This window comes from Acomys russatus, chromosome 32, assembly GCF_903995435.1.
Source record: "Acomys russatus chromosome 32, mAcoRus1.1, whole genome shotgun sequence".
NCBI classification, from domain to species: Eukaryota; Metazoa; Chordata; class Mammalia; order Rodentia; family Muridae; genus Acomys; species Acomys russatus.
This window is the reverse complement of record NC_067168.1, coordinates 19,412,682-19,468,661: the sequence shown is the minus strand read 5'-3', so window position 1 is coordinate 19,468,661 and position 55,980 is coordinate 19,412,682. Positions and strand designations below refer to the sequence as shown.

The window sequence follows — 55,980 nt, the reverse complement described above, 5'->3', positions numbered from 1 at the left end:
AAGTCACATATTAGAATGTTATCTTCTATATATTATGGCTTGAATTATCTTAATATATGCCCAAATGTTTTGCCCTATTGCTTCTTCAGTCATTGTCTTTTCTAGTGGGCCATTTACCCATCTCAAATTGTCAATAAATATGAAGTGAGCACCTTCCAGTGGTACTCTGGGTTACACTCTGGGTAACGATGGCTCTGTCACTATGGAAACTATGATCTAGAAGACACTATGTTTAGTTACTGAATATGGCCTCAACATAGAAGAAAACAGGGGCTAGAAAGATATCTCAGCAGTTAAGAGCACTGCCTGCTTTTCTAGAGGATCCTGGTTCAATTCCCAGCACCTACATGGCAGCTCACAACTGTTTGTAAATTCAGTTCTAGAGGACCTGACGCCCTCACACAGCCATACATATAGACAAAACACCCAAAACAACAACAACAAAACATAGAAAAAAACATTCTGGCTTTTTAGCTGGTATTTTCTGCATGTAACACTTTCTGAACTTTTAATGATCACGCCACTCTCTTATTTATGTATGTTTATGAGAAAGGCTAAATTGAAGCCACTCTTCTTATTGTTTCATAACAACTCAAAGGTATAGAGTTCATGACAATCAATCATCAATTCAGAAAAGTAAAAAAAAAAAAAAAAAAAAAATCCCTTGTCCAAGTTCCTGTAACATGCCCTAAGTTATCAGATCTCGAAGATCTCTGATTAAAACTATTCTCTCTTACTTCTTTGCTGTTGTAGATGAGTGGCCTTGATGCTTAGTTCTCCTCTCCTTTCTTTTTTCTTTTTTTTTTTTTTTTTTTTTGAGACAGGGGTTCTCTGTGTACCCTTAGCTGTCCTAGACTAACTTTGTAGATTAGGCTGGCCTTGAACTCACAGCGATCCGTCTGCCCGTGCCTCCAGAGTGCTGGGATTAAAGGCGTGCGCCACCACCACCTGGCCCTAGTTCTCCTCTCTTAAAGCCCTGCCGGTACCCTGGGTCTCAGAGCATTTCTAAAGGGACCACAGTCCAGCTCTGATGTAAAAAGATCTTGCTAAGCTGCCATGACACACTTTGGTGTCCTGTACCATCACTTTTTGAATAATATAAACTGCATATATATAACCAGGACACCACATGCACTCAGTAAGTCAGAAGCTCATTGTCTGTGGGTTTGGGTAGCAAAAAATTATTCTAATTTCAGGAATCCCAAGAGGAATTCACATGAAGAGAAATTAAGATAATGGGCAGATGTTCAAATATTCCAAAACAGTAATTACAGGTTATTTTCTGTATTAGTAACATACAAATAATAGGATTATCACTTTATCTTGAAATTACCACATTCCCTTTACATATGTATATTTCTATTTGTGCATTATATGCATAATTATTCTCATTTATACAGAATTTCTATTTAGGCATATAAGCACATACACACACACACACACACACACACACACACACACACACACACACGCTCTCTCACACTATGTGTGGGTGAAACAAAAGAAATGTGCCCATAGCCAAATGGATCTTTCTCAGCTAAAACGAGCTATCTGTAAGTTTTTAACATACAAAGTAACTTAAGTCTACACAGATTTACGTGGAATTTTACATGCAGTAAGTCAATGCTGAAGTCAATCTTGGGGAAAATGAGAGGTACAATCCTGGAGAAGGTATAATACATTCATCAAGATTTGCCTGATGAAAGAAGCATCGTTGTATTGCTGTTTCAACAACGATTCACCCCCCAAAATGAAGATCATTTCAGAAAAAGCATTTTTTTTCCTTCTCAGATGAGAACCGTAAAACTCTAACAAGGCAAAATCTTTTGCTAAATACTTGAGAAGATACATGTTTTACTTTAGAGTTTCCTGAAAGAAAAAGGACAGTGTCATGATTGGTACTCACTTAAGTCAGTGTTATGGAAACACAGAAAGCTGTGTACCTGAGGACGTGTTAGAATAAACTTATTTTTTACAGTTATAATTTTTTAATTTGTGTGATTACAATAAGCCCTGTATATAAAAAATGTCACAGAAGCCGAAGACTGCCCCATACAATACATATACAATTGGTTTACCAGGAAGCCTAATACCTAGCTTTCCCAAAGGCTTTAAGGGAGAAATCCACGGCTATTTTTGGATATTTTTGCATACACCTTTTCTGCTGTTGAAGCACTGAAAAAGGCACTGGATTCTGTGTCATAAAAAAAAAAAAAAAAAAAAAAAAAAAACACAAAACAAGTCAGGTGGTGATGGCACATGCCTTTAGTCCCAGCACTCAAGATGCCAAGGTGAGAATATATATGAGACCAGCCTGGTCTACAGAGTGAATTCCAGGACAGTGAGGGCTACAGAGAAAAAGCCTGTCTTGAAAAACCAACCAACCAAACAAACAAATAAACCAACAAAACAATATCAAAGTCAAAAACTAAAACCATAAAACAAAGAATAAAGGATAAAACACTGTAGCAGAGAACCAGCAAACAGATTTAACTTCATGGCGAGAATACCAAAACAATGTCTATTGTTTGCCCATGATTTAGACAGTTCTAGAATAGAAGATCTTCTGTTAACACATCACACACTGCCTAATAGGCATAAACAAGAATGCCCTGGAACGACACAGACCCATGGGCTACTGTTCTGTAGCTATCTGATATAGCTTCATCTTGTCACTTAATCCTCTGGCTTTGACTCTCTTCCCATTCTGTACTTTTCAGAAAAACTAGAAGTTGGTGGCTGGCCTTTGATGGTTGACAAGTTTCTGAAAGCCTTTTCGAGGAGAGTTCAGTGAAGCGGAGGTAGAAATGGGTAGTGTCCCCTATAAACGTGACGTATGAAACCCTGTCTGTAAAGTTTTAATCTTCCCTAATTTTTTTTCATAACACAGCTTCCTTTATTGATAATGCTTGGCCAATTAAGGTTCTGCAAACGTCAACAAATTTTAACAGCACTTTTAAAGATTATTGCCCATTACTCTCACCTTGCCTCCAAGTCAGAAAAGCACCAAAGTATACCTAAAGGTAAATCAGTAGCTTCTGTGAGGCAAGGGGTAGGCAAGTTTTCCTTATTTTGTATTAAAAAGTCTTAATTATATGTTTTATTTTCAGTCAGTTGACAGCTGAATTAGGATTACGATTTTTGGATTATCGATACATATTTATGAGATGGAAATATTTCTCTTCTAGTTTAAAAAAAAACTTAGGTTTTAGCTATGTTAAACTGAGAAGCCTAGTGCAAGTCAGAAACTTAGAAAACGCTGGAAGGTGGGAATCTGTAAACACATGCTATGTGTGTGTCAGGTTGGAGGTCTAGTCCTTATTAGCACCAAATGAGAACTTTCCAAGGTGAGAATTGCTCACCCTGCATGGAACAGACTCTAAACTATGTTCATTTGTTCATGTTCCTGTTTCCTTTTTCCTATACTGTCACATTACAATGCGTCTTCACAGATAAGATAGGGAGAAGGAGCACCTATTGCAGAATAAAGCCGAAGTGTCTTCAGCTTTATAAATGGTTTATAAATGCAACAGTAACACAGCACAAGCATTAAAGATGGCATGCTGGGAGTTGTAGTTCAAACAGTTAGGCACTTTTGTAAGTGGACCTGTACATGTGCCAATTCAAATGAACAACTCTGTGACTGATGAACAAAGCCAGCTGCTCAGTCAATGCTTTCGTTCTATGCTATTCTATTATTTCTTCTGTGCTATTATAATGATCTTTTGGCCGTCTCAATCCTAATCAATTTATTCTCAGGCACAACACTCAAGTTTTGAAAAGAGCTGGGCATATCTCTGGCTTAATTACTTGGTTAATAATTTACATACCATGATTGTGAAATAGATCTTATAGAAGAAAAGAATTACAAAGAGACTTTAGGAGAAGAATTCTTTGTGATGAGTGCCTGAAGTTTCTGGCTGTTATCTTATGTTCCTATGCGAATCGTCATTGCACCAGAGCAGAATTTTGGGCACAATCCATGGAAGATGTTTGGGGGAAGCTGAGGCTTCGCTCTGTGAAAAATAATAAGGCCACACTTGTGTCCTGGTTATTTGATAATTACTGCACTCTCCCAGCACGGAGAGGAAGAATGCTGTGGGAATCGTCCATAATTTATGCCTTAAGAAAAACCTTTTAACCCATTCCCCAGAATTCAGGAAGTTCTCTTATAGCTTTCAAGAAATATTTTTGGACTATCATAAAACTATTCTGGCAATCATATAAGTAAAGAACAGGTCTGAGCTACTTAATGAGGAAATCACCAAGTCATTCAATACACAAAGCTAACCCAGTGTACATGGTAAGAGCCTGAAATTTGTAGCCTGTGTTACAGGTTAACTTGCAGTATTCTTTTTTTTTTTTTTTTTTTCCTTTTCTTTTCTTTATTTATTTTTATTAATTTATTCTTGTTACATCTCAATGGTTATCCCATCCCTTGTATCCTCCCATTCTTCCCTCCCTCCCATTTCCCCTTACTCCCCTCCCCTATGATTGTGACTGAGGGAGACTTCCTCCCCCTGTATATGCTCATAGGGTATTAAGTCTCTTCTTGGTAGCCTAACTTGCAGTATTCTTCCATGCCCAGAATTCTAAGTCTCTAGCATCCTTCCAATAAGTGAGAGAAGACACCATGCTGAGGGAAAGAGGAGTAGAGAGACTGAGGTAAAAATAATGAAAACAAGTTGCAAATCAAATAATTTTCACACATTTCTGGCAATGTTCTTCTACACATTCTGTGCACTTGAAAGGTTAACATCTAAAAAGACATACTTCAACTGTTGAACTGTGTTTTGGGTGACTGTTCTATGGAGCTAGCATAGTTGTATTTGCACACATGTGGGCTAGAAGACACCAGTGAGCTCTTGGAGACACCGTGCAAGCCAGAAGTGCTCTAATGGAGAAATCTGGCTATATACAATATATTATTTGAAACTGTAAGACTTCTTATCAAAATCTAGGCTTAAGGGGGAAAATAAAGCAAACATGCTCAGAAGCAATTAGGGACAGGATCTTAGAGAGTTTTATTTATAAACTCTGAAATAGATTACGTGTCAACTAGGACAAATTGGGCCTATTAAGCTCCACAAAACCCATTTAAAAAAAAAAAAGTCAACAAAAGAGACACAAGAGAAACAAGAACCGACTTGGTAATTTTCATTTAATTGGTTTATTATTCCTGCCACGCTGTTCTGAACAAGCCTGTGCTTCCTCTCTGTTGTGTGTTGTTTTTTTTTTTTTCCCCCGCCACAAAAATGAAACAAACGTAAAAGTAGGTATTTAATACCATGTAGCCCAGTTATTACCTGGATTAGGGTGATTAATGGTTCATATCCTGTGCTCATAAGGATTTTACAGCAGAAAATCAACCAACAAACAAAACAAACTAAGTTTAAAGAAATTTTTAGCAACTGCCATTAATGTATCTTTCTTATGAAGAACAGAAAAGCCTTTCATTTTAACCTAGTCTCCTGGCCATGTTGTTTTTCCTAAGGTAGGGAATCTTTTAAATACTTAATTAAAAACAAAATTCAGAAAATAAAAATAAAAACAGTTAGGTTTATTTATGCAACATCCAGGCTTTCAAACTGGGTGCTACTTAATATTAGTTGTAGAGAATGGGCACACACACACATATTCCTACAAACATTAATTTAACCCGTTAAGACTAGCTGAAGGAACACACAGGAAGAAAACTGGCTCAGGGTCCACAGATAGGAAAGCAGGAGAGAGGGTCACACTCAGGCAGTGTGGGTAGCTAGGGAGCAAACCCACTCTGCCTTCCACCTGCTGTGTCTTTTCTGGGCAACTGGTGTTCTACAATGCCAAGCACAGTTTGGGCTCGTATTAATATTTTACCTTCCATAGCTGGCAGGCTTTGTGATTTGTTCCTCTGAAACCTCTCCATGCTGACCACAATATATATAATATAATGCACACATAAATGCATACATAAATACATATACACACACATATACAGGTTTAATAAACTAGGGGGCAAGAAAGACAGAAGCAAGCAGATTCTCAGAGAGAATGACCACTCACGTGCTCTGTCCTTGACAGTGGCCCTTGGAGATGAGGAGTCGTCGTGGCCATTAGAAGTTAATCTCTAACATTTGTAAGAGACCACACAAGCACCTGATTATTAGGGTGGGGGTTGTTTCTGGCCTTTTTTTTTTCTCTCTCTCTCTCTCTCTATAGTTAACATTTTTTTTTACAAATGTAGGCAGTTTGTGCCTCCCGCAGGACAAGGCTGCTGACTTCCACTGAGTTCCCCCACCCACCCACCCACTCAATAAGGCAGGAAATCCTGTTTACAACGTAAGGAGCAGCCTAAAATTGCAAGACAAACGACACATGTAAAGGCACGATATTGAATGGAAGGAGTAACTTTCTCCTCGCTAAAAAATGCATGAAAATAACCCTCAACTCCCGTCTGCAGACAAACCTGACTGAGTTACATTTTAACCTAGGCAGCTGGGAGTCCTGCACCCGTGCCCACCTCCACTTCCCAGGAGCCTATGCCACCTTTCCCAACTTCCAGCTCACATCTTCGTCCTCAGATTCCTCTTCCCAGGGTTTCTGTAAGTCCTGAGTCCCGCGAGGGCGCCAGATCCTCCAGAGACAGGCAAGGCAGTAGGCTTACCGTTCTTAAGCAGCTCCACGTGAGCGGAGTTCCAGGAACCCTGGCACCTTCAGTGACTCTGCTCTCGAGACCGCTCAGCGAAAGGCGCAGGTGCTACGCTCCACTGAAGTTTGGGTGGAAAAACCCCTTGAAGTTACTGTGGAGCCTTCGACAGGGGCTTAGGTTTTGTTTCCAGAGTTTTGCGTTTTGCATATAAAAAGGCTTCCTTTAGCTACCGGAAAGGTGCGCCCCCGCCCTCTAGTTGAGAGGAAACCAAGCTACAGGTTGAAGTCTGGCACCCTGAGCGCCTCACCTGCTTCTAGCAGAGCCTCTGGGGTAGAAATTATGTGAGCTGTGCACACTTTCGGATTCCCAAGGGAACTCTTACTGGAATTTCCTTTACTCTGACCTCTACTGCAGTCTTCAGACGCTGGGATTGATTAAAAACAAGACTTAGGAATGATGTTTAGATTTACTTTTTTTTTTTTTTTTTTTTTTTTTTTTTTTGGTTTTGGTTTGTTTTGTTTGGGGTTAGGAGAGTATGAGTTATTTCCCGGTAATACAGCAGGAGCCAGCATGGCCAGCCAATATTATTTTTCTTTATGAGTTTTTTGGATGGTTGGTTTTTTGGGTTTTGGTCTTGTTTCGTTTTGTTTTGTCATAAACATAGGACAGGAATTGTTATATTCTGGTGAGTAGTCCTCTCTGAGATGGAGTCTCCCCATGATCTGTTACAGGTCTGGGATCCCTCAAAGATTCACCATGACCATGAAGAAATTTTAATAAGAAAAGGCTTTATTAAATACCGGCCTCAGACACTCATGGTGCCAGAGCGGCAAAAAGAGAACACACCACAGCATTAAGTCGTAGCAGGCCATACCCACAAGATTACATGTATTTTGTTTACTCTTAGGCAGAGTGTAACTTTAACATCTATCTGTCTTGCAGTTGTCCCTTAATTGAGCAGAGTAAGCATGTTTGACTACAAAAGCAGAAGTAGCAATTAGTGTTACTTATGAGTCTCAAACCCTGGGCAAAGGGTTGAATGACGTCCATTAGCACATCAAAGGGAATTCTGGCTTCCAGGTGGTCCCAGCATCCCTCAGTCCCTACCTGTTACGAGGTACAGCTACCATACCCAGGCACCTGCCCTAAACTTCTCAAGCCCAGAAATGGGTTGCTCTTCCTATCTAATCCAGCTTTGGTTACTTGCCCTGCACGCCACCCCTCGCCACCCCTTTTTTTTCTTTTGGTCTTTCCATTCCCTCTTGGCCAGTCTCTTGACGCTCTCCTCCCTACCCACCCACCCCCACCCTCCCCAAACCCCTACCTCCCTCCATCCCCCCACCACCTCTCCTCTCGTCACATGAGCCCAGCTCAGTCTGTCCACATTCACTCTGGATTCTCCCACACATGACTGTCTCTGGCTGTGCTTTTTGAACTCTCAAGAACAGTAAGTCCAAACTTCAAATGAAACTGTTAATCATCAGTGTCCTTATGTCCTAAGTTCATCTTTCTTGCCCTCTCTCGCTGCGATGAGCCCCATAAAATGAGTACACAATTCTTTAAATTTTTTAACAGTGAAAAATTCTAGTTAAGGACTAGTAGATTCTCTAATAGACAGAAAGGGAGCAGGGCTGTGGCTACAAAACCAAAGTGGCAAACTTCCAAATGGCTAGCTTCTTTCTCACCACTGATCAGAGACAAAAACAAACAAATGCACCAAACTGGCAGCCTAAAACAAGGGCCTGGTGGCCTGTCCTTAGGCCCCCTGCTAATGGACTTGATTAACAAGTTGTTGAGGCCAGACCAGGATATGTTTACACAGCAGTTGTGGGCCAATCAACCATCCTGTCTTTCTTCAAACTGACAAACACTAAATTAGGGGAGGAAGACTCCAGAAGAAAAGGAAAATAGCCCTTGAGGAGAGTAGATTTTCAGCTTCCAGAACTCCATCTTCCCCGCCTCTACCCTCTGCCCACTGCTTTTTGTAGCGTCTTTTCTCTGCATGTCTCCTCTGCCCCTGTGTTTTCCTCACCCCCAATAAAAGCCTTTGTTCAAATGTGATTCTGGCTGTTGTGTCTGAGCAAACTCCTTTTCTGCCTGTCAAGCTTGAGATTTTTTTCCCCTGACTTTCAATTCTTTAACTGGAATAGAAAATAAACCTCATCAGGCTCCCAGATCACACTAGTCTGTGATATAGATGTTCCGCTTAAAGAGTAAGTATGCTCTTAACTAAATTGGTGTTGAGAGGACCGACCAGACACTGCTAAAAGGCCCATGACTGGTGATATAGCCTCCACAAGCACTGGCCCATCCCACTTAGAGTGACTGACATAGCCACAGGATTCCCCTAGAAGCCTTTAAAAGAGCCTGCAAGCTCCTTAGGGTTGTCACCCTCTGCAGGCAGGCTGTTTCTATAGAATAAATGCTCTTTGTTTTTACATACTGTTTGTGTCTGGGGGTCTTCCTTCAGTGATTTTTCAGACCCTTCCAATATATTTTGTTTGTTTGTTTGTTTTTTAGCTAGTTTATTGAGTTCTTATACTTCTACCTCCCTTCCAACAACACTTAATCTATGCTAATCCCTTCTCACCCCACCAAAACTAGGTAGGAGAGAAAGAAAGCTGGAAGGGAGGGGAAACGAAAACCTCTATAGACTATTTTCTACTGTTTAGGGTCGGCTGGGTCCTGGGAGCAAGTCCAGTCTTCTTGTCAGGATTCTCTCCAACTTCTCACCAAACCAGAAACAACAGCAACCAGTAACAACAGGAGGATGAGCAGCCTTCTCTTTGGAGCACCCCTCCCGGGGCTCTTGCATTTATACCTTCTCAAGAGTCCCCAGAATTCCAAACTATCTGCAGCTGGCAAAAAATCATGCCCGAGGAAAACCATAATCACCTACTGGGAAGCAGTCTCTTATCCCACACCTGGGATTAAAAATAAATAAATAAAATCCACATAACTGGGTTTTTTAACAAACCAAAACTCTCTCGCAACATCACATTTCATTTAAAAACGAAAGCATGGAGTGCCTTGCTCTTCCAAAGGCCCTAGGTTCCACCTTAGACTCTCCAGATTTGGGGAAAGCTGTAAGCAAGGGCACCGTGAAAGCACAAAACTAAATCACTTTGTAGACAGAAAGGTTTACTGGGGAACTGACAGATCTGTCTCTGGTGAGTGGGAAGAGCAAAATGGCAGAATGAGCCATTTTGAGGAAATAGGTGGCAGCTTCATAAGACTCATGAGCCAGAAGGGCCTGGGAGTTAAAGCAGGGCACTGGGGCAAAGCAGCCCGGGCAACCTAGGAACTGGATGGGGACTTTGATCATTTGCAGGTTTGTTTGGGTTAACCAGGAACTAGATGACAAATGAGGGAGGGAGGGAGGGAGGGAAGTAATCACTTTTCCTGTCAAGTAAAATGCGTGACCTCACAAGGAATGCTGCCTTTAAGTTTTTATGTATCCACTAGCATGCCTATGTTGGGTGTTCTGGATTACACAGGACAAAGGAAGAGGTGCCGTAGGATGAATTTCGGCTTCTCACGCAGCAGGGGTATCAGCCTCTCAAGGTCTGGACCCTCAACCCTTTTTTTTTTTTTTTTTTTTTTTTTTCAGAGCCTCTTTATTGTTACCCAAAAGGCACCTTTAGGATGGAGGAGCTGTCCATTCTCAGCCATACAAGACTTCCTAGTTTGCCCAGCATGTCTCAAAACTGAGTTATGCAAAGGCTGTGAGAATTAAAAAAACAATCCCATAAAATCTTTGATAATAATCACCATGGATAAAAGGGCTGACTGATTAAAGTATTAGACTAGAGGAGCTAAATATTTCATGAGAAAATAGTTTCAACATTGTACCACTATAAAATTTTTGGGTCTTGGTTTTCAAGACAGGGTTTCTCTCTGTGTACCCTTGGCTGTCCTAGACTCACTTTGTAGACCAGGCTAGCCTCGAACTCACAGAGGGCCGCCTGCCTCTGCCTCCCGAGTGCTGGGATTAAAGGCATGCGCCATCAAACCAGGTCCAAATTTTTGAGTCTTTAAAATGAATCTTCCTTTAGCAGAAAATTGTGGCTTCCTTTATCTACTGTAAGCCACTTACAAGGTGTCATTACAAGTCTTGTCAGGTGGGGTGTGGTGTTACATGCCTTTAATCCAAGCACTCAGAAGGTAGAAGCAGGAGGATCTCTGTGACTTCCTGCTATACGGAAGAAGGTCTTAGGGCTTGGAGTGATTCTAAGGTATGATTCTTTATAGTGTGAGAGCCTAATGTATATAGCAAGTGTCAGGCTAGCTAGGGCTACAGAGTAAAACCCTGTTTCAAAAAGAATGCACACATATACACATGTACGCATGCTTTATGTATGTTTCATATATATATATATATATATATATATATATATGAATAAAAGATTGTAAGTCAAAGTAATTTTTTCTTAGACAAGTTCATTTTTTACATGTAAAAATTGATGTATTTTTTCACAAATTCACAGTACATATATATGTGTGTACATGTGAAAGTGTGTGTGTCTGTGTCTCAAGACTAAGTTATGTAAAGGCTTTGAAAATCTTTCAAAAAAAACAATGCCATAAAATCTCAGATAATAATCACTGACAAAAAGCCTGAATGATTATTCTAAAATATTAGAATACAGAAGGTAAGCATTTCATAAGAAAATAGTTGTATATATGTATATAAAATATACGCATAAAAACATTTGGTATTATTGTATTATATGTCAAATTATAATATATTATTATGTTATAAATATATTATTGGCATAAAAAGTAGAAGTAGATTTATATAACTATGCTGGTTTTCTAAGGAGAGAAAGAAAATACATTTACTGGTGCTGGAGAGATGGCTCAGCAGTTTTAAGAGCACTGTCTGTTCTTCTAGAGGTCCTGAGTTCAATTCCCAGCAACCACATGGTGGCTCACAAGCATCTACACTGAGATCTAATGCCCTCTTCTGGTGTGGAGACCTACATGCAGGCAGAACATTCATATACATAAAATAAATATATAAAATCTTTTTTTAAAACATGAAAATACATTTACTATCCCTTACTAATGACTATATTGACTAATGACTATATTACCCTAAAGGAAAAAAAGTAGAAACAGTTTTTAAAGGTCTTAAGTAGGTAGTATTTGTAAAATGATATCAGGTCTTTTGTGTAATTACAATTACATTTAATATGTAGTTTTATATTAAATTCCAATAATTATATTTTTAGAAAAATGGAAAATGAATAAAAGATCATAAGTCAAAGCATTTTTTCTTAGACAAGCTCATTTCTACATGTAAAAAAATGATTTTTTTCACAAATTCACGATATATACTTTAAGAATATAAAAAAAAATACATCACAGAATTATAGAAAATAAACTATAATTAGAAAGCACAATTGGACAACAAGACCTATAGGCACCACAGGTTAATCGATATAAAGTTATTTCAGGGAAGAAAACAAAGCATTCTGAGTTCTTCTTAGTCCCGTTAGTTCCGTGAAATGTCCATCCATCCACATGTAGTCACTGAATCTCAGGAAACCACTACCATACTCCTGATCTTTGTTCCTCATTCGCAGTTCTTTCAAAAAACATGAAATCCTGAAAGAAAAAGAAAGAAAGAAGAAAAGAAAAGCATTTTCAACAACAAAACAGAGATACAAAAGTAAGTAATAAAAACTAAGCGCCATAACAACAATGTCAAACTATTAGCTCCATAAGCTCTGCCTCCCCCTTCCCAGCTTAACAGCCATCAATCAAACACTCTCCCTACTCCCTGTGTTCTGCACCACTCTGGTTAAGCCATAAATTCTCTGGATGCACCACTTGTGTGTACCCGCTTTGAAATCTTTCCATCTTGCCTCCTGAACTTTTGCTAGTCCTCTCTAGTAATCTAATGTTTCTACAGACAGGAGTTCCAGATTCCACTTTCGACTTGGGCTGATGGAGCCTTCTCAGTCAGAACGAGTTTCAGGTGAAGTTCTCTGGCCCTGGGGCACCAGTTCTCTTCTGCACGGGCTCACTGTTTCTCCAGTCGGGTTTTCCCTAGGAGAGTCTAACTAGGAATTTCCTCTTTGATTTCTATCAAATTTTATAGACTTTATTTCTTTGATCTCTTACTTCCTTTCCCCCTTCTATCGCATTTGCTATTCACTTGGCTTGAACAATCACAGTGCTACTTCTTTTCAACCCAATTGTCATGCAATAGGTTTTGGTTTCCAACAGTTCTGCCTAATGTTTTTGTTTGATTGATTTTTCAAGACAGGGTTTCTCTGTGTAGTCTTGGCTGTCCTGGACTCACTTTGTAGACCATGCTGGCCTGGCACTCACAGCGATCCACCTGCCTCTGCCCTCCTGAGTGCTGGGGTTATACTCATGTGCCATCACACCTGCGTAATGTTTTTGTTTGTTTGATTAATTTTTCAAGACAGGGTTTCTCTGTGTAACAGCCCTGGCTGTCCTGAATGCATTTTGTAGACCTGGCTGGCCTCGAACTCACAGAGATCCTCCAGCCTCTGCCTCCCAAGTGCTGGGATTAAAGACTTATACCACCTCATCCAGTGTTAATTAAATTCTTAAAGACCTACTGCTCTCTGCCTTAAAAAGCTGCCTACTTTCCCAAAGCACCAACTTTGTGTTGTAGACTCACTCCAAGCCCTAAGACCTTCTTTGGCTTAAGGGTGTATACAGTCTCCTCAATTAACTATCAGACTGTGTCCACAGTGTCATGTTAAATAGAATTTCAGACCAAGTTGGACTGTGACTACTGACATAAAAACCTGGTTATTTCGTGAGGCCTTTTGGAACACACAAGTTTGGTGAATGATTTCAGAATGACACTAAAAAGCCACTGATAAAGAACATTAGCAGGATAGGGGGACGTAATCCCCCTCAGGAACAGTCATAGGGGAGGGGAATAATCGGAAAATGGGGGAGGGGGGAGGAATGGGAGGATACAAGGGATGGGATAAACATTGAGATGTAACAAGAATAAATTAATTCAAAAAAAAGAAAAAAAAAAAAAGAACATTAGCAGGAACAGACTTACTATGAGGAAACAGGCTCCAAGCATCACAGCTTTCATCTTCACATCAAGATCAAGAGGGAACTGGATGCCAAAGTTATCCGCATCCGTGAAGGCCTCTCTCACAAAACCTGACCACTGCTTGGAAATTTTGCCAACTACAGATTGTTCATCCAGAGATTTGAGCTGAGTAGCAAAGATAGAATAAAATAAAGTCATGAACATTCCAAAAAGTAAACACCAAACACACTTTCAAAATTGCAATTCAATGAAACAAATATTTACATTAAGTTATATAAAGTGATAAGTACCAACAGATTTAAGTGGGTCCCTACAACTGTGTATTGTGTACTGGCAAAACTAACTTTCTCTGGTTCCTGATAGGACAAACAATATAAACTCTACACTCAGTGCAAAACTAATTTAAAAGAAAAAACATTTAATGCTTCACTGATACACTTCTAGAACCATTGGGAAGATAAGATAATAAATGCAACCACTATTCAAATTCTGCTTCAAGATGCTTAGCTTTGGGCTGGAGAGATGGCTCAACAGTTAAGAGCACTGATTGCTCTTCCGGAGGTCATGAGTTCAATTCCCAACAACCACATGGTGGCTCACAACCATCTATGATGTGATCTGATGCCCTCTTCTGGCCTGCAGGTGTACATGCAGGCAGATGCTTAGCTTTCTTGTATGCTGGCAGTTTAAATGTGGCAGAGGCTCATTGTCACCTGTAGGACAGTAAGCAGTGTAGGCTCATGAAATGCAAAAGCTCAGAAACACCTAAAGACCAGCTAGTGAGTAGAAGAACCCAAGAAGAAGCTACAAGGGAGGCGGCTAAGGCAATGATGAGATACGACTCAATAACGAGTAGCGTATAAAGAAAACAAGAAAAAAGGCATATAAAGTCAGACTTCTAAAGTGAAAAGTTCCTGATTTGGGGGCTTTGTGAGAGGAAAGCCCTGGGCCCCATTACACAATGGAACAGATTGGGCCCAAGATAAAGGCTACTCCGTAGAGGGCACATGGACGCTCATTGAGGTAAGAACACATAAGCTTGTGCCATATGAGGAGATGTGTGTCCTTTCCAAACCTGCAAATGGCAGAAAGTTGGGAACAGCTCCCTTTAAAGCTCTTGCCCCAGATGGGATCCACCAAGTAAACATGGTACATTAGAGGTATTTGTACTTTGAGGATGGCGCCTTAAATGTGCTGAAGTCTACCTCCAGCATGAATGAAAAGTCACAGGTTTTTGCTCATAGAAAAGACTGGGACAGAGGGGAAGGCATCCTATTGGGACTCTAAATGAGAGACGCATGGGAGAACAGCAAAATAAAAGGATCCAGAGGGTCCTAGAAATCTACAAGTAGAACAATATGATAGGCAGATTTGGGCCCAGGGGTCCCGCTCAAACTAAGGCACCAGCCAAGGACAATACAGGAGGTAAACTTTAAACCCCTTCCCAGATCTAGCCAATGGTCAGAATATTCTCCACAGTTGAGTGGAGAGTGTGATACGACTTTCTCACGTACTCTGGTGCCTCACATTTGACCATGTCCCCTGGAGGGGGAGACCTGGTGGCACTCAGAGGAAGGACAGCAAGTAGCCAAGAAGAGACTTGATACCCTATGAGAATATATAGGGGGACGTAATCCCCCTCAGGAACAGTCATAGGGGAGGGGAATAATGGGAAAATGGGGGGGGGGGAGGAATGGGAGGATACAAGGGATGGGATAACCATTGAGATGTAACAAGAATAAATTAATAAAAAAAAAAAAAGAAAGAAAAGTACTCACACTCCACACACAGGGTGAGCCTAGTACACTTTCTATTTCCTTATAATTAGGTTATAACATGTGTCTAACTTGATGATATCATGTGGCAGAGAACTTGAGCATTCACCGTGGCTAACTGGCTTGTCCTAGATATGAGCAGATAGGAGGTCATGTATGGTCCAAGATAGAGCCTGCTACATGAGCTTCTATCAGGGCACAGAAACTCAGCTGACCTAAGGTTATGATGTGAACACAGTGCTGTCTGAAGTCATGAACCAATAGTTCTGTGAAATACGGCATTGTGATAAGCTGGTCTAAAATTAAATTCCTCTTTTTAATGTCTTAGTGTTTTCTGCGCAATAGCTGTCATGTAAGCATCTATAGTCAGTCATAAAAGGTCACATGAACCAAGACTGATAGAGATGCAAAAAAGTACTGAACAAAGTGCCAAGTGGTTTACCCTACATACGTTTGTACTGTAGTGTTTATTTTGTAAATCAGGAAAATTAAAATGTTTCTTTTTTAAAGACATTGGTAAAGCAGCTGGTAATATTCTATTATGAAAGTATGGGAATGGTTGCCTCCCTAACAAGATCTTATTCTCCATTAATCAATCTTTCCTTTGATGAAGTGAGTTGAACAGTGGCAGGTAGTGAGATAAAGGCTGCACAGGTCATGCGGCTGCTTTAGACTATAGAAGGCTGCTTGATTTCTGCGGTGAGAGAGAGCATAAGAGCAGGCTTCATGACTAACACTCGGGATGCTTCATGTAGGACTGTGTGAGGGTGTGTAGGAAGATAACTCACATACAGGCAGGACGGAGCAGAACAGCCTGAGGTTAGTTCACACTACAGGAATGGGATGTAATTTACATACTTATACAGTATTATTTCTGGAACCTTCTATTTCAGTTGTTCAAGCAACTGTTTACTATGAGTAATGGAGCCTGTGAAAAATAAAAGCTTTGAAAAGATGAGACTTAAACTAATCACATTGAAATTGTCATTAATAAGGTATGATAATCTGTGTTTGGATCCCCAGCATCTATGGAAAAAGATAAGTAAATGTCTGTGTTCCACCTCTTCCAGGGAAAGTGCACATGCTCCCCAGTATAGCTGGAGCTTGTAATGCAGAACAAAGGGGAAAAGAAATAAAAGGGCCCAGGAAACTCACTTCAGTGGCTTGGTAACACTTCTATTTGAAATGTTCAATACAAAGTATAAACATACAGAAATGAGTGTATTTGTGTGTGTATAATATATGTGTGGGCTTTCATGTATGTGTATATCAGGAGGCATTTGTATGGAAGCCAAGTCATTAGACTAGTGGCTTACTGTTCTCCACCTTATTTTTGAGACAAGGTTTTGAAAAGATAGAAAAGATGTTTTTCAACCCTGGCCACTAGGTACCTTCCATGATCAATGGCCTCAGGGCTGTTCTAAAACCACACCCTCGTACCTGTCTGGCGCACCTGACAGCACGTGATATCCCAAGCTGAGCTCTTGCCCCCTCAAGGGTAAAATAACTAGTAACCAATCATTTAAAGGTCAACTAAGCAATCATGTTTGTACTAAGTTCTGCTTCTGTACGAGTGTAAAAGACCCAAGCTTTGCTTATTCGGGTTCCCCGGCTCAATAGAGCTTGGTAGACCCCATTGCGATGGAACAATAAAGCATCCCTTGCTGATTGCATCAGACTGGACTCGTGTCTCATTGGGCTCTGGGAAGTAGGGACTACCCCACCCCGCCCCCCCTGCCCCAGGTCTTACAGCTTCTCACTTGCTGTTGCAGCAAGACTGCAAGCAGAAATCTCCCCAGTACTGGGACATAGCTAGGCGTTTGCCTCTATGCCGTGCCTTTTATGTAGCTGTGGGGAATCCAAATACAAAGTATTAAACCTGGAAGCAAGCACTTTGTCGACAGAGCTATTTCCTCAGCCAAACATACAAAGATTCTAAGTCCTATTTTTTTTTCATGTTCTTTCCTTCTTTCTTCCCCCACACTATAGAACTCTGTTTTTTATGTGTAGAGTCCCGTATTTTTCAGACTATAAGACGCACCTGACCATAAGATGCACCCAGCTTTTAGAACAGTAAAACAGTAAAAACAGCAATCATACCATAAGTCACACCCTAATTTCTCCCCCACTTCTGGGGGAAAAGTGCGTCTCATGGTTTGAAAAACACGGTAATCATTAATCACTGATCAGATGAGCACACGTCAGTTTACACTATTTAGGTAATGCAAAAATAACATCCTATGGGAATACATTATTTTCATGTCAGGAAAACTCATAATGATACTTCTTACCTCAAAGTCAATATCAGAACAGCAACTGCACACAACACACGGACCAACAACTTTTAGAATATCCTGCCTCTTCTCGTTTTGGAGCGTGAACTTCGGCAGACATGGGTGCCAGGTCTGAGTCACATAGCCGACAGGCACACCAGGAGGAGCTTGAATTTCTATCTACAAAAGCAAGAGTGCATGTTGACTGTAACCATAGCCATACCATCCAGAGTTAATGCATGCTAGAAAACTCATGTTGACCTTCTTCCCAAGGGGCCACAGGAACTTCACACTGACCTCCTGGAGGCAGCAGGGGAAGCAACAGCTACTGCATCTCAGGGGTCTCTCCAGAGTCATGACTTCTCGGCCCATATTATCCAGGATCCTCATGGTGAAAGGTCTAGCTGCTCCGCAGCAGTTTCTAGTGCAGCAGTCAGTGTCTTCCACAGCAAAGTAAACTCTCTGCCCGAGGCTGTTCTTGACTTCATATTTGTTATTTGTCTCAAAGCCAGTTAAGGCTGAAAAGATACAGGGGAAGTCACATTCACCGCTTTGTGAGGAATAGTGACTCTCTCCTAAGGTAGCAGTGGGTTGGTGTGCACAAGGCTGCAGGAAGTAGGAAGGGAGGGGAGACCAGCAGTGCTGAGATGATCTGGAGTGAGGAAATGGCAGTGGGAAAGGAGGAAGACTACTCAGGTAAGAAGGAAGGAAGTCCACATGGGAGACCTCGAAAGAGGGCAAGCTGCATCTCCACCCCCATGGAGTCTGTCATGAGGGGCTGTGGTGTCTGAGGTGGTGCAGAGCTGGGTGGGAAGGGAGGGCTGGGTGTGAGGATAACAGTGCAGTCATCGATATACGCACGATCTTCAACCACTTGAGCAAAAGAGAGCGTCTGTTTTAAAGGCACAGATGTAAAAAGGACAGTGAAAATGGAAGTGATGTAAAAAGGACAGTGAAAATGGAAGTGAATCAGATCAGGGCTTTTGGGTCCAGGAAACCCATGTTTAGCTCAGAAATGGATAACTCAAATTGAAACGGAGGTTTTAGACAAGAGCTTCTTGGCAGCTGTATCTTCAAATCACAGCCTACAAGGGCTATGACCTCATGGGCCAGAAGCACCGTGCTAAGTCCTCTCACCCAGAGAGTTTCAGGTGACAGGCCTTGCTCTATTGACTCTCACTTTGGGATGTTCTATTTTTGTTCAGCCAGGAAGCTCAAAATAAATAACCTTTCTCCTCCATAGCCTTCTGATACTAGGATCATGGTTCATCCGAAGACTGTCCAAAATCATGAGTACTTATTTAAAATTTGCAGAAGCTCAATGCACCCTATGTCATCTACATGTGAGGAGTTTTGGTCATCTGGAGAAGTTCTTTGTTGGGGTGAATGCAGTGAGGTACCTCTGGTGCGGCTGAAATGGTCTCTGAGGTCAGCGTTCATGAGAACTCCCTTTCTTTCAACACTTGGCTGTCACTCAACTGCTTTTTAGAGGGTAACTAGTATCTAATCTATTGCTGTTTTAGTATCTTAACCTTAGAAATCTTGACCTTAGCAATGAAAATTATAAATATTTTACAATCTCTGATTCTTCTTGTGGTTACCAAAAACAGAAATGAAAACTCAAACCACCAAAACAAATTAATGTATTTTATCTTTCTTGCGTACTTAGATTTGAATACAGAAAACTTAGTAAAGAGTGATGTACACTAAAAATGTAAAACCTGAGTAATTTCACTTACCTTGCTGTTACACATAACACAAAAAATTAAATTAAAAAAATCCACTTTGAAAAAATAAGAAAATTAAGGACATCCTGTTTTAAAAAAGAGCTAAACATTGAAAATCAATGTACTTTAGAATAACTTACATTTCATGATTTTTATATATATATATATATATATATATATATATATATATATATAGTATCTTAAAGCTTATAAATGTACGGATTGTATTAAAGAGTTGCAGCATTAGGAAAGTTGAGGACCCACTGCAAGAGAGGCATTGGTGACCTCCTGGCCGCACTTCCCACAGGAGAGTGCTATAACAGAGACCAGAGACAGGCGTGCATCTTAATGAGCTCCTTCTATTTCTGCAAGTACCATCATCACAACAGATACACACCTTCCAGAAGTTCAACTTGCTGATGAATCAGAATCTGATCAATCTGTTAAAGAAAAAGGGAGAATGTGCTTGAAATTAATTATCTATGTTTCATGTTTGCATTGTTTTTCATTTAAAGGGTAATATTTTTAAAATTTGCAAAAGATTTGTGGAAATTATTTACAAGATAAACATTTTGGTCAAATAAAATTGATTTATAACAAATTTCTGTATGTATACAACAATGTATTTTCCCAGAGAAAAGTTTTTCAAGGAATATTCATAACACTTCAATTTATTACAGTTTTTGTGCTACAAGATTGAAAAATATCATGTGTGACTGATGTCACCATTTGTAGTACAGACACATTTTTCCAGGTATGTAAAAGACCCTTGTTTTATGAATATCTATTTTGAAGTTATTTAATGACCAAATAATTGCTAACACTTTCTCTACCCTACACTTTTGAGTCCCCTGTGGAAAATGAAGTTCACACAAAGTATCCCCAGAGATGCTCAACTGATTGAGAACTGGATGGTCATCACAGGCTGTCTGTTTATGCGTTTATGACTGGAACATATTTGTTGCTTCTAACTCACCTAAGTTCCTTCACCAAATAAATGCTAAAAGTCAGACCACTGTAGCTCATTATCATGTAGTCCACACAGCCTATTCTTGGCCTTTTTTCTTTATTTGTAGGATTTTAAAAACTGCATCATTCAAAGGACACAAGCAACACCATAAATATGAGCTTCCCTGGTGCTAAAAATATACATCATGAATTGGGTTCAACATGAAAAAATATTGAGTTTGATACCAAAGCCCAGATTAGAAGGCCAGGAGCACTACCATGAAAAATGTCTGCAATTTCTTGTACAGTACGATAAACATAATTATAACACATGTATATCAGAGATTTTTCTATAATGATTAAATGATACATGAATGGATTAGGAAAATGAATTGAAAACAGTACTTAATAACTATTATCTAGGTAAATTGAAAGACAGAATATACAATTACTTTGCACGGTAATATTCTTCTTAAAAAGTGCATCTGACTAAGAAGGATTAGAAGTATGTACCAGTAGAAAATGGTTTCTTAAGAGTTTTTGTTGTTGTTGTTGTTGTTTTCTTTTGTTTTTTCAAGACAGGGTTTCTCTGTGCAGCCTTGGCTGTCCTGGGCTTGCTTTTTAAACCAGGCTGGCCTTGAACTCATAGCTATCCGCCTGCCTCTGCTTCTCTCCCAAGTGCAAGGATTAAAGGCATGTGCCACCAAGCCTGGCAGAAAATGTTACTGTAGCTCATACTTGAAGCACATATTCATTGTTGTTGTTGTTGTTGTTTTGTTTTGTTTTGATGAGTAGTTCATGCATTTACACTTGCCTGAGTTAAGTATTCCAGCCCAGGTGGACAGTTCATCGGAGGAGGTGGTGTTGGCATCCACGGAGTCCCTCCAGGCCCACCTTGCTGATTATATGCTGGCTGATTTTGGACAGGGAAACCACTTGGGCCAGCACCTGCATAACCTCCTGGTGGGACTGGATAGCCAGCTTGTGGTCCTGGATATGGACCTTGGGGACCTGGATAGGGACCCTGAGGCCCTTGGTAGCCAAATTGGGGTGTGGGATAGCCAGTCTGTTCTGGAGGTCCTGAAATAAAAGCAAGTGAAATAAATCATAATTGCATAGAAAAATCAGTTATCTACAGAGTTCTCATCTCAGAAATCCTATAGATACAAGGAGCTATGTGATGCTGCAACTTTTTATCTGGCAGAAACTATGCTCTAATAATTGATAAAGAGAAATAAACCAAGCTCTGCCGTATAGCCACAACAAAAACCTTAAGGCATTTGTAGACAGAATACCCAAAATGAAGGCTCTAAGCAAGGGTTTGAAGGACCCAAAGCACCCCAAAGGGAGAACATAATCCTAGAATTTCAGAAAGCAGCATATCTTACACATACAGACCAGAAAACAGAAAAGTTCTCTCTATCTCCCCGAGGGAGAACTGGGAAGATATGGACCACTGTTTAACTGCTTGAGCTGAGGAGAAGGATGATGCTAGTATCCCCGGGGTGGAATCCAGGTGTGTTAGTAAACACTACCCAGAAAGGACAATAGGTTCCAGGAAAGAAAAAAAAAATTGTTTGACTTAAATAGTATTATGCCACTGCGGAGAATATCCTTGTATATAATGGCATACATAAATAATGTAATACTAGTATATAATTAGAGACAAATCATTTTTTCTAGTACATTCCAGATACTTGTTTGCCAAGCATTTTAATCCACTGTATTCCTCTGCAATTCTGCCCACTGGAAAAAAATAACATCCCATCTCCATTTTCTTAAGGTTATAAATTTGATTCTCACAATTTAGCACCATATAAGCTCTAGAAAATACAGGAATGTAAAAATTATGAGTCAAGTTCTTTTATGATTATCATTTTATGTGTATGTGTTTGTTTGTTTGCTTTCTGTTTTGCCTGCATATCTGTATGTGCACCATAGCATGCATGCATGGTTCCTGTGGCATTCAAAAGAAGGCTCAAATACCCTGAGGTTGGACTTACAGACCATTGTGAGCCAACATGCGGACAATGGGAATCAAACCCAGGTCCTCCACAAGAGCAACAAGTGTTCCTAACCACTAAGCCAACTCTCCAGCCCCACGGAGAAAAGGAGGGAATTGACACATATGTGTTTCATATTCTCTATGAAGGAAGGATTACACTGAGCCTCCTAAGCCTATCTACAGAGGAGTCACTATGTAGAAACAGAATATACATATTCAATTTAGTGATACTGAGCTATGTGGATCAACGGTTTCACATTGAGACATGCAGTTTACTACTTAGAATCCACAATCAATAAAAGCTTCTGACAAGTTCATGCCTCATTCAAAACAAGGCTTAGAAAAATCACTATACCTCACAATGCCCTTCAATTGCCTTCATAAGTTCTGTCATAGCAAAGGGTGATTAAGGATAAATATATGGCAGGCTCATGTGGAGAATTCAGGGGTACAAGAAGGAAAACTGATTCAAGAGACTTAACAGTCAGCTTTTGGCACATTAACAAAAGTATGCATTTGTGCATCCACGCGAAGGGGAAAATCTATGGGCAAGATGGCGGCAAAGTAGGTGGTTACTTAATATAGATTACCTCATGCTGACACCTATGTCATGAGAAAGGGAACGCTCAATGTGAAGGCCTGATGAGAGGTGTTTTGGGTGGAATCAAAGAGAATGTCAAACCCCTCACCATGAGAAAAGAGGAAGATAGGCATACCTCTTCTAAGTTAACTATGAGAAGGCTGAACCACTCTCTAACTCTCTGCCTTACATTTTACAACTCACTGGATATTCACCCAACACCAGCTCTTTAGGACCTCAGAGGCTTTCAAGGCTTGTCTTCATAGTGGAAGCACCTGATAAACGGCCCCGAGTTCCCAGGTCTGCTGATGCCCTTGTCCTGATACATTGAAGTTACTCTTAAGTAAAGTCAGAGCTGACAACTACAAGTTAGAGTCTTGGAGCATAGCCAGGTCGTATTCTGTAATTATGAACATCTGAGTAAGGTCTACGACCCACAGAGCAGTTTCTATGACAATCTCTTAGCTCAGCGAAGAGAACCGAATGCATACACCCTTCTACCCAATCAGAACACCTTGATACTAATCCCCAGGCTGCTTTTTGAAGATGTGAATAGATTGCCACTGGAAAATCTGAGTAAGCCATCTACCTGGGCACTTGCAAAGGTCAGATAATGCTGACAATTACATTTGCTAATATGATTGGTTCAAAATAAGACATAAAATTTGTGTCCCTTGTATACAACAATATGATCCATCTACTTTTCTGAGCCATGAAAAGTAAGAATCAACATAATTACAGTATAAAGTTTGTTTGTTTTTTTTTTTTCCTCCTTTCTTAGTAGTGGGTATTGAACCTATGTTCTCACACATGGAAGGCTAGCATCCTACAGATTTGCTTCATCCAAGCCTTATCTGTGTTTTTTATGCTGAGTTAGGCTTTCACTAAATGTTTGGCCAGTCTTGAACTTTCCACCTTCCTGCTTCAGCTTACCATGCTCCTGGGATTACAGACCTGCATCTCTAGGCTTGGCTAAGAAAAAAAAAGCTGTCTATCATCACACGTGCTGTTCAGTGGAACCAAGACCCCTACGTAGGTAGCTTCCAGCATTAGTAGTTTCATTTGTCATCTACTGCACAATTAATTCCCAGCCCTACATGAAAAACACCCATGGGAAACTTTCCTGAAATTCTCAAGACATGATCACTCTTTTCATAATAGATAAACAATTGGTAAAATCCACTCTTAATTGTGGATTTTTAAGTGAAACACAGTTGCTCAATATAAACGTACTCCAGATTTTACAGCTCTCCTTTGTAACTCTTTGCAACTCTATTAAAAAAAAATATTCCTGCCAGGTGTGGTGGCACACGCCTTTAATTCCAGCACTTGGGAGGCAGAGGCAGGCGGATCGCTGTGAGTTCGAGGCCAGCCTGGTCTACAGAGCGAGTCCAGGACAGCCAAGGATATACAGAGAAACCCTGTCTTGAAAAACAAAAAACAAAACAAAAAACAAACAAACAAACAAAATCTGATGGACAACACATGGAACAACCAAAGAAAAACAAAAGGAAAATGAAAAATAGTGAAATTGCTGAAATTCCTTTAACGCAATTTTATGAAAAAGAATTACTAAAGTAAAGACACATGTGCCTCTACCCCCTGTCTTTCTCTCCCTTTCAAACATCAGTTGATGTCTTATTTTTCCTTCTTCAACAAGTATTTTACCTGGGAATGCTGCCGGTGGATACTGAGGGGGATACCCAGCTGGCAAATGTGTTCCTGGGTAAGGGGCCTCAGGATGCATGCCTGTAGTTCAAAGAGAGGTACATACATGTCAGCTTCAATGTGATATGCACCAGGAAGAAGAAGACACAGTTCCAAGATAATATGGGATTGCTGAAAGGAGGCAGGCAAAGTAGACTCAATTCATAAGTTCTGCCTGGAAAGCAGCTAACGTGAAAGACTTGTTTTAAACGTACTATAAAAACTGATTCATACGGTCGAAAGAGTTGCCTGTGTTTTATGTTTTTGAAATTTAGCATAAGTAGCTTAGAAAAAAGTCACAGGCTTATCAGATAACTATCACCTGAGGGTATTTTATTTTACTTTTATGTATGCATATAGCTAAGTATATCTTTTACATAAACTTACTCATATACACATTTTATTTCTCTTTAGGCACAAATGTACCTATACACACACAGCTATACGGACAAAATGAGCAAAACAGTGACTGTGCCATAGTGGTCACATTAATTTCTCTAAGCTCGATAAACTGCTACCATGTAAAATCACTCAAGTCTACACAAAATTATTTTTCAACGGCTTTAATTTTGTTTTATGAAAACTTAAGTTGATACTAAAGTCATTAAGAAAAACTACATTGTCTGGCCTGAAGGTTGTCAAATACACTTAGCAAAGCTTGATTATGTTAAGATATGTGTGTTTTTTTTTTATCACCTCAACAAAGATGAAAGCGAAAGGAAAAACTTCAGGAAAATTATATGACCAGTAATACTTTCCTCAGAAAGTAAATGTTCCTCAGAACCTAAAATTTAATACGGCAAATCTTTTACTACAGAATTGACAAATGTTTTATTTAGAACTTTCCTGAGAGGGAATGAAGATTAAGAATAATGTGATCGAATTATTAAATCACAAAGGATGCGTACATTATAAAACACATCAAAGTACACATCTGAACATTTTTCAGGATGAGCAGATATCAGCTGGGCATGATGGCACATGCCTTTAATCCCAGCATTTGGGAAGCAGAGGCAGGAGAATCTCTGAGTTCGAGGCCAGCCTGGTCTACAAAGAGAGTTCCAGGACAGCCAGGGCTACTACGTTATTCTTTAATTAGCATGACTAGAATAATCATTATGCATAAAAATCATGCCAGATAGAATGCCCAGGGAAGTTCTTTGGCTAAGATACATTATGCTGTGCAGAGCACACACATCTGCAAACCTAACATATATCTTCTCTGCAGCTTGCTTTATTAATTAAATGGTGCCGTGGATATGTGTGTCTATCTTCTCCACACTGAGAAGCAATTTCAAGAACCGAATGAAACATTACAATCAAGTAACGCTTGAAGGACAATATTAGAAAGAAGAAAAGTAATTATTTGTCATAAATTACTTACCTTGCTTATCCATGGCTTAAACCGTTCTGAAAAAAAAGAATACCTGGTGTTAGTTCATTATCTACAAGTTTCTAGGACAGATGTCACTGTTCCAAAGAGTTCACAAACTATGCAGGCACAGGCCAGGTTCATCCTCTTGATTCATCTTGTCTAGGCAGATCTACTCAGACCTCTCTGGCACACTCCAGTGCTGGCTGTCCTTTTACTAAGTCCCTGTGCTGTGCAGGTCTGAATGAGGAGGCATTCAATCAATGTGACTGCATAAGTAACTAATTAAATCCAGTGTTCTCAAGAAACAAATATACTTGGTACTGTTCCCAGTACTTGGATCCCATCTTAGCTGTGTCCACTCTATCTAGGCATCCCCTTATCAAATCTCAATGGCAACTCACTCCATGCCAACTGAATAAAACTGAAGCATATTAAGCAAAAATTTTGTTAAGTAAAGCTTGAAAGTCACAGTAGACTAAAAGGTTTGTGTGTGTGTGTGTGTGTGTGTGTGTGTGTGTGTGTGTGTATATATATATAAAGAAAGTTCACACATATAGGATGCCATGATCATTTTTCTTAACATTAAATTTTTATTATGAAAGCTTATGTATCAAAAGAAAACATTTTTATGAAATATGCCAGGAAAACCTTAAAAGACGCAGCAAATTGAAAGACAAATGGAGCAGAAAAGGGTCGTAGTCATTATTCTATGTACTATACTACATGTCCTTCAAGTTTTTATCTTCACCCTTCATATTTTTAAGAATTATTTATTTATAAAGATTTGTTTATTATTCATACAGTTTTCTACCCGCATTGGGCCAGCAGGCCAGATGATAGCACCAGTTCTCAATATAGATGATTATGAGCCATGTGGTTGCTGGGAATTGAACTCAGGACCTTTGGAAGAACAGCCAGTGCTCTTCTCCTCTGAGCCAGTATGTGGTTGGGTGGTTTTACTTGCATGTTTCTATGTATGTACACTGTGTGTGTGTGTGTGTGTGTGTGTGTGTGCTGTCTGAGGAGGCCAGTAGAGGGCTCTGGATTCTCTGGAGCTGGAGTGACCAATGGTGGTAAGGCACTATGCTGGTACCAAGACTTTGGTCCTCTGCAAGATCAGCAAGTACTTTTAACCACTGAGCCATCTCTCTAGCCCGATGTCTCCTCTTCCTTATCCATTCTTTCATACACCTAGCTTACAAAAGTCTACGGCCCCAACTAAACAAAAACCCTAAGGGATTGTAGCTTTCAGCTATTTTCATCTTGCAACTAGTCAGACAACCTTTATATTTCTCACAATTTTGCAAACAAAGCCTTGAACTAGAAAAAAAAAATCTTTTCATAGTTACTGAATTTAAAATATAAAATAAGAGTAGATTCCTCTCCTTAACTCATTCAATGTACAAGACAAACCATCTAGTCCAACATCTCAAGCTTTGAACAATTTTAATTAAAACATTTTTTTTCCTTTTCACTGTGTGGTATACATGCAAACATACAATACTCACATGTAAACATCCATGTACACATGCATGCATACCACACATGATGAAAAGAACGTGTACATGGAGATTTCCATGTATATAGAATGTACATAGAAGGTTGTACTATGTCGGTCCTGGTATCTTCCTCAGTTGCATTTCACATTATTTATTGAGGCAGGTCTTTCAATGAACCCAGAGCTTGCCAACTCCTGCTAGTCTTTCTGGTCAGCTTGTCTATGGGATCTTTGTTTAAAAATATTTCTTCTTAGAATGTGGTTGTTTAAGCCTACGAATTTCTCTGAAGCGAGAAATAAAGGATATCCTAGAGCGAGGGGAATTCCTGAGTCACGTCAGCTGGACCTTACGGTGTGGTGGAGTACGGTTCTGGCTGCATAACGTAACCAACTTTGGAGACACTGGATTCATTTTTCTCAGAGCCAAAGAACTTTTCCTCCTTGAACAGAAATCCCCCCAAACAGTGCTCATTTGTCTGTCTTTGATGTTCTATTCCTCTACTCCACAATTTTGAGGCTTTATACATGTTTGTGAGGAGAGGAGCCCTTTAGAGAAACTGCCACAGAAGACCTTTGAGAGCCTCATTCACCTGGAGTGTGTGAACATCTCCAGCCTTAAAACGGTATGTGTGGGATCTAGCGTAAAAGATTGGGTCGCCACTAAGCCTGTACATGCACCACTTAAAATTAGAGCCCTGTGTGTCAAACAAATGAAGGCATTTAGCAAGTGGCTGCCTACCCAGACTGCTCTCTAGCTATACAAATGACCCTTTTTCTTTCTCAAGCTTAATAGAACTTTGTCAGCACACAGGTCGCCCAGCTTTGAAAACAGCTTGGAATATGTACCTCGTTGAAGCACGTGGTGACTTTTAAATAAATGTTTTCTTCTCTTGTTTTTATTAAAGTTTCAGGAGTTTTTTTGTGAAAAAAAGGAAATCATATTTAGGCCCAAAGGGGGGAAAGTATGCAATAAACTTACATATAAACTGCTTTTAAACACAGTTGCCCAGAACAAATGGGGAACTTCAAGAAATACCCTGATTTGCCTGGTGTGGTGGCTCACACCTGTGTTCGAGGAGGCTGAGCCAGGAAGATCTCTGTGAGTTCGAGGCCAGCCTACTCTACAAAGTGAGTCCAGGACAGTCGGGGTACACAAAGAAATCCTGTCTCAAAAAAACACAAAACAAAACAACAACAACAAAACCTGATTCTCTGTAACTAGATTACGTGACACATTTATGGGAAATTGAGACACTGTATACATATTAATGAAAATATATATACGTACAATTATGTATAATGTTTTTGTCATTATAATCACAAATCCCTATTTCTTTTCTAGTTTTTTTTAAGTAACAATTTTAATTAAAACATTTTTTTCTTTCAACTGTGTATGAGGTATGCATGTATTTGTGTATATATATGTGTGTGTGTATGTGTCTGTACATTTGGATGTGTGTAGACATGATCTGTAGTTTAAAGCGACAAAGTAGACATCTGGTATCTTCCTCAATTGCACTTCATTTTCTTTACTGAGGCAGGGTCTTTCAGGAAACCTGAAGCTGGCCAATTACAGCTAGTTTATCTACTCTATTGACTATGGGAGGAGCCATGGTCTCTGCTTCCTGCACGCTGGCATTGTAAGTAATGGCCACACCTGTTTGGCTTCTATGTAGAGTCTGGTGATTCCAACCTCCAATTTTCATGCTTGCATAATGTGTACTTTATCTCCTGAGCCAGCTCCTCAGTTCTTGTCTGGGTTTTTTCTTTCTGTTTTTTTTTTTTTTTTTTCTTTTTTGTTTTTCTTTTTGTTTTGTTTTGTTTGTTTGTTTGTTTGAGACAGGGTTTCTCTGTATGGCCCTGTCTGTCCTGGATTCCCTTTGTAAACCAGATTGGTCTTGAACACACAGACATAGATCTACCTGTCTCTGCATCCCAGAGTGCTGGGACTAAAGGTGTGCACCACGACACCCGGCTGGGTTTTTTCATAACTATGAAACATTTCCATCTGGGACAGGGAAAAATCATGAGGGATCACGATCATGTCTTCATAATTCAAACACAGTCCTGTGAACACCTGTCTCTTGAGACCTTGAAATTTCTATTGTGTTTAAAAGCATTTTAGAATATTATAGCATTACCTGTGCCTATAAAATAAAGACAAACTAGATTGAGACTATTTAACTAGAATTTACCTGTTAATGCATGAAAACAAATGCCTCTCCAAATGTCAATATGCATCCTGACACAATGCAGCAACACTCTACTACTTTAAAACCATCATTAGAATTTTGAAGTGCTGAGCAATTGAAAAAGATTCTGTGGTGAGCAAAGAATAAAAAATTGCAGTATGCCAAGAGATAAGGCAAAACTGTGACAGTAAGTCACATGCCAAATAAGTTTGAGGTACTTTTGGTTGTGTTTTAGACACAAATCAAATAATTCTTACATATGTTTTGGTTACATTTTTGGGTAGGTTTTCTGCTTTGAAAAGGTTTGGAAAATATTTATAAGGAAACACATTCAATTTGGCAAATTGTGGATTTGCTGATACTCAAACTGAGGCAGAAGCAGATAAGTATGCAAAGACATTTCCACAGATGGGTGCTTCAGGCACTGGTGAGCATTTGGGGAAACTACATTTTTGACTGTAGACTTGTACAAGAAGTTCATGCTTACAAATGCAATGACCCTCATGACAGAAAGATTCCTCTTCAACATCCACATCACTATTTTAGTTTCACAAAAAGGAAACAAGCTTAAACATTAGTTGAAACATGGGTAAACTTCCAAACTTTGAATGAAAATAGATGATACATCAACTAGAATCCACTGAATGTCTGTGTGTGTGTGTGTGTATACACACACACACATACATACATACACTGGCCAAGTGTTCTACAAAAAATAAGAAGTAAACTTAAAGAAACAAAAATACATCTCAAAGCCTAGTTACTCTTACTGGGTTCCTGTATGATTTCAAAATGCCCTTCGAGGAAGCCGAATGCTCTTTCCTTAATTTGAGAAGTTTTGGTTTTTTTTTTGGTTTTTTTGGTTTGTTTTTTTTTTTTTTTTTTTTTTCTTCCTTACTTATAAATGAAGCTCCTAAAACCACAGAACCAAAGCTGTTGTTTGATGCCATCAAGTTCACTAACTAACTAGGTGAATTAAGATGGTTCATTTTCACATCTTCATATTCTTGTCTCTGGTTCACTGATGGGGGAAAAAGGCTTCCAACTTTTGTTAGCAAGTATTTTAAAAACGATCTCTGTTACGTAAGACAGCAAAGCCCAGGATTCCAGTTTATTCATTCGGTCAATATTAAAATAAAAAAAAAAAAAATACTTGTTAACACATATTAACTAGAGAGTTGGTTATACTGAGCCCTATTTATTTTTTGTTTGCTTATTTTTTTTGTTTTGTTTTCTGAGACAGGGTTTATCTGTATAGCTTTGACTGTCCTAGACTCGCTTTGTAGACCAGGCTGGCCTCAAACTCACAACAATCCGTGTGCCTCTGCCTTTGGAGCGCTGGGATTAAAGGCAGGGGCCACTACTGCCCGGCGAGACCTAGTTATTTAATGCTGTCTACAATAGTGTGTTGTGTACATACAGGCAGGCATACATACTTATATAAATATTTCCTGAAGAAATATTCACTTTGTGAACATCGTATGGTTTCAAAGGGGTATTCATAGACAGTATAGAGTCTATACTATACTTGTGTGTGTGTGTGTGTGTGCAGTCTATACAAAACAAAAAAATCTATATTTCTATACTATACACCATATAAAGCTCTATAGAAACACTTCATCAGTAAGCCTAGAGACCCAGGACTAATTATGTAGAACATTGAAAGTGCTGTGAGTAAAAATGATGGCGATATTAGAAAGGTTTGTAGAGGCACAAGTATATACACAACAGTGTCTGTAGTGTCATCAAAAGAGGTAAAAGTCACACTCAAAGAAAAATATCTATCATGAGTCAAGCCACGAAGCTCCGAGCATGGGTGTGTGCAGTGAGCACTACAAAAAGGCAGATTCACACAAGTACAGGTCCTGAAGCTGGAATCTCACTTCATTCAGGGCACCAACAATCTATCAGTTACACAGCAGAGAAGGAGGGGTCCTCAGAGATCTTAAGGAGAGAGGCACAGGAGACACTCACACAGGCAGCGTCTCCACCTTCCAGTAAACTCCTCCCAGGAGTCTGATGCTGCTCTGTCCAGATGCAGAGACTCAGTCTAGCTCACCACCGCTCTCTTTCTTTATTTCACTATTCAAAGTGGCACAATTGTTATAAGAAGCCGGGTGAAAAGCTCCCCCAACCCACCTAATGCTTTTCATTAAGCTTCATGTGCACTTAGCATTTAGCTCCGATTGCTAAGCCGGAAGAAAGTATAATTGTTTGTCTTGGAACGGGGAGGTGGCCATAGCCAACTTCCAGGAATAAGATTGCACAAATCAAGCCACACAGGAACCAGGGGAGCGGGAGATATGGGTGTGGAGACTTTGCCAAGTAGTTAACATAATAAAAGAAGCTGGTTTTCACTTTGGTTTTCTTTTCTTTTTCACAGTTTCTTAGGCTAACCATATATACGTGTGAGCTTAGGCACACCCCACGCCTAACACGCACTTCAGACTCTCAAAACAGGCAGTGTAAACACTGTGAGATGTTGTCAACAGGATAGTAGTAACACTGCCCAAACGTGAGACCTTGGATGCCAACCAAGGACCACCCAGACCCTTCACATGATGATAAACTTTCCCCATATGTCTGCATTTAAAAGAAAAACTCAGAAAGTAGATAATGCTTAATGTTACAAAAATTAAATGTCAGTGTCAGAACCTGAGCCTCAGGAGACAGGAAAGTTTGAAAACACATTTCCTTGTGTATGTGTGAGGCTAGGCACATCCCTAGAATGTTTAAATTGAACTGACAGAAGTGCTTAGGTACTTCCCTTATGGAGAAAGTGGTTTCGTGAGCCTTGTGGCCTTTCAGCAATTTTAGCCCTGCTAACTCAAGTTGACTGATGCCAGTCCTAGGGCAGAGACTGAGAGAACACCGCCAGAGAGGAAACAAGGAAAGCCAACACTAACCACTCCTCCTACCTGCCCCACCAGCACAGCCAAGGCCAAAGCAGCACCAACAATATCTCTCCACTGCAGGAGGCCAGATCCTCAGGGTAATAGTCACATGTTGATTTTACTCTACTCATAGTAAAAACTGTAAACCTGACCCTTCTCTCATGCACACAATAGACAAGAAAAATAAGTAGCTGTTACATTCAAAGAATGGGCCAAGCATTGTGAGAAGCAATTTCCATGTGATCTTTCTTACAAGGATTCCTAAGAGCGATGCATCACCTCGATTTTAGAGAGAAGAGATGCAGAGACTGAAGTTGAATATTGGCCCTGAGGCAAACAGTGACTACAGGGCAGAGATGAAGACCCCCACATCCAACTGTGGTTCCAGAGGCAGCATTCTTCGCAGGTGACATCACAGAGATAACTCCATGACAGAGAGATTTGCCCTCACTTGGTTCTTTATGCAACTGATATTAACTGATGCAAAAGTGACTTCACTCCATTTGTTGTTGTTTTGTTTTGTTTTTAGTTTTTGTTTGTTTTGCTTTTCTTGAGACAGGGTTTCTCTGTGTAGTCCTGGCTCTCCTGGAACTTGCTCTGTAGACCAGGCTGGGTTTAAACTCAGAGATCTGACGCTTCCTCCCATGGGATTGGATTTTAAAAAGTGGTCTAAGTCTTTTAAGTCTTGGACTAGTTTAACAGTTTCAGGGGAAAGATGTACAATGAAAAACCAAGGTCAGAGTCCAAGGCTAAGGTGTAACAGAAGCCTGAGTCCACAGCTTGTGGGCTTGCCCACTTTGACCTTTACTCCCTTTATTTTCCCTACTCTCATATTCTAGAATGCTAACTATAGTTGGGGCTCTAGCCAAAATCCCAAGGAACACGAGTCCCTTTAAACGCTTCCTCTTCGTTTTTTCCTTTCACTTTCCTGAAATGGGAATCTAACTTGGGCTCTGCGCATTTGACAAAAGTGCTACCACTAAGCTACAAGTGAGGCCAGCTTCTGCCCTGGTTCTAGGCTGTGAAATAGTGTGTTAAATTGAAAAAGATTCCGTGAGAATTTACAAGGAAGTGACACCAGTATGAATTGCTGAGCAGCACTGGGACAGCAGGGCTTCTGGCTGAGCTATTTCTCCACTTCCGGGTCACTAGCCCAAGTCCTTTGGCCACTTCTCCCAGTCTCTACCCATAACCTCTGTCACCTGAGCAAATCATCCCCAACCCTCCCTTCTGCCCTCCTGCTCGCCCACGCCCACACCTCCACCACCCTTACCAACATCCATACCCACACCCCCACATACCCACCCCCACCCCAGCGCCCCATCATTGTGCCCTGATCCGGTGCGCGCACAGACACTGGGCTCTGGCCTGAGTGGCACAGAATTGAGGGGACTCACCTGAGGCTCCTTTTGCTTAACCGCCGCAGGAAGCTGAAGTCCGGAGAGAAGACACCCGGCTCGCCGCCGTGAGTCCCAATCCCTTGCTGGTGGCGCAGCTGTAGAGCAGCTTTCCCTAAAGCCTCAAAGAGGGACTCTGAGTGACGCGACCTCAGCCTGAGCTCCAGAATCCTTCAGCTGACCCCTGAGGCCAACCCAGGCAGTCCACCTTCCCAGCCCCGCCTACTAGCAGTTCTCGGACTGGGCGCAAAAAAAGGAAGTGGGATTTTAATGACATGGGAAGGGAGGGGCTGTTCATCACCTGGGGAGTGGCCTCTTCTAGGAACCTTCTTTACATTGCCCGATCTCAACCCCTTCACTTACTGGAGTCCTGTGGAGGAAATCAGGCTTCCTCAAAATTACTTCACTGGTTGGCAAACTTTCCTAAGTGGCAAAATCGGTTACCACATCTGTTCCATCCGCCCTGTTTGCAGTCTCAAATCTGTTGAAAGCTTTCTCTTGCGGCATTTTCTTGCCTTCTTGAAACTCTTGTGACTTTTGATTTTAACAGGCTTATTAAAGTCTGTAGAAAAGTACCACCGTAACCTAGAAATCGTTCAGCTTTGCTTTGAACTGTGACTGACTCACCAGCAAATCAGCATCTGATACTGCGAAGAATCAACCCAGCTAAAACTACATTTGAAGGTCATGCCTTCAAAGTGTCTGGTTTAGGCATGCCTTTAATCCCGGCACTCAGGAGGCCGAGGCTGTGAGTTTGAGGCCAGCCTCGTCTACACAAGGCTACACAGAGAAACCTGACTCAACAAACAAACAAACAAACAAACAAAAAGTTTCTGATTTAGTATAGCTGGTGGGGACATTTCTAAGAAATGTCCCTATGACACGCAAGGTTTTTTTTTGGTTTGTTTTGTTTTTTTGTTTTTTTGTTTTTTTTTTTTCCTGCTTTACATTTTATGAATCATTTGGTAGTCTTTGGGGGAGCTGTGCTTATGAAAGGAGGGTGGAATTTTGCCTAGTGAGCTCATTCTCCTTTCCCTCCTTTTGGTGCAGTTTTTTGTTTTGTTTTGTCATTTTGAGCCCTTTTTCTCTGTGTAGCCTTGGCTGTCCTGGGCTCGCTTTGTAGACCAGGCTGGCCTTGAACTCAGAGAGATCCACCTGCCTCTGCCTCCTGAGTGCTGGGATAACATGTGTGTGCAACCAGGCACCACTGGTGCATTTCGAAATATACTGAACTAAAAGAAAGTCTGAAGATCATCTCAGGAAAGGCTAACTACTTACATATGTGTATGTATTTCTGGACACACACGAACACATGTGTGTATAGAATATATTGTTCTTCCACAGAAAGCAATGATGCATGACATTTCCATGCTACTGTTAGCCGTAGGAAAGCAAGTCTTGAGAAAAGTGAAGCTCACATATGAAAAGTGCCTGAGAACACGGCACTCCAGTACTCTGGAAATTGACCCTGAACTTCCACAGTTCAGGGTGATTTGTGGCTTCAATTGGCTTGCTGTTAGGAACTCAGGATATTTACCACTCTTAACCTGATTTTATACTGAGGCTGAGCAAGGGTCCTTACTACTGTCTCCTTCTTCATAAAAGGGTTCCTTTCGTTTGAATTGTACAGTATAGTTACATAGTATAGCATAGTATAGACTATTTGTGGGTCCCTCAAAAAATAAAAAAGCTTAAGCAGTTGAAATTTACATATAGGTAAAAGCTTGTAGAGCTAAAAAACAGTCCATTCTGTCTAAGAGTCTTACTGGCTTTGCCTCTGTTCTGTTTCCTAGGCTAACTGCTGTTGCCAGGCACTCCAAGACTGTCTTGGCCACAGGGGAACAGGTGAGACAGGGCTTCTTGGGAGGCAGCTGCAGGGTAGTTACTTTGTGTTTGTTTCCCCTCCTGATGTCTTCTACCTCAGATACACCTAAGTTTTCTACTTAGAAAACCTAGCCATAGCAAAGGATTTAAATGTTGCATCATTAGCACTACTTCCTTATTAATAACAGGAGTTCCAAGTTATTTGGGGTAATGTTTGGGATACACCATCTTCCAAACTTTAATAGCATAATGAAAATAATAGTACAATATAATATTAAACAAGTAACAACTGAATGGACATGTTCCTGTTTGGTGGTGGTGGTGGTGGTGGTGGTGGTGTGTGTGTGTGTGTGTGTGTGTGTGTGTGTGTTGAGTGTGTGTAGGTTCAGCTTCCTAGGAGTATTCTAAGCCCCAGGGTCTGTAATCTTTATTATGCATCTTTCCAGGTTGTTTGAAGCTTTAACATATAGTCTGTACACAAAGGGAGAGAAAGGGAAACATGCAATGAATTGATAGTACATATCACTTTTACTCACCTCATGTAGTCTGAATTAGGTTAAAGGGTAACATAAATTGCAAGGAAAGCTTGTAAATGCAGGATGGAGTCTTCCTAGAAAGAGAAAGAAGAGAATTTCCTATTGAGGAAAAACAAAAACAAAACTATCGTCTGGAAATTTGCAGTAAATTTTAAACAAAAACTCCTTCTAAAGTAATGAGCAACCAACTATGTAAACATATGTATTTATAAATCTTAAGTCTTTTTACTAACAGAACTATTTCCTGATGTTTGTAATAAAAAAAAATTAATTCCAGATCAGCCAGATATTTAGTCCAATTTTTTTTTCAGGTCCTATTGTGAAATGGAAATTTGACATTTTAAAATAATGATGCATGGAAGTCCATCAAGATTATCTAGACATTTCTTACAACAAAATAATATAGATTATACCAAGAGGTTATTCATGAAGAAAAAAGAGGAATGGTAACTTTCTGTAATAGAGCTCAACTAGGATGTAAAGAGAAAAGTAGGAAGTAGCCATGAGCAGGAGGCAGAGCTACTGCAAAGTGCTAGTGGTGTGTGTGGAAAACACAGATATGCACACATTCAGCAGAAGATAAGGATAGAGTCAACAGAGATTCCTCAGTTTGCTACTGAGCAGTGGTTATTTGCTCTACAAATACATTTCTTTGTTTCCAGATGTGATAGAAATAGTACCATTATCATCTAAGAAACACAAGCAAATACTTCCAAACCAACAACCTAAAAATTAGATGTGCCTTCATGGTCCAATTGCTCTTCCATTATCTTACTGCAGATGGTAAGATGTGAGACCCTCATGTCACAGAAACGGAGAAGGATCTCTCCACTTCTGAAATACCTGCTCGAATCGTCTTCTTTTCAGTGCTAAATTCTACTCTTCCATCAGAAACAGCCCATCTTGATACCCATGTATGGGGAAAATATGTTATAGCTACTAGTATTATCAAGACTCGCCTGGAGAGGTTGAAAAGGAGTTATTGGATCAAAGGGTTTGCAAAGGAGGCATTCCGTTTTATTGTGGAAGGTGCCAGAAGGTGTGGTGTAACAACCAACGGGAAGGACAAGAGAGACACTACTAGGTGTTGATTACAAAGACTACTTTAGGTGAAGAGTGATTTGTAGGACTAGAGAAACCGGCAGGTTGCTTTGTTGACATTTGAAAGCCAAAACAGTATGATGCTAAATTGAGATACTGAGATGATGCTTAGTAAAATTTGAAAAAAAAAAAAAAAAAAAAAAGAGGAAGAGGGCGAATGTGAATAAAATCAAAGCACATTATGTGCATGTATGAACATGTACAATGAAAATTCATCTTGTAAGATTAACATACGATGATAAAGAGAAATAAGCATTTCTTTTTAACTAAATAACTTGTGATCAGAAAAGGAGAATTGTCATTGGGATGTTCCTACCTTGACCAATGGACCATGCTCCAATTCAGAAGACATTACAAAGGAGATTTGGGGGGAGCTAGATTGACTTAATTTGTATTCTTGTAAGATGTCAAAGTGAGGACAACTTTGTTATCAAGATACTCCTGGCTACCTTTTTGGAGCAAGGATCCAGCACTTGACACAGAAATTGAAGAGAATAATCTGTACTCTAAGATGTGAGAGAGAGGCACAGAGTCAGGCATGGTGGTGGCCATGCCTTTAATCCCAGAACTTGGGAGGCAGAGACAGTCTTCTGATTTCAAGACCAGCCTGGTCAATATACACACACACACATATACACACACACACACACACACACACACACACACACACAGAGAGAGAGAGAGAGACAGAGACAGAGACAGAGAGACAGAGACAGAGAAGAGAGACTGTTTCAAAAAAACAAAAAGGAAAGAGAAAGAAGACAGTGAAGAAGAAGAGGAACAGGAGGAGGAGAAGGAGGAGGAGAAGGAGGAGTTGTTGGAGGGGAGAAGAAAAGGTTTATTCATGATCTTTAAGCATGAGTGCGTTGTTGGAGAATGGTCGGCTTGCTGCCCAAATGAGCAGACTTGTGTACCCCAAAGTGTTTGTAACCTTGCCTAAAACCTTGTTCCTGTTTGACCAATAAAAAGCCAACACACCTGGGCAGGGAAAATGGGATAAGCATAGCTAAAGTTCCTGGGCTTTGGGAGAGACCAAAAGAGAGGAGGAAAGGCAAGAGAGGAAGAGGGGAAAGAAGAATGCATCCTGGATTAGGTGGAGGAGAAGCACATGGCCACATGGACGGAGGGTTCAGCACAGATGAAGAGCACTAGCAAGTACTTGGGATTATGGAGGGGAGGCAGCTGAATAGAAAGTATTAGAAGCAGATGGCATGGGATTGGGGCAGGATATGGGATACCTGCCCCAGTATGGGAGGCAGTTTAGGGGATTAATATCTGCCCTGCCCCAGGTGAACTAACTCTATTTTAAAGTATAACAGCTGTCTGTGTTTTATTGATTGATAGTGGATTAGAAAATACTGCCATAATAATAATTAAGGCCTAATAATAAACATTTATTAAGCCGTGCTTCTTTTTCTTTTTCTTGTTTTTGTTTTTGTTTTTCGAGACAGGGTTTCTCTGTGTAGCCTTGTCTGTCCTGGACTCACTTTGTAGACCAGGCTGGCCTCGACCTCACAGCGATCTTTCTGCCTCTGCCTCCCGAGTGCTGGGATTAAAGGCGTGTGCCACCACGCCCACCCGGCTTAGGCCGTACTTCTAACTTAGCCACAACACTGTGTTAGAAGAATTCAACATTTGACATAGACACTGAGCACATCTAACAGACTAATCCATATTCTAAATTGTGGCAGCAGGACATCCTGTGCAGGTACAGGAGCATGGGACACAGCTGTTTAAAGACCATGATCCTTTACTTCTTCCCATAAGAGGGAAGGTGTGAACAAAGACTTGTTCACAAAGTAGAAAAGCTTGTTGTTATGAGACTCTCCCTGAGAATGTGACCCACAATAATGATGTCTACTTTGTAAGCTTGAGGGAAACAAAAGGAATGTGGCCAAGCCTTACCCCTATGGTCATAGTGCCTAGTTACTAAAGCTCCACCTAGGAATAATAAAAGAGGCCCACCCATAGCTCAGTGTTGACCACAATGTCTAGTTTATTCTGCCATCTACCTCTCCAGTTGCATAGGAGGAAAAAGAACAATTCGAAATCACTGTGTAATCTTAGGCCGTGACCAAACCCCTGTGACTGGGTATCACAAATGTGAAGAGTGTAGAACCTCACCTTGTTTCTACCCCAAGGGCTCAGTGCTCTTTGTCTTTTTCTCTCTCTCTCTCTCTCTCTCTTTTTTTCCTTCCTTCAGGCAGACCATTGCTTCTAGTCATCAAATGTGATGGGAGTGGTGTGTTGCTTCATCTGCTTGCTTCATTGGGACACAAGGGCTAAATTTTTGTGCCAGCAGGAGCCTGTTGTGATTTCATCACACATCACCTGAGCTTCACTGCTTTAGGCTTCTACTTTGCACCTGTCCTTTGCTATTCACTCAACATGCAAATCAATGAAATTGAACACAATGAATTTAAGGCCCAGAGTTTCCTACTTTTTTTTTTTAAAGAGAAAGATGGCGAAGTGCCTACCTGAAGTATAATTGTCATTAGGTTTGGAGGAAAGAAAGAAATTCAAAGAAGGAACAAGATGGTTTTAAAAACAGATTTCCTCAACATTCTGTTCATGATTTAATAACTGCCAGAGATTTTAAATGTGAAAAAGCTGAAATCTTACTGGAATGGTGAGATGGAGTCTGTGTCGCATTTGTTTATAGAAATAAAAGGGGGAAAAAGTGAATCATAGATAATGACTTCAGAAAACGTAAATACTGTCGTTGTCAACCAAGTTTACTTAAAAGCAATGATAAGCATTTTTCAGGCCATTAACCAGAGTTATATAGCAAAACTTCTCAAAGGAGGAGCATTTCATATGTACATAGAACTAAACATTTAAAAATGTTTATTGTTAATGTATGTTTCTCGTGTGTGTGTGTGTGTGTGTGTGTGTGTGAGAGAGAGAGAGAGAGAGAGAGAGAGAGAGAGAGAGAGAGAGAGAGAGAGAGAGAGAGAGAGAGAGGAGAGAGAGAGAGAGGAAGAGGAAGAGGAGAGGAGAGAGAGAGAGAGAGAGAGAGAGAGAGAGAGAGGGAGGGAGGGAGGGTGGGAGGGAGAGTTTACGTGCACTAAATGGATTCCATAGTACTGAATTACAGGTGGTTGAAAACTACCTGCTGTGGGTGCTGGGAGTCAAGCCTGGGTCATCTCCAAGGGTAGTACTTGCTCCTAATCTCTTATCCATCATCTCTTAAGCCCAAGCTTTAGACATCTTGTTAAAGTCTTATAGCTAATTTGGGGTCTTCCAGCTGAAGAATATGATATTTAGATGTATAATGTTTGTGTCAGGATTCTCCAGAAAAACCTACTCACTAGGATATAGGTATGCATTTTTACAGGGAAGATCCAATATATGTGTTTTTCACCTGTGCTTATGGAGACTGAGAAATTTCATGCTTTGCTCATTGTAGTCTGGAGGCCCCAGGAAAACCCGTGTGTTGATTCCAATCCAAAGCATATGCCTGGAGAATACACTGAGCCAACAGCATGGGCCCCCAATTGGAGTTCAAAAGCTTCAGAACCTAGAGGGGAAAAACGAAGGAACAGTTAACCAGGACCGTGTTAACCAGGACCGTGGCTTTGTCTTGCCCTGTGTGTGTGTTATGTGCAGGCTAACATTCATATGTGCCCCAATTCAGTAAGGAAGATCTTTCAATCTTGTCCTGGGTACAATTCTACCTCTATACTTAAACTGATATAGGTTAAACTGAGATGCCCTGAGTGCAGTCTAATTCTTCAAATTTATTGGACTCGGAGCTGAGCAGCACAGTTTCTCAGCTCTTCCAGTGTCCTTGGCTTAAACACACCAGAATTTAGCTAGGGAAACCCCCTCCATCTTAGAAATTCCAAGCAAAGAAATTCAAGGAGCATAAGGGCAAACTTTAGGAAGGTGTCCCCTGGAGGGGGAGACCTGGTGGCACTCAGAGGAAGGATAGCAGGTTACCAAGAAGAGACTTGATACCCTATGAGCACATACAGGGGTAGGAAATCCCCCTCAGGAACAGTCATAGGGGAGGGGAATAAGGGGAAAATGGGAGGGAGGAAAGAAGGGGAGGATACAAGGGATGGGATAACCATTGAGATGTAACAAGAATAAATTAATAAAAAATTTTTAAAAAGAGAGAGAAAAAAAAAAAAAAAAACCCTATCTCCCAGGTATAATAAACATCACCAGGATTCAGAAGTAGTCAAACCACAGAGAAACCTAGAAGAAATGTGGTCTGGTTTCAGATCGGAAGAAATTACATCAAACTAGAATATAGTGGAGAGTATCTGCTTTTGTCTCTGGAAATGTAAATTACTGAGCAGAAAAGGATGCTTGAGTGTCTAGTCCTGTTCATATCCGTAGTATAATTAGCAAAGATAAGCCGTGCCCTCCTGAGGAAGGCTTCAGTTCAATTCTTTTTTTTTTTTTTTAACTAGAGAAAAAAAATTCACTGAAGGCTTGCTTTTTACTTGTTAGAGGAGACTATTGTCACCTCAATAAAATATAAAAGTAATATACTTTAGTACTTTCAAATATCAGTCAATCCATAACTTATCCCTCTGTAAGACAGAAAAATTGTGTGCTTAAGATTATTTTAAAATATAAGATTCATATTCACAATATAATATTACCCAATCCTATGTTATGTTGAATAATATGTGAGCTTTCTGTGTTTTTAATACTAAAACTAAAATTTAGACATTTTCTATTGGATTAAAATTGTCTTTGAAAATATTTAGGATATTATTTGAATACTGAAAAAAATCTCTCTTGCATGCATTCTTTTGCAGTATTTATGAAAGTTAGGCAGGTAATGTGAGGACCAGACATTGCTTAAAGGATATAGCTAGAGTCATGTAGCCTCCAGGAGCACCCACCAATTAGAGTCAAGCAGCCTTGGCTAGGATTCCCCTAGAAGCCTTTAAAAGAGCCTCAGAGCTCCACCTTGGGGCCAACGCCATTTTGTTTGGTTGGCTAACCCCTGAAGGCAGGCTGTTTCAGCAGAATAAATGTTCTTTGTTTTTTACATGCCATTTGAGTCTGGGGTCTTCCTTCAGTGATTTTCAGACCCTTACATTAGGCTTCCACCGAGCTACACCCACAGCCCAGATATTGTTTTTGTTTGTTTGTTTGGCTTTGTTTGTAGTGAAAAGTGTTCAAAATATTATAAATTGATGCTACTTTATTAAATAAAAGTCAGTATAGTTGTATATACTTCTGAAATCTCTAAAGCTTTACTAGAGCTAGGCCAACTTGAGTCCATTAGTTTTAATAGTTTAATCTGAAAGCTTGTTAGGCATGTTTTATGGACATTACTCAGCATCTGTCTACTTCAGAGCCTTGATAACATCAGATCCTCGGCAGATGTTCCTGTTAGCATACAGGCAGCCTGCTAGCCTGTCCCTGGGTGCCTTCAACCTCTGACTTCATCACCTGACTCCACTGTCAGGTGCACACCAGATGTGGGCCTGATAAAAAGGACCCTCCAGCCTTTAACTCTCTCTCTGTCTCTTTCTCTTTCTGTCTCTCTGTCTCTGTCTCTTTCTCTTTCTGTCTCTCTCCTGTCTTCTCTCTCTCTCTCTCTCTCTCTCTCTCTCTCTCTCTCTCTCTCTCTGTCATGTGTAGGCATCCTCCTCTTTTCTCCCCTCATCCCCCTTTCCCAAAATGAATCTCCTTTCATACCAGATCTGTTGCGTGGTATCTTTGTTTGTTTGTTTGTTTGCTTGCTTGTTATTCAAGAGACGGTTTCTCTGTGTAGCCTGGACTTGCTTTGTAGACCAGGCTGGCCTTGAACTCACAGAGATCCACTTGCCTCTGCCTCCTGAGTGCTGGGATTAAAGGCATGTGCCACCACTACCCGGCTTGGTGGTATCTTAATCATCACTTCTTCCCCCACTTTTTTGTTTGTTTGTTTGTTTTGTTTTGTTTTGTTTTTCGAGATAGGGTTTCTCTGTTACACAGAGCCAGGGCTTCCCTGGACTCTCTCTGTAGACCAGGCTGGCCTTGAACTCACAGAGATGCAGTGTGCACCCCTACCTCCTGGCTCCACTCGACTTTTTAATTTGACCATTTTAAATTTGGTTCAAACATCAGGTGAGTTAAATGTAAACACCTAAAGCATTAAATGAGAGTATTTTCTCAATAACAATGGCAACCCAGATGCTACGGATTACTGACAGAGCAAATTTAGGAACTTTTTTATTTTGCCAAATTGCTGTGTGGACAGAGAGACTCAAGAGCTTATTGCTGGGAAACAAGGCAGGGGTGAAAATATGCAAACAAAATGTATTTGCATTACTTTAAAATATGTATAATTTCCAAACAGACTTTAGGGTCCTTGGTTGTGTACTTTTCCTACATTGTTAGCTCTTAATGTGTTTGTTAGATTTCCTATGCAGTATTTATGAGAAATTCCTAGCTCTAAAAGCTGGTGTGGAGCAATATAATTCTAGGTGTTTTGGGTTACATTTTATCCTAATTTTAGGGCTGATGTACATTTTGCACAGAGTTGGAAATGTGACCCCAGCTAAAGGAGTTGAAGCTTGTTTACCATCTCGGGGCCAGTGCTCTTAAGACGATAATATCTTGCTTCCTGCTCTGCTAACTCAAACGCATTCAGTTCTGGAGAATTACCTCCATCAGTTTGAGTTCCCACAGGCTTGTCTTGACAAAAAAAACACACTTCCTGCCTCAAATAAAATGAGATAGTTTATTCTGGAGACAAGTAAATAAATGAATAAAATAAAAATAACCAGGGCCCTGGTATACAGATTAAGTTTCCCCAAATGGCTCAGTCCACTCTGAATGCGCTTACAGGAGATTTTCCTAGGTACAGAACAAAGTGAAGGAGTGCCCACCAAATGCATTGATAGAAGCCCACAGCTTAGGGGGTTACAGAAGAGGTTTAGATGATATTGTAAGCTTTCGTGTAAGTAAAAGCTAGTGGTCTGCTCAGAATACAGTGTAAGGCTTTGAGAGTCATAGAATGTTAGGCCAGATGAGGGGATAGGTGGTGGGTGACTGAGACTCCCTCTGCCCCTTTCTCTCTCTCTCTCTCTCTCTCTCTCTCTCTCTCTCTCTCTCACTTTTAAAATGAAACATTTTTACTTACCTATTTAGAATTTTGTACATGCAGATCATGTATCTTGGTCATATTCACTTCGAACTCCTGAGATCTACTCCTGACCCCCACCCAACTTCACGTCCTTTTTATTGAAAATAGCTTTCTTATACAATATATTCCTACTACAATTCTCCCTCCCTCTACTTCTCCCAGTTCCTCCCCACCTCTCCTCCCATCAGGCTCCATTCCCTTTCTGTCTCTCATTAGAAAAAAAACGGGCTTGTAAGACATAATAACTAAACGTAACAAAATAAAATATACTACAATAAAAGAAAACTCATCACATCATATTTGAACAAGGCAAACTAACAGGAGGAAAACAACCCCAAGAAAAGGCAAAAGAATCAGAGACCCAAACAGAGGGTGGTGGCCCACGCCCTTAATCACAGCAACTCAGGAGGCAGAGGCAAGCAGATCGCTGTGAGTTCAAGGCCAGCCTGGTCTACAAAGTGAGTCCAGGACAGTCGATGCTACACAGAAAAACCCTATCTTGGAAAACAAACAAACAAATAAATTAATTAATAAAAAATAAAAACATAAAAACTAAAGACCCAGTCTTGCACACATACTCAGAAGTTCCATAAAAATGGTAAGCTGAAAGCTGTATGATCAGTCTATGAACCTTGCTTAGTTGATTCAGAGGGCCTTCCTCTTCTGATGTTCTCCATCCTCTCTGGCTCTGTTTTTTGTTTTTGTTTTTTTAGACAGGGTTTCTTTGTGTGTAGCCTTGGCTGCCCTGGGCTCACTTTGTAGGCCAGGCTGGCCTTGAACTCACAGAGGTCCACCTACCTCTGACTCCTGAGTTCTGGGCCACCCATGCCTGGCTTCTCTGGCTCTTATACGCGTTCTCCCTCAACATTTCACCTCTTCATAACCTCAATATTCTCTTCTGTCCTGTAGGATCTAAAGTAAATGTAGCTTCCCTCCCCCCTCCTCCTCCTCCTCTCTTTCTACACCCACTCCCATGCCTTTCTTTCTGGAAGCTCAGTTTACACTTGGCTAATAGGCTAATTCTATAACAAAATATACATCAAATCTGTATCTCATAATGCTAGACTGGGAAACTAAACTTGTCATTAGATAAATGTAGCCAGGTGCCTCAGCTCGGGTACTTTAGCTTTTCCTTGGCCTCAAGGAGGATACCACCCTGACAAGGCAAAGCACAGCGGAGTCCTAATGCTCTGCCTTGCACCACTGAGGCTGGATGCCACTGTCAAGGCTTTGCCACCTATTCTTAAACAGATTGTTGTTGTTAATTTAAGAGTATGGCCTAAAAATGTTTATTATTTCTTGCCTTTTAAATGATCGCAGTTGTATTATCTAACCCATTTTCGCAATCAGTAAAGACACAGATGCCTGGTATATTTTAGAAGAGCCTCATTTCACTTGGGCAGGGCCAATATTACCCCCTGAACTACCTTCCAATACCTTCCATCCTCTATCCCACGCCGTATGCTTTAATCATTTCTATCTAGACTGTTTCCCACACATATCCCAAAATACTTGCTTATGTTGTTCATCTGGGCCTGTTCTTTCCATTTGGAACTCCAGAGTTCCTCCTCTTGACCTGTGAGTCCCTTTCCTATCCCATGGAGATCTTCATTTTTCTTCCTACTATAGTACCTGTCTGCCCCTCCCAAGATCCTTCTCTCCCCAAGCCCGAGAACCTTCATCAGTTCTCTCTTCCTCCGGCCCTGCCCAGGTGTCAACTTTATATCATCTAAACAGGGAGGCAAGCTTACACAGCCATATTTGAGGTACATGTCTGCTACTTAAAGACAACGAGCAGACTTGGGGAGCAACACAGTTAAAAATCAAACACAAAGCACCAGACCATGCTGTTATAATGGATCAAGTTTTGACTTTAGATCTACATCAGGACCAGTGCTCATATTCACATGTAACTCCAGGATCAATCTTACGCGTTCAGAGCTCACCGTTTAGTACCAAATACAATGCATAAGTTGACTTGGCATTAGCTAAGCTCTAAACTCTAGGAAGATGATATTGTGTCCAGACACCGCCACTCTGCCTTAATGTCTTCCTCGGCAGTCTCCTTTCTTAAGTATAAATATCAGTGTCACCAAAATGTTAGATTCAATATCTTGCTTAATGTATTTCTTGACATAGACTGAGTACTCAATATCAGTGTGACATGTCATAAATATTATTACACTATGGTAAGGAAATATTGTTTGATTTACTGTTCCTTATACTTCTTTTTGTTTTTGTTTTTGTTTTTTTGTTTGTTTTTTTAGATTTTTTGAGACAGGGTTTCTCTATATATCCTTCGCTGTCCTGGACTCGCTTTGTAGACCAGGCTGGCCTTGAACTCATAGCGATCCACCTGCCTCTGCCTCCCGAGTGCTGGGATTAAAGGTGTGCACCACTACGCCCGGCCCTCCTTATACTTTCTTACCCTCTTTTATTTCTCATTTAATTTATGTTTTGGAATACAATCTTCAATTTTAAAGGAATGATTGTTTGTATGTATGAAGGAAAAGCTCAGATACATGGACAGCCTAGGAGAGAACAGCCACTGGGGAATACTAACAGTGTTCTAAGTGGCTACCTTTCTTCTCTGTAACTGGAACGATACCACCTGGAATCAGCACCTTCTGCATGTTAGGTGCGTTTTCTACCACTGAGATATACCCCAGCATACAACCTGAACTCTCCATGACTAAAGAGCTCTTAGAATTGGGAAATGTACATGCATTTCCATCACTTTGGAAATCCAATACTTGAAAAAAGTATGTGTGGAGGAGTCTAATTGTCACTTCATGGTTAAAGAGGTTTAGTTTAGGTACTATCTTTGCATTGTGTTGTGAATATATTAAACTTATTAAATCTAGCCAGCGTAGAAGACAAGGGTGGATGTTTTCCCATCTCTTTGCTTCATTAACTTCTTTACTTATATTGTAATTTATTGTTGCTATGATTTGCTAGGCGATACATTAACTTTAAGCCAGGTTTCTGTTTGCTTGTGTTTATTTTGCTGTTGTTTGTTATTTCTATAAGATGTTAGAACTAGAATGACCTCAAACTCCCTACATAGCCAAAGATAGCTTTAAGTTTCTCTATTCCTTCTGCCTTTGCTTCCCAGCACTGTGATTTGCAGGCCTGGACTTCTTTTTGCATCACTGGGGATTAAATTCAAGACCTCATGCGTATCATGCAATCAATCATTCTACCAAATGGGCTACATGCCTAGTCCACATGCTTCCTTCTTTTAAATGTAATCTATAAAATTTACAAATCGCTCCTTTGTGTTCTCTCTACATAACCAACTATGTTTGTAAGCCCTAGGACTTGTATCTACACTGAATCATAAAAGCAGACTTACTTCCTGGTGTTCACAATGACTCAGTAAATTTAACCTTAATGCTCTCTAGTGAGTCATTCAGATCAGTGTGTGTGTGTTTGTGTGTGTGTGTGTGTGTGTGTGTGTATAGTTGTGTGGGCGTGGTATTTTTTTATGTACTTTCACTTGTAAAGATAAAGAGAACACTGGCATATGTGTTCTGAGGAAGTGAAGATTGACTTTCACTAACTAAACAGTGATTATGGCTTTCTGTTGTATCAAGAACTGTGCTATGCATAGGTGGATAGAGGTTGTTAAAAGCTCTGTGAATGTCCTTTGCTGGCAACTCAAGGTGGGCAGAGACTCTCGAGCAGGGCCTAGGCTAGTGGCAGGGACTGACAACCTTTTAAATGTTTTGCTCTATGATGATTTCACATTCACACACACATACACACACACACACACACACTCCCATTTTCAACACTTACTAACCTTCAAAAACTTCAGGAAAATTGTCTTTTTGTTTATTTTCTTTTAATACCAGAGCTTTATATTTAGAAGTATGAAATTGTTTATATATAGTTGTTTAAACATAGTTTAAATGTTCCTAACTGTCAAGCTTTTGACAGTGATATGCTCTATGAAAATCAAACAGCTAAGGCACATATAAAGCTTGTATTACTAAGTTAAAAGCAAAGAAACCATTTTAATATGTCTTTAATTCTCCTTGAGAAGATAAAATAACTACCCTCCCCATAAAACTTGTATAGATTCTCTGCAAGTTTCACATCATGCACCCATCACAATCTCTTCCGAGTACTTTCCATGTCTAGTCCTGCCCCTACCCACCTCCCCACAAAAAAAAAAAAAAAAAAAAGAAGTAAGAAAGAAGATGAAGAAGAAAGAGGAAAGAAGAAAAAGAAGAAGAAGAATAAGAAGAAGAACAAAAGGAAAAAGAAGAAAAAGCAGAAGAGAAGAAGAAGAAAAACAAAAATTAACAAGTCCACTTTGTGTTGTCTATATATTCACTGGAGCAAGGTCAAGCTCTTAGTGGCCTGCCCCTTAATCATACGGAGTCTTTCCTGTTCTGCACCTCCATCAGAAGCCATCAGTTGTGGAGAGCTACTCTTCAGCATCCCCATCACACTTTTTAATAGTTCCCTTTGGTCACTTCCTGTCTAGGCTGTTTATTTTTTATTTTTGTAGGGGAGATGAGGGGTAGGTGTTGTTACAGAAACCCATCTTTCTCCCTCTTAACTGTACATCTGCAGTCATTGATGTCACAGCAAAATTATCCACCTAGCTGAGAAGGTAAAATTCTCAATTGCTATGACTAAGACTCCCACTGAACTTCAATGTCTGGAGCCAGCTGGGATAGTGCCCTGGGGAGGCAGAGGCAGACAGATCTCTCTGAGCTCAAGGTCAGCCTAGTCTACAAAGCAAGTCCAAGACAGCCAAGGCTACACAGAGAAACCATGTCTCAAAACACACACACACACACACACACACACACACACACACACACACACACACACAAAGAATCAATGGCCAATATACATTTATTTAGATCACTTGAAGCATTTCATGATTTCTTGAAAAAGGAGACCAATTTTTTTTTTACGTTTAAAAATTTTAATTTAAGGCTTTATCATCCTATAAATGTAAAAATTGGTCTAAACTTTTAGGCTGTTGTGTTATGGCTGGTGTTTCCCAAGTTTTTCTTTTCTTTTTTTAAATGTATTTTATTGATTTATTCATATTACATCTCAATTGTTATCCCATCCCTTGTATCCTCCCATTCCACCCTCTCTCCCAATTTCCCCTTACTCCCCTCCCCTATGACTGTGACTGAGGCAGACCTCCTCCCCCTGTATATACTCATAGGGTATCAAGTCCCTTCTTGGTAGCCTGCTATCCTTCCTGAGTGCCACCAGGTCTCCCCATCCAGGGGGCGTGGTCAAATATGGGGCACCAGAGTTCATATGAAAGTCAGACCCCACTCTCCACTCAACTGTGGAGAATGTCCTGTCCATTGGCTAGATCTGGGTAAGAGTCAATGTTTACTGCATGTATTGTCCTTGGCTGGTGCCATAATTTGAGCAGATCTGCCCATCATAATGTTCTTCTTATAGGTTTCTAGGACCTTCTGGATCCTTCTATTTCCCCTTTCTCCCATCTAGAGTCCCAATAGGATGTCTTTCTCTTCTTTCCCACTTTCCTGGTAAGTGAAGACTTTCATGGGACATGCCCCTTGAACTAGTGTCCAGATACAAGTGAGTATATGCCATTTGACTCTTTCTGCTTCTGGGTTAACTCAATTATTATGATCATTTCTAGTTTAATCCATTTGTCCACAAATTTTTGGGAATTTCTTCTTTTTAATAGCTGAGTAGTATTCCATAGTGTAAATGTACCATAGTTTCTTTATCCTTTCTTCTACTGAGGGACACTTAGGCTGTTTCCATGTTCTGGCTATTATGAATAAGGCTGCTATGAACATGGTTGAGCAAATGTTCTTGTTGTGTGCTGGAGCATCTTCTGGGTATAGCTTTCACATATGTACACATATCTTTTTAAAAACTGTGTTTTTTACATTTATATTTTGTACTTAAAGGCCAGTTTCAGTTTCTGAGATCAAGGTGGCCAACTGAGATGAACAATTTCAACTGAGGTAAACAATGCTCAGAAAAATACCATTTAGAAATTCTCTGAAAACTCCTCAACACCCCTCCTTGCCAAGAATAGGCCCCCCAAGACCAACGACCCCTGCAGTAGCCAATACCATTTAGACAAACACCCTTAGCGACCACCAGAGCCAATCCTAACATAAAACACACAGCCCCTCCTAACCTTTGCGGTTTTAGCCTTTAAAAATGGCTTGTAACAGTGACTTGGGGCGCCTCCCTCCCGAGTGAGTGCTGAGGCCCCCTGATGCATGTCAGCAATAAACCTTGTGCTTTTACATCAACACTGTGGTCCTCGAGTGGTCTCTCGCGACAACCCCCTACCCGAGTAAACTCTAGGGTCCAACAGTACAGTACTTAATTTATACGTATAGGAGGTATCTGGCTATTTCTTTCTTCGTTCACTTATGGCGTAATTATTAGAATGCTATATAAAGTAATTATTCTTCGTTGGTTTAAGGTGACAACACAACACAAATATGAAATCTCTCTATGTCTATGAGTTGTATAATTTACCTCATATTAGCCTTATTCCTCAAGCCCAGTATGTCAATACAACACTTCTGTATTTTAATTATTTGGTTTTACAGTACTCACTCTGTAGTTCTATTTTATTTTTATATTTAGAGGAATTATTTTCATGTTTAACTATGTATATATGCTTATGTCTATGGGGGATATATGCATATGCGTATAGTTGCCAAAATAGTTTGTGTCAGGTTCCCTGGGGCTGGAGTTACAGCTGGTTGTAAGCTGTCTGATAGGGGTGTTAAAAATTGAACCTGGGTCTTCTGCAAGAATGTTATGTGTTCTACACCCATAAGCCTTCTTTCTACTCCTCACTCTTCTTTTAACAGTTATATCTATCCCAAGCATTCAACAAGATAAGTATTCTGACTAGAATATAAAGTTCCAAACACTTTTAAAATGACTCTTCATATTTTTACGTTTTTAAAGCTTACCACTTGTACATTAAAAAAAAAACTATATTATTTTTCATTTTAGTCTTTATGCTAACTTTTGAATGGGATCTTTTGCCACTGAACTTTAAAATTGTTTGTTGTTATCTCAGGAAAAAAAAAATACAGTTTCTCTTGATAAGGAATCATTAACACCTTCACTCAGCTATGGACCCCTGTGAACTACACTAACAACCAGCTGGCAAGAGATGCTCATCAGTTCAGTGGTGGTAGGAGTGTTACAGGAATAAGCAATCACTTTCTGATTAAATTTAAAACCTGTCCCGCAAAACAGAACTCATGCTTGGTGCTGTTAACTGGGCTAAGAACCCATGGCTGGCTGGGTTATTGTCCCCAATGGAGAACCTGGTACTATTACTTTGTTAAACGGACATAGATTAACTCCTCCCTGAGTATTTATCTTGCCAGCTATAGATTAGTGCACATCTCAACCCACATCAGAGAAGCTTCGTTTTGAAGTAGATGATTACTTTGCAGAGATTCATAGCTAGTCAAAACGAAGAAAGGATGAGACTGAGTTGTTCAATCTAAATGGAACGTTTGTGTCATACCCCCATTTCCTCAAAGATCATCAGAGAAGATGGGACAGAAAGATTGGGAAGGCAAGAAATAGTGGAGAACAGCTGTTGATGTGTTTCCTGGACATGATAGGACCATAGCAACATGAACCCACAGTGGCTTTGATTGCAAACACAAGACCTATACAAGATCAAGTCAGGCAACATCCTAGCATGGGTGGGGGAGGGGACACAGTCACACCTCTAGCTGAGGAGCCATTGGTGGTTGACAGCTAATGAAGGAGAGTTGATTTTCTTCAGGTTTGCAGTCCCTGGTCATTTGCTCATGGTCCACTGGATGGATCTACACCCATATACACTGACAGTACTAAGCAGACTCAGTGGGTGGAATTAAGAGTACATAAAACTGGGAGGAGAAAGTAGTGGAGGGGTATAGGGAAAGTCGGAGGGACTAAACTGGGGCATGGATTTGACCAAAACACATTATTTTCATAAATAAGATTCTCAAGCTGGGTCTTAGAGTTTCTATTGCTGCCATGAAACACCATGACCAAAAAGCAAGTTGGGGAAGAAAGAGTTTATTTGATTTACACTTCCAGACAAGTGTGGGGAGTCAGGGCAGGATCTGGAGCAGGGATGGAACCTGGAGGCAGGGGTGGATATAGAAGCCATGAAGCAATAATGCTTACTGGCTTGCTTCACATGGTTAGCTCAGTCTGCTTTCTTATAGAACCCAGGACCACCACCACTCCAGGGATGACATTACCCACAATGTACCCTCCCTCATTGATCACTAATTGAGAAATGCCTTATAGCTGGATCTCATGGAGGCATTTCTCCATGTGAGGCTCCTTCCTCTCTGAAGACTCTAGGTGATGGCAAGTTGACACAAAGCCAGCCAGTACATACAGTAATATAGATAGATTTGTTTATTTATTTATTTATATGTTTTTCTGGTTTTTTTTTTTGTTGTTGTTGTTGGGTTTTTTGTTTTTGTTTGTTTTTGGGTTTTTGTATGTATGTTTGTTTGTTTGTTTGTTTTTCAAGACAGGGTTTCTCTGTGTAGCCTTGCCTGGACTAGTATTGTAGACCAGGCTGGCCTTGAACTCACAGAGTTCTACCTGCCTCTGCCTCTTGAGTGCTGGGATTAAAAGCTTGTGCCACCACCGCCCAGCTCAAGCAGCAAGTTTTCAAAGAAGATTTTATGCCTATCTTTAGCAAACTTGACATATCAAATTAGTCCCATGGTTTCTAATAAAACAATAGGGAACTTAGAACTTTAGTTTTCTCTGCAAAGTTTATTTCATTTGAATTAATTACATTGTGTAGAAACTTGATAAACAGAAGGGAAATGCTGGTAAGACCTCTTTTATGTGTGAAAAGGGATTTTCTCCACAATTCCTTGCTCTGGAAACTCTTGTTCATGTCTTAGGTTGTGTCAGCCTCTCAGTGACAAGAGCAATAACTCTGTAGTTTCCATAAGCTGTTTTATTTAAAGGCCCTGCAAGTGTAATTGTAATCCAGTAGGACCCTATGTAATTAACTGGATAGAATTGAGCATGGAGTCTTCCGAAACTATCTCTCTGCATTTTCTCTCCTTTCCTCCCCTCTCCTCCCATTCTCCCTGCCCTCTCCTCTTTCTCTCTCTGTCTCTGTCTCTGTCTCTGTCTCCCAATCTCTGTATCTTTCCTGGTTTCTTTGAGACAGGGTTTTTTCTTTTTTTCCATGTAACAGCTTTGACTGTCCTGGAACTCACTCTCTAGACTAAGATCCACCTGAGTCGGCCTCTCAAATGCTGGGATTGAAGGCATGCACCGCCGGTGCCCAGCTGCCTGTCTGCAGTCTCTATCTTCCGTCTTTACATTTTACTTCTAGAATATTTTTTCATATTTTCCTTTCAGTATAATTATTTAAGATGCACAAGGCTTACCTTGAGTTGATAAATCAAAAAATGTGGAAGGAGAAAATCAGACTAGCTTACATTAATAATTTAACTCTTCAGGAAATTCACTACTTCGTCTTAGGCTTTTTTTTTATAAAGTCCTAATTTATTCCTGCCTACCTTTCTTCTTATCACCATATTTATTTTCTGGAGCGATCCAAGAAGACCTCAGCAAGGCATGTCTCCATGCCCTTCCCTCCCATTAGCCTCCATCCCCAAACCTGAAACCTATCTTTTGTACATAATGTAATAGTTTACTTCTTCAGAGTGGTTTGTTTATAATTCAATATAAATATACCACTTAATTCAATATATATTTATAGATACTATGTGTCAAAATTAACAATTAGTTTAAAACCATGTGGTAATTGCTACGTATGGAGTGTGACATAACCGCTTTGACATTTTTCCGTGTGTTTAAGGCCGGTTAATTGGAGATACAGACTTAGAGTAATATAAATAGATTGAGGGCCTTAAAACAACCAGTGACACAGACCCCTCCCCTTCATTGAGAATCATTTGGGCTCACTGTCTTAGTGCTGGTATATCTGTGCCATTAAGCAAATTCTCCACATTTTTCTTCTTACTAAGTGTACACAGTACAAAATGAAGCACACAGTTTTCCCTAAGCTTCTCTGGTAGATTTTTCTAAGCCAAAACATCACTAATTTCCTCTAGATGCTGGTTTTCTGCTGCAAATGTGTAGACTGTTTCAGGCAGATTAGGGTTGTTTGTGCTTTCAATAGGTGTCCTCACTATTTCCTGCCTTAGCCTCATCGCTGCTAATGAGGTATGTTTTAGGCAGCTTTCTGAAGTGAACTTTGAGACAGCCTGACGTTTCCTGTGGCCAGCTCCCAGTTCCCAGATCTCAGTGACTTCTCAAGACAGCGTTTCTCTGTGTAAGAGCCCTGGCTATCCTGGACTCATTTTGTAGACCAGGCTGGCCTCGAACTCACAGAGATACCGCCTGCCTCTGCCTCCAGAGGGCTAGAATTAAAGGTGTGTGCCACCACACCCAGTGTGCTTGGCATTCTTTACAAAGAGTCATAACTTTAGTGCTGTATAGAAAGGATCATAAGTTCCATATATATGCACCAAATTCATGGCATTATGATAAGTGTCTGAGCAATTCCAACCTTTCCACATGGACAGGAGATAAGGACTGTTCCTACCCAACAAGAGTGACAGAATGTTCAGCTGGACCTCAGCCACATTCCAACCACATTCTAAGCGTCAGAGTTCCTGCTTATCACCTAGGAGATATAGCTTGACTTCTTCCCAAGATTGGAATGTCCGCTGGAAACTCTCACATTGAGGGCCTCTAAGTTGAGAGGTAAATTATTTCATTCCTAAGAGGCAAGAGAATTCTAGTTACCACAAAGCTTTCTCTCACTGAAGAAATGCTGCTGCTGTTGTTCTGTCACGGCTTGCCCACTTTGGAAGGATAAAGTAGAAGCTCGTATGTCCATAGGGTTTTATTATGTTCCATGAATTACTCTAAGCAGAGAACCAAAAGGGGGTTGACTTAAGCTTCAGGAAAATCCTAAGAGAAATTTACAACCGTAGTGTCATCAGTGTTTCAGGTCAATGCACTGAGTCACAGGAGTAACTCAGAACAAAGGTCACATTTCCTTTGCTGGTGATGTAAATTGTGGCTGATTCTTTTTTTTTTTTTTTTTTTTCCCTTTTGTTCTACTTTTAGTTTTCAGTTCTCTCATACATTTTATCCTAACCAGTTTCCCCTCCCTCCGCTTCGCCCATTTCTTCTCCACCTCCCTTCCCCCCCCCCCCCCCCCCCCGGCCCCCCCATTCACTCCTCCCTTTCCTTTGAAAAAAAAAAAAAAAAAAAAAAAAAAAAAAAAAAAAAAAGCAGGCTTCCTGATCATGTGCTTCTCATCTGACCCTGATTCGTCAGAGAAGGTAGGTC

The 55,980-nt window shown here is 40.3% G+C and overlaps 1 protein-coding gene across 1 annotated transcript; it reads right to left on the bottom strand.

Annotated features, from left to right (window-relative positions):
• Positions 1–11,350: 11,350 nt before the first annotated feature.
• LOC127183881 (phospholipid scramblase 1-like) lies at positions 11,351–27,985 on the bottom strand. Its single transcript, XM_051139980.1, has 8 exons — positions 27,925–27,985; positions 26,085–26,110; positions 24,662–24,742; positions 19,858–19,900; positions 18,031–18,251; positions 17,752–17,913; positions 13,689–13,850; positions 11,351–12,241 (listed from the first exon to the last, which is right to left on the bottom strand). Exons 1-8 carry the CDS (start codon positions 27,983–27,985, stop codon positions 12,185–12,187), a joined length of 813 nt encoding a protein of 270 aa, XP_050995937.1. The 3' UTR covers positions 11,351–12,184.
• Positions 27,986–55,980: the final 27,995 nt, after the last annotated feature.

Excerpts from the sequence above, each read along its gene's own strand:
- LOC127183881 (XM_051139980.1), bottom strand. The coding sequence starts at position 27,985 with ATGAATCCAGTGTCTCCAAAGTTGGTTACGTTATGCAGCCAGAACCGT. Across the intron at positions 18,252-19,857 it reads GCAAGTTGAACTTCTGGAAG|CCTTAACTGGCTTTGAGACA; the intron begins GTGTGTATCTGT and ends GTATCTTTTCAG. Across the intron at positions 13,851-17,751 it reads GTTCTGATATTGACTTTGAG|CTCAAATCTCTGGATGAACA; the intron begins GTAAGAAGTATC and ends TTTGCTACTCAG.